The 72,089-nt window shown below is 30.3% G+C and overlaps 1 pseudogene; it reads right to left on the bottom strand.

Annotated features, from left to right (window-relative positions):
- Nucleotides 1-334: 334 nt before the first annotated feature.
- LOC142330945 (T-complex protein 1 subunit beta-like) lies at nt 335-53,778 on the bottom strand (annotated as a pseudogene).
- Between the last annotated feature and the right edge of the window lie 18,311 nt (nt 53,779-72,089).

The raw sequence follows: 72,089 nt of genomic DNA on the forward strand, positions 1-72,089 counted from the left end.
CATTTTCCAACCGACAACAATAGACAACAGCAGTAACATACATAATCGGTAGTGTCATGAGTAATAGGTGCATTAAAGGTGACTCAAATAACTGCAGTTAAAGCTGGCTGGGTTTGGTTTTAAGTTGCACTCCAGTATTACATTAATTTGCACAAGCTACTTGTTCCTGGTAAAGTTAAGCGATATAGAATAATTATGAAAACAACAGAAACATAACATAATCACCGGAAGAATATGTAAAACTAATTAATTGTTTAAATAGATTTATTAAAAATAATTCATTTAATTACATACCTCTTATATAACATAGAATCTGGTCGTAAGGGAGAACTGTTGTCAACACCGTATGTCTGTTTCATTGATGGAAAAAGTGACTGAAATGTTACAATTCCTGATGTGTACACATCTTTGGCAGGAGATGACTGATGTGAGTCTGAACATTTGCTTTCAAAGTCTTCATCATCACTCTCCATACTTGAACTGCAAAAACAATTAACAAAAACATTTCGTAGAAATAATTACAGAGATAAAACTGTTCGTAATGCAACTATATTCCATTCAGCTGCAAATTCAAACATGAGCTGTGATGTGTTTTTTTCTAAATATCCTTAAAAAGTACCAGCTAAAGTAATACAACATTGTTATTTATACTGAGACACAAAATTCATGAAAAAGTTAAAAAAAGTGGTAGCATTATAATCAAGATAATTTTTTAGCAGGAATCGAGTGCTTTAAAATAGATCTCATAGGCACAGAAAGCTACTGAGATTACAGTGTAATTCGATTATGATGGCGGTACACAAAAAAAAAAAGGTGTAATGATGAAATATGTTTAACATGTTGGACGGGGTATTTTTTTTAATGCATGTAATTTTCTTGTATTAAAAGCTCCTACTGACTGGAATTCATGTTTCCACTGTGTGTTGCAGGACACCCATATCTTGTAAGCTTTTGCCTCTTCTAACACTGACAGTCATTGATAGAACTGTTTATATTACTTAGCGATGTTATGAGCTGTACAAATGTCTATCTTGTTTGTATTCTAGCCACACCAATTATATATATCTTGTATTGCACCAAAGTGAAGGTAAATTTTAGCTTTATTTTACAAACTACCTGCATTGCACATAAGGGAAATTAGAGGGGAAAATAGGGTGCCTTACCGTAAATGCTCATATAGGACATATGCAAACTGAGTAAAATAAATGATATACAATAGGATAGAAACAATGTGTTTCCAAAAAAAAATATTTTCAAGTTTTGATTTTATGTAAAATTATGCATGATATATATATATTATAAAATTATGAGCATCAATAAAAACCACAGAAAAAACATTAAATAATGAGACTTTTAAAGTACACAAAAAAAATTGTTTTTAAAGATAAAATACATCTCAGAATATAATAAAAAAATAGACTTCATATATAAAAGCTTACTGGATATGTGAGTGTATTATACGCTTACTACACCACCTGGTGTCACAAAGGAAAATAACTAAATATTGTTTAATAGTAACAAATTGCTGTTCTGCAGTCTTAAACAATAAAGAATTTAGCAATTTTTTTTTTTTTATAAATGCAAATATTATTTCACTTTTTAATACTACAAATACACAAAATAAGTCTGACAGTAACACTAATCCATATATAAAACAAAAGTTTAATATAGTTTGGTGAAACAAAATTTTGAATTTTTTTAACCCAATAATCTTCAAAACAAATAAAACTTAATACTTAATCCCAAATATAAGTCATAAAAAAGTAATTATAACACAGAAATACATCTATAAATGTACTTTATTTTACCTGACATAAACCAACGAATATTCTTCCCATCGCTTGGAAATCAAATGTTTCATTACAATTGAATACTAAAACAAATCTACCCATCTGCTGACCCAGTGCTTTAACAGATTCTGTTTTACCGGTACCAGCAGGGCCTAAAAAATAACAAAAAATGTATTAATAACAAACAACATAATATAACTTCAATAACAATATTTTAGAGACAAAAATGTAATAAAATACAATTGTAAATTTAAGAAAACCTCACACTGTATATAGAGATTTATATATAAAACATCTGCTTTTATAATGTCATTAAGCTCATTTTTTGTTTTATAACATCTATTTTTAAGTCTATTACTGAACACCTTTCCACACTAGTCTGCACAACGAATGAAATAAACAATAACCAACAATTTTACATATATTAACAGGATAAGGTAAGCAAATAACTGATTTCTTCTATCTTTTTTTTAATTTTTGGATATATATTTTCTTATGAGGAATATATATCCAATAAAACCTTTAGCTCAAAATCAATGAAGTTTTGTTACGAAACTTCATTTGAAAAATAGTAATAATAATAATAATGTACAGTAAAATTTCAATGTGACAACCAGTATAATTTAATCCTGGTTGAAAAATAAGTTTTCTAATGTCTATTTTTATCACACTTTAACATTTCTTTTGTAAATTGTAAAAATAGTACAGGTGGTAATGATAGATGCAGCTACTACAAATGATATTAAAAAAGTTGTACGTAACTTCATACAAACCAACCGGGTTAGTCTAGTTAAACTTGTCATCACAAAATCAGCTGATTTTCAAAGTTGAGAGTTCTAAGGTTCAAGTCCTTGTAAAGGAAGTTCCTTTGATATGGATCTGAATGCTAGATTGTGAATGCTTGTGTTCTTTGGTAGTTGGGTTTCAATTAACCACACATCTCAGAAGTGGTCGAACTGACTTTTTTCCAGAATACATGTTTACAGATACATTTACTACATCTGCAGCTTGGAAAGTCAGAAGCAGCAATTACAGTTGCATACACATGCGCATGCACACACACACACACACACACTATTATTCAGTCATACTATACATACATACTATTTTTCAGTCTATTAATTGAGCAAATTTTTTTTTGAAAATTGTACCTCTTTAATGAGAGTACGGTCAAAAAATAATGGCCACAATATATGCTTATAGAAACAGCAACCATACATCAATTTTCCCATCAGAAAGCGGATACCTAAACATCTGGTAAGGATTTTCAGTCATCTGATACCTGGTATTATGCAAATTAATATGCCCAATAAAAAAACCCATGCCTTGTCCGACATGAAGTACAACATCAAGTCTATCTGTTGATCAGCAATGTTTTTGAGAAGCCATTTTCGCAATAATTAAGATGTTTTGGTTTGTCCGTACCCTTACATTGTTGCAGTTATATATGATCCAAATTTAAATCAAGAAGTATCCTATAGGAATATGAGTATTTTATACCACTTTGCTGAAATAGCTTAAATGTAGATTTTTCAGGTTGGCAAATATTCTTCTTTGAATAAAAGGTTATAAGTCCTAATGGAAGACTGAATATTTTGTATCATATCTGAGCCAACCTTATGGTATGTCTCTAACTGAATTCAACAACTCAGCTGAGACAATGGCATTTACAAATTTATCCGCGAATATCTGATGCATTTCTTGAAAGTATCCAGAATCCACATAAGCTTCTACTATAGCAACCCTATCATCAATCAAATAAGGCATTTTACAAAAATGCAACTGCAAAGAATAAAACTAAACTGAAATGAAGCATGAAAAATTTACAACTGACAACTACAGACAAGAGAAATAATACACAACTAATAGTGGTGCTAGTAGTAGCAGTGTTAAAAGTGAGACTTAAGTAACTAAAGCAGAATTGAATACTAGATCATAGGTATCGATGTTCTTTGATGATTGGATTTCAATTAACCATACATCTCAGGAATGGTTGAACTGAGACTGTACAAGACTACACTTCATTTACAATCATACATATAATCTTCACTCATCCTCTCAAGTAATACCTTATGGTGGTTCCAGAGGCTAAACAAAAAAGAAGAGTTCAAACTGGCTCAGTTCACTTTTAAGTTGCTCACCCTACCTCAATACAAATCTCATTACCTCAAATACAAATCCAAATATTAGATTAGATAATTTGGAATATAAATTGAAATCTACTATAAATTGTAAAATTTTTCATACTAGCATTACAAACTTTTCATTTAGCTGGTTTAGCATAAATTTTTTTGCACTATACTGGAACTTTCATAATCAAACAAATAACCATAATTAAACATTTGAGAGAATGAATTAACATAGAAAGAATTTAATTTCTTTACATTTATAATGAAATAGGAACATGACACCATAGTGCATTTTATTAATCTGCATTTTAAAAGCATCTTTTAACATAGAATCTCTAATTCATTAAAAATACTAAGAAATAAGTTGCACGATCTGTACAGGCAATTTATTAAACATACAGCTGAACATACCACACTGAACATACAATGAGTAACTACAAATAAATACAATTAACATATCTAAAGGCTGTTAACTAGTTTTTAGTAAGATTCCAAACATAAAGTATTTAAAAAAATAAATAGAAAATTTACCTTCAGTTTCCAACTTATTCAACTGTTTTTCAATTCTTTCGACTGAAAAGGAAAAACAAATATATATAAATGTGTGATATGATACAAATAAAATAATTATTAATGTAAATTTTTTTTAACATTACTAATCAATAATTAAATAAATACATGTCCGGATACACCTGTGCAATGTTTATCCTTACACAATTCAAATCATAACTTATCAGACGGTAGCTGACTGCAATCACCTAATTCTTCAACTATAGTCATAGCAGTGTATATCAATGATCAGAACTAGGACCCCATCAAGTGTATACCTGCTAGACCAAACTCAGTACTAGTACTACAATAGATTTCAGAGAACAGAGTAAAAGGGAACTGTACCAGGAGAATAAGGCAATTTTACTGGTTTTCATTAAGGCACAAGTTACATAATTATTCACTGTCCAACTGGTAATACCAATCTAATCTTCATACCAAATAATTCCACACATAAAATATTTCTAAAAATCAAAAAAAAAATTACCCTCATAAGTAGGATTTTTGATTTCCAATTTAATCAATTGTTTTTCAATTCTTTCGACTAAAACGGAAAAGAATATTATATACCTTGTCATGCATTCAGTTCCTTATACACCTAGCAAAAATTACATGAGACAAGACTACACACTAATGGCATGCAGAATAATATAAGCTTATTTACTAATGTTATGTTTTTCTCTTCTTACTTTATTTTTTACAGAAACCCGGTTTCAATAACATCTAATGAAAACTGGAAGAAAAATTAAAAAGAGTACAAGAAGCAAAGTGTATTGTTATTTGGAATGGAAACTTATAATATAACAAGCACAATACAAAGAGGTTCAGAGCTGTAAAGATAGTTTTAAGGAGAAAGCTGCCGATTCTCAAGGTTGCTGTGATATAAATAAGATAAAAAACAAACATCAATGGAGGGAGATATTATGAGAAAACTGAAAGATGTTTGAAATGATACAGCCATCTACAAAGAATGAAGAAGGAAATTGGCCAGACAGTATTGAAATAACAACCACCTACAGGTGAGGAAGAACATACGGTAAATGGATAGGACAAATCATGGTGACACTGAGAGTGATATAGTAAGAGTATTGAAGAATAAAGTATACATGAATCAAAAGATTATGAGACAGCCATGAGTCCTGTAAATTACTCATCCCTTAAAAAAAAAACAAATGTTTATTCTTATGAATTTTCTTTCAACTAAAGTCTACTTCGGTAATAAAAAGTTTTCTTATAAATCAAGTTTTCTTATAAATTAGTAATGTTTAATCACAAACAATTACGTCATAATATTCTAGGAAATTAAAATAATATTAATACTCCTATGAATATCAAACACTACAAAAACAAAAGTTTCATCCGAACACATTCTGCAGTTAATTGTTCATAGTCTGACAAACTGGTTTAGAAAAATTAATAATTAAAATATATGATATAGCTTGTTCGGTTTGCATGACTTAAAATTTCTTCCTGTTATTTTTTTTAGTTGTACCAAAATGAAAAAATAAGCAATTAACAGATTTATTATTCACTAGTAATACAATACACATAAATAACACTCACTATAACAATCTACTGATAATGACTCCCTTAGTTTATTAAAAATAAGCAACTGATATGGTTTGTATAAAGAAAAGGGGTTAAGTCCTTGAAATCGTACAGCACTTTTTATTATTATCTCCCTTAAATTAAAACTTATTCCTCTTTTTTGTAGCTATCTTTCATTCCAATATAGCTTTACACTTAACACTCTATACTAAAAAGTCATTTTTTTCAAATTAATGCAATATTTCTCAACCTATGGGGCACGCAGGGTTTGTGATAACACTAAATGGATGCCACAAACATATTGGAAAGAAAATATTATTATAAAAATGTATAAATTTACTGAAAGGAAAGCAAAACAAAATACACTCTGACATAATACACTTATAAACATGATTGTATCAGTACTGCACAGTGTATTTAATAATTAGCTTATCAATACTTAATTAACAAGTTTAATAATTATTAGTAACTCCATTGGCCTTGTCTTGCAGAGCAAAGTTTTTCGAAGGAAGGTTTAATACTAGAAATAGACATGAGTTCTTTTTCTATGTTTAGCTAAAATCTATATTTTATCTTCAAAGCAGCCAACGTAGAAAATCTGGTTTCACAAAGGTAGGATATTGAAAATGGTAATAGTATATGAAATGCTCTTGTATTCAGTGCAGAAAACTCATCATCCTACATCTTTATTGTTATCTGTTGCCTTATCAAGCTGAAATGAAAACAATTTCTCACACAACTTTCCAAAAAAGTTTCCAAAAGATGCTCTACATCTTCAGCTATATCACCGATTACACGGGCAACAATATCATTTGATAGAGGTATGGTCTGCAATTGTTTGGAAAATTATCTCCAAACATAGTTTCTATAATCTCAATTGCAACTGGCAAAATAAGCTCTTCTTCAATGGTGTGAGGCTTTTTACATCTGGCTATTTTATATGAAACTTTGAAAGAGGAAAGTAAAGCTTTTTCATTCACAAAATTTTGTTTAAAAACGATGTTTGCTTTGCTTTTCATATGATTTTAATTTTAATTTGAAGAATTCTAGGGGTTTGTTAACGTACTCACTATGAAGTGTTTCTAAATGTCATTTAAGTTTATTAGGTTTCATGCTGTCTTCTGCCAACATTTTTGGGCAAATGACACATAGGGTCCTTCTTCGTCATTTACTTTAGTACTGATAAACCGAAAATTTAAGTATTCTTGAGAATATTTTCTTCATTTTATTTTCAAAACCACGCTCATCTCTGCACTTGTAAAGATGCTTCACTATCATCTAATACTCACTTACGCCCATATAAAAATATATCCATGATTCTGTATAATTCTACTGTCATGAATATTTAATACTGTGAATTGCAATTAAATTAACATGCAAATTACAACATACACATTCACAATAGATTCGATAGCGATTGAAGGATCGACTCCACTGAGACTGGCTGGAATTGAACAAGGTGCAGCATTTATACACATTTGCGCAGACAGTCGTGCAGATGTTCCAGAATGTTAGAGACAAATCAGAACTTCTCATGAAGCCGTGAGAATGTCCGATATGGTGGACTAAGACAGAGAGCCAAACCATTAACTTGTGCATGACAGTAGATTATTTACATAAAATTTTGTAAACAGGAGTAATACATTTTTTTTTTTACTGTTTTAACGTTAAAAACTGTTCTGTTGATTGTCTTAACGTTTAACACTAATAAAAATAAATATACAAGAGGAATACTCATGTTTGCAGACAGTCAGAGATTAATGAAAGCTGCAGAATAAATAATATTCAGCTCCTGTGGAAGTAAGGATAATACTATACTGATCCTATGAAAGATTTATGAAAGCCACATATTGCAAAACTGAATTTTTTTGACAGACAACTTAATCAGACAACTATTTCTGCAAAGACCTTACATACCTGAGGAAGAGTTCTGTCAATAGTGGGTGGTATTGTACAACTTAGAAGATGAATCACATTCCAACATCAAAATACTATAAAAATGGCTAATCATATCTCATAAGTTAAAAATAAAGGCTTGTTATTTAACAGCGAAAAAAGCCTCACTGGAATTCAAACCCAGAATCTTCTGAAAGGCAGAAACGATATCTTTGCTACGGAAGTCGGCAAACAAAATATTACCTTTAGTTAAATTAGTTATACATATATAGCTAAAGAAGTACACTTGCTTTTCAGTGTTTTTTATAAATAATATCACACTGTTGAAATTCAGTAATTAATAACCACAAGAATCAATATTACCTTAAATTTAATAATAACAAAAGCATAATAAAGTTTCAAATTACCTTTTTCTTTATCAGCATTTCCTTTCTCCAGCAATTTCAGTTCTTCAAGTTTTTTTCTGAGTTCTTCAGCTAAAGCAAAAAAAATTAAAACACATTTTACAATTTATAAATCTATCAGACTTTCTTACAATCAATTGATTAAAGCAATATTATGTTATTAAAACATAAAAACTTAAAATTTGAAACAATATAAACAACATTCATTCATCAAATAGTAGGGTGAAACAAATGTAGTGAAAATATTACCTCATTATAATAATGTTACTCTAATGAGTCACAGTTTAATTTTCATTCTCACAGCTTCTTTTGCTGTACGTTTATACATTTAAAATACAGAGGAAAATTTCTAATACAGAAATTGGTAATGAAAAGTACATGTCAACACAAACTTTACTCAGATCCCAACCAATTATGCTGTTTTACGCAGTTATAATTTCTAGTGAAAATATGAACATTTTACATAAAAAAATATTGGTGGTGAAAATACAAAAATTATATATTAAGCATAACGTTTTCCCTGTCCTTTACATAACTGAATTAGTAAATCATTCTTATATATGTAAAAGTATTCAGAATCTGTTCTTCTTCCAAAAGATAAAGCAAGTATATTCTTGCACTATGTACTTATAATGCTACTTACAATACATTCAGCTTTAACAATGGAATATTCTGACAAAATGTAAACAAATTAATAATAAATAACAAATTGCAGCTACATAATGCATTGAAACCAGACTGCACTTGAATGAGAGAACTCCATTCCACCTGTACCTTTTTTATTTGAATCACAATGATTCAAATGACGGCAAATTTATCAAATATGCCTGCGAGATACCACAATGCGCTTCCTTGACAAAAAAATACATGTTATCTGTAGCCTTATTTACAATTAAAAATTGTTTAATTGAACTGATACTCAACAGAATGATAAACAAGTTTAAATGAAAATATATTGGAATATTAAATTTTTATTGCATGGTTTTTTTTTTAAAGACTGTCTTAAGCTTTACTTTTCTAAAAGTCTCAGGAAAGACATTTTATATATATATTACTCAGAAAAAAATAATGAATCTAATAGTGCAATTAATTTTTTTCTATGATCTCATTTTATAACGGAATAACCCGACAAAATCACATGCCAAGTTATATGATACTTGGTGTAATAGTTTAACTGAGAAAAGAATGACACATCACATTCAAAGATAAAGCAAAATTCACAGAATGAAGTATTTAACATGTGACTGTTTCTTTACATTTTAATGAAAACTTTTTTCATTAAAATCTACAGTTTGAGACATTTGAAAAAAAAAAACAACTTCTTCACATCTTTGGAAGTGAATTATCCATACGTCCAAAATATTTTTTATGAACAAAACCTTTGACTGCCAAACCTGTATACTTATTTTTAGTTAATAACTGTGACATGCCAAATCCACGATAACGTTGACTACATTTATAACATTTGCTAATCCGAATTACACTAATTACATGGCAGTTTAGATAACTCCCTAGAAATGTTGTCAAATGTTATTTTATGAACACTATACATTACAGTTTGAATAATCTTATTTTTTACACTGACAAACCAAGTGACTTTTCAGCAGTTGATCACAAGCTGTTTAGTGTTTATTATTTAAACACCAAACATCAGTTCATAGATTGTATACAACTACTACTACAGTAAATAAATAAAATTGTAAGTAGCAACTTTAAATAAAATAGTAAGTGGCAAAATCAAATTTTTCCACCTAACTGTGATTACAATGAATTAAGTGAAATTTTAATTCTTGATTTCAATATCAACTAATTGCACAATTTTACACTGCCCAAAGAGCACATACTACCAATATTCAGAATAAAAATCTGTTATTCTACTATTTATGACAGTATCTGAAATTATAGGTAGCAACCAATAGATTGTGTCTAAAAAGAACAACAATCTCTGTTTTTATTGCTTGTTAAACAATTTTTCTGTTCAGGCATAAATTTTATTTTGATATACTTATTCAACAAGTATAAAACTGACATTTTTGTCTAGAGAAATTAACAAATAAAAGAATGATAAATGATTTTTTTTTTTCCTTTTTTTTAATAAGAATTTAAATTTGTTTGGTCTAGAGCCAGGCCACGCTTTGAAATGGCATCTTCAGTCCGAGAAGTTAGGCACCAAACAATACTGCGTTTACTTGTGTGGCCTATTGTCAGGCAAAGTTTTATTTTAACTCTTGTGTTACCTAACACAATATTTTATAATTTATTTCTGTGTAGAACCAAGTGATAACCTCTGTACCATCCTACATTCAATACCAACACCAGAAGACTGTAACGATAAAAAGATATTAGTTACAACCTGCCTAAAAATTTCCTCCACAAATTCTACTTGTTTTTTGTATTTTTTCCACACTTATATTTTTTTTTTATTTTCACTCTCAAGAGGCAAAACACTTGGAAGCGCACACAATCTTGCATAAAACACAAGTATAAAAGAAATTAAACTAACCTTCTTTTTCAGCTTCTAGTCGTTTGGCTTTTTCTGCAGCCAATTCTGATTTCTCAGAAACTGCATGTTCAACATGGAAGTTCATAACTTTTGTCAGATTTTGAATAACATCATCTGTAAAAAATAATAAATAATAATAATAATTCAATTTTTCAGGCCAAAAGCCAAATGAAACCATCACATTTACGTTTTAATTTAAATTCCTAGAATTTAAGTATGGCTTTAACTTACCCTTGGAGTAGATATCAAAAAATTTCTCACAAGTTGTAATTCAAAAAATGAAGCAATTCCAAGCCCATCTTTATATGAACTTTTTTTTATTTCCACTTTAAGGATATGTCCTGACATTCTTTTCAGTTATTTGTGAGATAACTCTTTCTCACTCGCACTCACACTGAGTAAAAGGTGAGAGATACTATATACCAGGTGATTCAAAAAGAATTTCCGAACTTTAAAAGCATACAAATATTTATTTACGTGCCTTACAGATTCAGCTTAGGTCTCATTTCATAGCAAAACACATCAAGTTTTGACTCACATAGTTCATTAGTACCAAATTATGCCACCAGTGTTGTTAGAAATGGAACAATTACTGGTGCAAAATGTGCTCACTGTGTTTTGGTTTCACAATTTGCAGTCAGCAAATGTAGTTCAATTTTCTTAGAGAGTTACTATTGTCGCCAATCCTTCATTTAGACAGGTTGATTGTTATTTAAACACACAGAAATCACCAAGGCACCCATACGTCCCTGCAGCTGTTGTGGAACAAGTCGAAGAAAGCTTTACACATAGTCTGAAGAAATCAACTTGACATGCATTACATAAGAGTGGCATTTCAGAAACAACTATTTGGCACGTATTACTTAACGATTACTCTTGAAGCCATATAAGCAAGGTTCAACAAATTACAGATTATGACAAAGTTGCTCAGCTGCAGTTTTATTGAAATGATGGACAGAATTCAGACAATGATACTTTTTAGACAATTTTTAGTGATGAGTCAACGTTTCACATCAGCAGCAAGGTGAACACCCATAAGCCTAATATGGGGTAGTAAAACTCTCATGAAACTTTGCAGCACAATCTTGATAGCCCTAAGGTCAATGTTTTTTGTGCCCTAAGCAAACAAAGACTATACGGCTCGTTCTTCCTCCAAGAGGCAACCGTAAATTGTGTAGTTAATCTAGTATAATCTCCATATATTATTTATAACTCCATATAAATACCAAACTCCTGTTACTCTTGCTTCAGAGAAAAAGAATGGCCCATTCCAACTTGCATCATAGTACTACACAATAACATTTAATTTTGAGTTCCTTTCGCATTGTAAAAGTTCACGAGGATTTTCAGACCCCGCAACATTTTGATTCCGAAGTCAACACGAAGAGCATAGTCTGTAGGTTTCAAAGCCTTTAACAGGTGTAAATGATATGGATGCATATGTAGGAATTTCCTTAAAATATTCCACATTGTCATCACTGGCATAGCTAATTCACATTGATCTTCGACAGATTTTTATGGACTAAGCAAGAAAAAAACCACCAGAAACCTTCAACATTTTCTTCACATACTCTTGGACAACCCGTACATAATCTTCCTTTTACAAAGACATCCAGTCGTTTCATACTGATTATGTCATTAATGAATGTTATTGTGACTTGGAATTAAAATTTTACAGTTAAACTTCCAGAATACATGTTGAACTTTAACTACAGATTCACACTTAGAAAACATCAAAAAACACAGAAAGCTATCCGTTTAGAAGTTGCCTTTGCTAGTGGCACTGACAAGTGGAAAGATAAGAAATAAATCTACGGCCATGCACACAACTAAAACTGTCCTTTTTTCTCCTTGAACCTAGCCTTAAATCAACAGTGTATACCGCATCAAAGGGATCTAACAAATTAAAACTCTGTTATTTTTTTTAACATCTGAGTGCATATGTAGGAAAAACACTAAACATGGAAAGAAAGGCCACCATGCTTTAAAATGGTATAAGGTATCAAAATATAACTTGTATTCTATAATTTCAGCAAGGATTTTTTTAAAAACAATAAAAATGTCAGTCCACACTCACTTATGGTCTCATGAATTATAAAAGCGAAGCATGTTAAAATATTCTGTAAAATCATAACTGAAATAACAAAGCTGCGCTATGCAATTCACATGCTTTTCCAAAACGACTCATCTATAAAGAGGAAAAATGTTACTGTAACTTACACGCACTACTTGAGGAAGCAGCAGCACTAGCACTTTCTTGGTAACTGGCAATTGTTTCCTCAACAATTTTTCTTATCTTCTCTTCATTACTTTCTATTAACAAACATATAAATCCACAAATAAAAATATAACACAAAAAAGAACAAAATATAAAATTTTTTTTAAAAATAATAAAACATTTAGAAAAAAATGTGCTAAAAAAGGTATAATCTAAACTTTTCTTAAAATTCTGAGATTTAGAAATCTCTACCAAATTAAAAGTTGGTAATTAAGATGTAATTATGGGTTAAAAATTAGTTGCAAGTTTTTAATTTTTCCAGTAACTTCACATGACTGATTTTGAAGTCGAGAGTTCTAAGGTTCAAATCCTAGTAAAGGAAGTTACTTTTATAGAGATTTGAATACTAGATCATGAATACCGGTGTTCTTTGGTGGTTGGGTTTCAATTAACCACACACCACAGGAACAGTCAATCACAGACTATACAAGACTTCATTTACATTCATACATATCATTCCAATTCAACCTCTGAGATAATACATTACTGTGGTTCCAGAGGCTAAACAGAAAAAGAAAGTAACTTCAAATGTGTAAATTTAAAGAAGAATTGAAGAAATATTATCATTTGGGTGTAGATTTTTTAAATACATGTTTATATAATAGAAATGAGAGAAAAAGCTCAATTTAATAAAAAAAAATTAAAATTTGCTGGTAAAATAATGAGAATGCTACAGCATGTACAGATTGGTTTATTTCTAGAATGAATTTTTTTATAACATTTTCCAGCTAAATTTCAAGGATTTTTACAAAAAAAATATTTTAAACAGAATGATATCTGGCTAACTATAAAAGGCCAGTACCAAGTGATGACTATGATAGAAAATCACCATCAAATCATTTTCATTGAAAATGTATTTTTTCATTTAATAATTATTCATACTTTAAAAACTTGGAATGGGATCACAAGAGAAAATTCTCCAAGTGAATACAAATTAATTGCAGAAATTAGGCCATTTGTTTAATAGTACAATCAATATACAATTAACCTCATTACAGGTTAAATTGGAAACTTACGTTTTATTTACAGTTGATTAAAAATAAGACTGAGTACTTAATTTTCATCATAATTGTTTTTAATTACAAATAAATAAAAAATTGCAGCATCATAGAATAAAGCTAGATGAGTCAGGAGCCAATTGCGCACAAATCCCTCCATGCCCTCATCATCTTCAAATCATTGTCCTCCTAGAGCTTCTTTAAGCAACCCAAACAGATGAAAATTGCAGGTCGATAGATCCAGGCTGTAGGGATGATGATCAAGTTGAGTCCAGTGCATTTCTTCTAGTTTTGAGACCGTTAGAGGTGCAGTGTGGGGCCTGGCATTGTCGTAGAGGAGGATGACCTCTCGAATCGGTTGGTCTCATCTTTAGCGCCAATATGCAGCCCTCACCTCATTTAACAGCTCACAGTAGTAAGCAGCACTGATTACACATCGCTCATGCACAAAATCAATGAGCAAAATTCCTCACCAGTCAAAAAAAAATGGTTGAAAGAAACTTCCCAGCTGACAGTAGAGTCTTGGCTTTTACTGGGGCTCCCTCCCCTTTCTTCCACTAATCCATACTAGCTTGTTTTTACTAGGGAGTGTAGTGGTGGACCCACGTTTCGTCGTAGGTGACAATCCAACTCAAAAATACATCACCTTCTTTCACAAACCTTGCTGTAAGCCTTTGACATATCTCCAAGTGTCTTAACTTCTGATCTCCGGTCAAAAGACGAGGGACCCATCTGGCACACACTTTACAGAACTGTAGATCATTTGTGATGGTCGCTTGACAGCTCCCAAAACTTATTCCGACCTGTTCTGCAGTTTCAGATACTCTTACTCATCGATCGTTTTCAAGAATGTCTTGAACTGCATGAATGTTTTCATCTGTAATACTGGTTCACGGACGGCAATCATTTTCCTGATTTTCCACTCATTCTCGTCCTTCCTTCAATTCTTTATGCCAGGCAAACACATGAGTCCTTGACAATGTTTGATACCCGAACTGTGCAATCAATCTCCGGAAAATTTCCATTACATCAACTCCTTCATAAGCAAGAAATTTTATAATTATGCATGGCGCAGTAGAGGGGTGCACCACCTTTGCTCCCACATCGTAAGTGTTACTGACAAATTGGTTGGAAGTGTGGAATGGCCGGTGGTCTGCCCACTCTTAATGATCCTAGAAGTGCAGGCCCAGTCCTACCAACCATAGATGCTCAGGAACAAAAATCGCGTTTATATTTGATTTACCCTCATATACATAAATAATGAATTTGCAATTATGAATCATAACAATAACAAAATACCAGAAAAAAAGTTTTAACATTTACTACTTTAATATTTTGTTCTTTATATGAGTACTTTTGTAGTGATCACTAGTTCATCAAATTCAAACAAAAAACTTTTATGTTAAAAATTAAAATAGAAAGAATTACATTTCACCTTCTAGGTCAATAAATACTTATATTTTTTTTTTACATATTTATAATTCTTACATTAAACATTAAAATAAAAAATTGTGTTTGTCTTCTAGATCTTTATTGACCTAGAAGACAAAACATTTCTTTTTAATTTTAATTTTTTAACATAAAAAGTTTTTATTTGAATTTGATGAAGTAGTGATCACTATAAAAGTGCTCTTATAAAAAAAAGAAATGTTAAAACAGTATTTTATCAGTTTTTTAAGTATTTTAACTTTTATTATTGATAAAATAATATATTTACAAAATTAGCAATTATTGAATAAATTTGTACATAACTGACACAGCAATCAATATTGTTATGTCAACAATTGGCACATATAATGAGAAGTGCAGACTAGTCAAAAGGTTCATGACACAAGCAAAAATTATTCTTTACTTGATTATTTATTAAATTTAGATTATCTGTTTTTTATACAAATTTTAAGTGATAATGTGCTAAGATATTAGCTAATAATTAATTAAATTGTAACAACGTGCAGTGACCTGCAACCAGCATTATTTAAGTTTAGTGATCTACAGAAACCAGTTCATTAATGTGTTTTACCTACCGATAATTTACTTTATTTCATATCCCTTAAAATTGAAAAAAAAACTGCTATGTCCTGAGGTAGTCCTTGCATTAGGAAAACAATCACATTTTAAGAAAGCATACAGTAAACAGTTTTACTCAGGACTCATTAATCATTTTTAATTATTTTTATGATTAACAAAGAAAAATGTTTTTCAAGTATAATACTGTTTTGGAATATTAAAATAGATTTTAATTTTTTAAATCTGGTTTACAATAATTTTATTTGGCAACAGAATTGATGAATTAAAATAATTTTTTTTTCAGTTTGGGAAAAAAAAATCATAATTTTTATAATTATCTACTTTTTCTTCAAATCACTATATATTTTGTACCACTCGAGTGAAATACATCTTTCAAAACTTAGTTCATGAAAACCAGAGAGCTATTCTGGAGTAACAAGAGACAAACTGTGAAAAAAATTAAATAAAAATAAACACACACAGACCTGCAGAACTTTTGTTAATTCTGCCAGAAAGCAGCTTCCGTAAAATATTCTCTTCAGCCATTTTAATCACAAATTCTCAAAAAGTAAGTATAACCTATAAAAAAATAAGATTGAAAACAAAACACATAATTAAAATACTTTTAGTTAACAAATTTTTAAAAATCTGAAAATAAATTCATAAGAAAAATTCCACAATAATCTAAGATTCCATGAATCTGGTGCAACTTTACTTATGAGGATCTAATAAGAGCTGCTACATTCTGTCTGTTACATGAATGCTTGCTTTTAAATCTCTTCAAAAGTGTATTCACAAACATTTCATTACAATAGGATTTTTAAAAACATTAGGCTGTACAAAATTCAATAGTTTGTATTTACTACTAATAAATAAAAAGATCATTCATATGTTTTTGAAAAACTTACCACACTCCATCATAATCTACATTCATTCCAAGACAGTAATCAGTAAGCCCCCATTATACTGAGATAACATTGATCAATAGACAGAAATTAAGTAAATTATAAACCAAGAATTGCAAATAGTGACCAAACACATATAAGAAAAATGAAAAAAATTAAAATGTAATACTACAATTATAAATATTTAGAACTTTTCAAAATGGAATTAAAAATACAATTTGCCAATCCAATCTGATTAATGTGACACATGATGTTGGCAGTACCACATGTTAAATTTTAACTGGGGTGGTTGGAGATAAATGTGCAACTTTGGCTGACACAGAGTACTTATCAAAGCAACATCAAATTTGTTGTGTAAAGCAATATCTAAATAATAATAAATGTGTAATTAAGGTACAACGACTGTTTAGGAACAAATCTGAAGTTTCATAATACATCATTATAATATTTTGCAACAGAATTTTGAACTGGATAAAAACTTGACAAACCAGCATTGATATCGCAAGAAAAGTAGATGATGTTATTTAGTCTGAACATCACAGAAAAATCAGAGTGAGTAAATGATGCTATTTATTTAAGTTCACACTTCTACACTGAATTTCAAATTCAAACGGCCTGAATTTCAAATTCCATAGAAATCAGTCTACAGAATTTTGTGTTTGAATTTGGGTATAGATCCCTCTAAATCGCAATGATTCATAAATTACAACCTCAAGATAAACAGGAATAAGTGAACTTTAGAAAGCCCATGTTAAAACTAACTTAGGCAAAATATTTTGAGTTCATTAATAATGTCAGATGATATTATTGTCATCTTTTCACTCTTCTGGGTATAATAACAAAACTTTCACTACTGGTCAAGGAAAATAGACAAAATACACATAAAATTCTTCTGAATGTTCACATCACATGTCTTGTATGATGTAGCTCAATTTGGGGTTACTAGCCCACACAATTCTGACAAAAATGAACAACCAGTTTCTTTGATTCCATGTTGGTAGTATCACATGACAAAAATCATTTAAACTATGACTGGAAATACTAATAATCAAATGTTATGAGTTAATCAAATGTTATAATCTAGTAAGAGAGTGCAACCGTAAAGCCAGAATATGATATTATAAGTGAGTTCCAGAGACTGCCTTCCAGATTCTGTGAAATGAATAATACAACTGCTCAACCACACTTGCACAATTTACTTCCTTCTACCTTCACCAGGAGAAATTTTTTTAAAAATTATATAAGTTAATTACATGAACAAAAAAAACCCATAGAAACATAAGTTTCTTTTTAAGAAGTCATTCCCTGTCAAATAGCCTAAAAAGTCAAAATGTAACTCACTAGATTTTGATAAAACACACATATTGATCAAATTTTTATAAAACTCACATTTTTATAATTGTGGTTATTAAACTCGTAAAAATATCCCTATTTTAGGGATATTCTGTATCCTAAATATAGGTTAGGGATATTTTTAAAAAAATAGTCAAGTCATCCTTTGACTATTTTTTTCTATGAATTTTTCAATTTTCAGATTTTTAGGCTGTTTGGTTACTCATGTGTTCAGGAAAAAAGCTGTTACATTACAAAATTTTATTTTTTGCTTAACAGATGCATACAATTCACACTAAAATCTTGAGTGGTTACAGTAGAAAAAATTTTTTAATTCAAAAAATTCATTTGAACTGTCATTTTCTGAGCTGTTAAATAACACCAGTATCATAAAACTAAAAATTTAATGAAATAAATTAGTCGTATAGCAAAAATATTTAAGATAGCTTTTGGTCCTTGGATTAATTATTTATGTAATGTTTCATTAAAATCTAAGATGGATTACATAACCAGAGTGATCTAAGAAGCAATAAACCACTGTAATGTTAAGTTTTCAGCTTGTACGATGTATGAGATACTGAAAAAAATTGTTATAATTTATAACTGAAATAGCGATTTTAATTACATTAGCATTTAAGCAATAAAACTGAGTAGCAGATGAAAATCACTAAAAAGATATAATTTTGAAAAAAATAATAATACGCATAGCAATATTGATATATGAAATTGTAGCACATAGATAAATAAATTTTTTTTTTTTTTAAATCTATACATTTTTTTCACATCAAGTCCAAATGAAAACCATCAGTTTTGACAGGCCCAACGTATATAATATAACAAATTTGAGAATTTATATTAAAAACAGAAAAGCCCAGTTCCAAGCTGTCATACCAACTTTTTTGTTTTTTTTTATTTTTACTAATGGTAATTTTTTTCCTGGCTCTTTTAAATGTATTACTGGAGTAGCTATAAAAAATGTGCCACTTGATACCTTTTAATGTAATACATCGCTAAAAACTGCTGGGATTTTAATACAAAGTAACCCAACCTATTTATATTTATTTAATTAAATACAGAAAAATTTTGAACTATAATAATTTTTGGGGCTGATATTACTTTAATGACATTAGATTTTTTTTCAATTCTATTTAAACTTAGTCATACCTGAAAGATTTAACATATTAATTTTAACTTAAAATAAGAACATCTTCCCTTCATACTGGGTTAGGCTGCCAATCGTGGATCTCCACTTAAGCCTGTCTACCATTACTCATCCTCAAAAATGTTCTTCATCACTGCTTTTTTTTAGGTTTTTACAATCTAACAATCTCTTTTCAAAGAAATTACATATAAATACTTTATAAACATAACATGCATATTTTACACAGTGCATATCCTGAACTGGGCAAATTCTATTGTAATTATTGTACTATGTAATTTATTACCAATAAAATTTGATACACATATTTTAACGCAGCATTTACAATCACGAACTTGACACATCCTAATTAATAGGACATTATGACACTATTAATAGGACATTAGGTCATACTATTAAATTTATTATCAACAAATTGTACAACACAATATATAAAATGAATGAACACAACAGATTCTAATGTTTATATGACCACATTACAAGTTACCTGACCCGCAAACCAAAATTAACAGCATACGTAAAAGGGATCAAAACTTACATTATGTTAAGTACCAAAACCAGAAAGGTTGTAGACAATCTGACAAGTAACAACAAGTTACTCCTAAAAGAAAAAAAGCAGCAGTGAAATAAAGCAGTAAAATAAAAAATGCATGATAAGTTATATTTTATGTAGTTTGTAATGAAATTGAGATGAATATATGAATATGTAATGCAGTTGATGATCCGAATAAATTGTGACAGCGCTCTTACATACATAGTAGAATAAGGTAAGGCATCCTACTCTATTTATTCGATACTTTGGTTGACCTAATAAAATAAAATAAAAAAACATATATATATAATACCAGTGCAGTGCAAACAGTACTTTTTACTTAACATATATATTGCAATCTGTTCAACTAGTTAATAATAAGCAGTCCCCTTCCCAGCCTAATCAGGTGAGGATGTAAATGAAGTGCAGTCTAGTATAGATTCTGGCTGACCATTCCTGAGATGTGTGGGTAATTAAACCTCAACCCACCACAGTACACCAGTATCCATTACATAGTATTCAAATCTGTATAAAAGCAATCAATATTTCGAGGTTTTGATCCTGAGAACTTTCAACTTTGAAAATCAACTCTGTTACGGAAGTGATTTGCAATGACAAGTTTACTACTAGACCAGCCTGATGGGGTTATAGAGTACACGTAAATAAACAACTAATATATTTGCATATATAATTACCATGTAAATAATTTAACTTCATATAAAAAAAATATATAATAAAATTTGTTACAATAAAATAGTTATTCTTAGGTTTTTATTATTATTTTGATATAGTTATCTTTTATAGTGTTTATCATGTTAAATTTTACATATGAGTACATGTCTTAAATAATCCAGTGAATGTTCCTGCTTGATAATTAGCTGTGAAGAAAATATTGATCACTAAAATACAAACATTAGATATACAGTTATTATGAGATAAGCAGTGATTAAAATAGATAGTGTAGTGGAATTCTGTTCATTAACTGTCAACAATTCAAAAAACATTTAGTATTAGAAATTTAATGATTTCAATATACCGGGTATTTATTCACGTAGTTCAAGCACATTTTTTATCTAAAAGTAGATGTGTATGATTTATGCAAGGAAATGATTTTAAATAAGTTTATTATGGAACTAAAATGTGATAATCAGCGAAAAAATAATCAATAAATCTGTGAAAAATAATATTTATTTAAATGAATATTTTTTTTAAATATTGTTTAAAAATTCAAGTGTATGAGTTACTTGAGTAAATACAATAATATTTAAAAAATTAGTATTTTTTAATTTCCTTAGAAAGCTAAGCATCTAATGCTTAGCAACCACTCTTCTCAGATTGCTTTACACGTGGTTCGTGGCATCTCAGCCGAATGTTATAAATGAAATTATTAGTATTTCCTTAAAGCCAGACTTTTCTTTTAAAGACCTTTTTATTATGTTTATTTTCTATTTAGACTGTCATCGAATTACAGTTGCATATAACATGAAAATTGTAGCACATGAAAAATGTCAAATCTGATAGATTCAAATCCACAGCCTTTCAGATAAAAGACATTACACCATTTGCTTCAGAGTGTTCATTTGCAAAGCAGCACTTTACTACAACAGACTCAATATTTTATATTGAGTCTGACATTATCGGACAATATTTTATTGTTGTCTGATAATTGTACCATATTTATCTTATTACACTGGTTAAATGCCATATACTCTCTAACACTGTATTTGGATAACTATTTGTTGGTTTACAAGATTATACGTTTCAATCATTATCCCCCTGACAAATTTATTATTTTATAGATCCACAACATTCATCAGTTATAGTTATATTTGTTGCTTGATAAATGCTAAATTATTGTGACCTAATCTGAGATCACAAAATAAAATAAAATTAAAAATTCGATCAACCACTGAATTAAAAAAAAATATTTAAATCTATCATTAAATCTACAATCAAAAATTATAAATTAAATTTTATTTTTAAATAAAATATTATGAGTCTGTTGTAGTAAAGTGCTGCTTTGCAAATGAACACTGATGCAAATGGTAATGTCTTTTATCTGAAAGGCTGTGGATTTGAATCTTTATCAGATTTGACATTTTTCATGTGCTACAAATTTCATGTTATATGCAACTGTAATTGGATGACAGTCTGAATAAAAAATGAACAGAATCAAAAAGGTCTTTTAAAATATAAAAAAAAGGTCTGGCTTTAAGGAAATTCTAATAATTTCATTTATAATATTCAGCTGAGATGCCATTAACCATGTGTAAAGCAATCTGAGAAGAGTGGTTGCTAAAGCTATGATGCTTAGCTTGCTAAGGAAATTAAAAAATATTAATTTATTTAAATACTATTGTATTTACTCAAGTAACTCATACACTTGATTTTTTTTTTAAATATTCAGTTAAAGATTATTTTTTCACTGATTATCACATTTTAGTTCCATTATAAACTTATTTAAAATCATTTCCTTGCATAAATCATACACAACTACTTTTAGATAAAAAATGTGATTGAACTATGAGTAAATACCTGGTATATTAAACTCATTAAATTTCTAATACAAAATGTTTTTTGAATTGTTGACAATTAATGAACAAAATTTCACTACACTATTCTATTTTAATCATTGCTTATCTCATAATAACTGTATATCTAATGTTTGTGTTCAGTGATCAATATTTTCTTCACAGCTAATTATCAAGCAGGAACATTCACTGGATTATTTAAAACATGTACTCATATGCAAAATTTAACATGATAAATACTATAAAAGATAAACTATATTAAAATAATAATAAAAACCTAAGAATAACTATTTTATTGTAACAATTTTTATTACTTTACTTAAACAAATTTGTTAAGCTTACTTAAACTATATATGAATATTTTTTGAAAAACATTCTTAAAATTTATTTCCACCTCTAAAATATGTTTCTATTTTTGTTTTTTGTGTGGATAAGCGTTCCAGGACTACACAAATATCATTTCATGTAACTTCTTTTTCTTCTAGAAGTTCATAATTCTTCCAGACTGTTTAGCTATGCATAGAATTTTTGACATCATTTTAATTCTGACTTAATTTTATTATTTTTTTTTTTTCTTCGCCACTTAAAGGGATATTAAAACTGAATTAGCTTTGGTACCTATATTTCAGACCCAAAATGAGAAAGAATTTTTTTGAAAAAAATTATACTTCATTTTTCAATACTTTTACACAATTCTCAATTAAATTAATTTTTTCTTGTTAGGGATCACTTCTTTATAATTCATTTTTTCTTTAATTTTCCCCACAGAATAAAGAAGCCATAAATCAAATATTGTTATATTTAAAATTTGGGAATTTAGATGTTTAAATCTTATTTGGTAATAATCAACACAATCAATAAAAGAACCTCTTGATATTAGGGCCCCAAAAGTTTGAGATCCAAACATTTTGGATCTCAAAGTTTATTTAATTTTGGTGAGAATTAGTGTTATAATGTCTTTTTAATTTAGAAAAATCATGCAAGAACATATGACCTTTTTAAGGTTCTTTTATTTAACAATTTTTTAGAATTTTGTATTTTATTGTACAATTCTTTATGACTTACAACACTACTTTTTGACCGGCAGTCATGGAATACTTTGCCAGGTTTTTTAGTTTCCAATATTTTTTTCTTAAAACTAAATTATTTTACCTAAAACAAAAACTGTATCACTTGAAATTTAATATTTTCTTCATAAAAAAAACTTTTGAAAATTAAAATAGTCATTAAAGAAAAAACACCAAAACCATAATCTTATTTTCAACTTTAATTATTTAAAAGTATGAGATGTTACTTTTTGACTTTACAACAGTTTTCTTTTTTCTTCTAATAAGATTAATTTCATTTCTGATGAAGGTACAGTAATTTTGAATCTTATTACCAATCCTACAATGTTTGCAATCATTTTTTTTACCAAAATAGTGGGCAGTCACATGTAAATTAATTCACTACAATTTTTCCTGTGCAACTGCAAGGTGAGAGAGCTACTAAAGTTTTAGCAGAGTATGTTTTAAGTGTGGGAATGGCAGCATTGGTTTAGTAAATTAGAAATTGGACCCCTTCTTGCTACATCTATTAAATGTACATGTGTAAAATTACTCAAATCACACCATGAATACATTAACAGTATATTTAATTTGCATAATGATCAGGCCTATTATATCTGGTAATTAACTTAAAACCAAATTGCTACAAAACTAAACACAGTTGCAATATGTAACATTTTACGAATGAAATGAAAATGTAAATTAAAAAAAATTCTATACAAAGGTGGATCAATAAGCACACATGTTTGAAGACAGGTGAGGTTGCTGAGGAAAGTTAGCATTACTACAGTATACTACCATCTATCAAACTATGCAATTTACAATTTCAAACTAATTCTTAGGTTAGTTTTTATTTGGCAGCCATTTCTATTTGGTGTTTTTTAATACAATGGAAAAAGAACAATATCAATCCATAATTTGCTTATTTTACTACAGTGAATTAATAGACCGATAAAACAAGAAATTGAAACAGACATGGCAAAGAAAAAAGTGCTGTTTCATCACCACAACCTACTAGTTCACTCATCCAGAATTGTTGCAGCCAATTGCATGAATCGCACTATAAATTGCTGCTCCACCCACCGTACATGCCCAACCTGGCTCCGTATGACTTCTTTCTGTTCTCCAACATGAAACTGTAGCTTGCAGGAAAAAAATTTGCCTCAAACAAAGAGATTGTTGTTGAGACAGAAGCCTGTTTTGAAGAGTGTGACAAATCGTATTTTTTTGAGGGCTTAAAAAATGGCAGGGAAAATGGGAAAAGTGTATTCTGTTAAAAGGAGATTATGTTGAAAAAATAAAAGTTTTGTCAAAAACTTACATTTTCATTCCCAGCACAGGTTACTTGTTGATCCGCTCTTGTATTTACATTAGCAAATTTTTCATATTTTTACAAAAGATGTTTGAAGTGAGCAGTAATGCCCTTTTGTGCTCAAATGACCCTATTGATGTAAATCATTGTAGTCAATACCATTGATTTCTTGATGAATGTTTGTCTTCAGTTCATCAATACTAAGGGGATTCCCACAAATTACATGCTTCAAAGGAAAGAATCCTGGGGAACATGAAGGCCACCCTCTGCCGACGGTTTGTTCTAATGTAAAAGCCAAATGAATGCAGGTAGTGAATTGTTTGATGTATGACACACTGTTTCAACTTGTTCAAAGAATTCAGTCTTGAAAGAAGCTGTACTCTTTTCCTCAATTTGTTAACTGAACAGTAGAATTCTTTTAAAATTATATGGTACACTTCTGTACTGAAAAAATATTGATCCCACTGTGATTATCAGAAACAGCACACCATATACTAATTTTTTCACCATGAAGTGAATGCTCAAACATCCAGTGAGGATTTTCAGTCATCCAATTCCTGGTGTTGTGTAAATTAACATGCCCAGATAAATGAAACTATGCCTCATCTGATATGAAATAAGCAATGGGTCTGTCTGTCCATCAACAATATTATTGAGAAGCCAGTCACAAACAATAAGATGTTCCAGACAGTTTATTTTCTAACGTTGTCACATGATATGGTTATTAATTTAAGTCATGAAGAATCTTATGGTAAGATACACATTTTACATCACTTTGTTATGTTAACTTATGTATTGATTTTTTCAAACTAGCAGAGATTTTTCTTTATATATTGGCTACAATCTCTGTAGTCCTAATGGAAGGTGTACGCTATTCTACATAGGTGTAGACCCTGTTGTAATCAATTTTTAACCAAATTGTATATGCTATTCTTTGTTGGAATCCTGAATATTTTTTGTAAATATTAGACACATTCCTTGAAAAAATCTAGAACGTATATATTCTTCTACTGTAGCAATCCTTTAACTCAACTGAATTAAGGCATTTTAGAAAAACAAAAATATATTGCACTGAAGCACGAACAGCTTACAACTGACAACAGATGAGAGAAATAATATACACAATCAAAAATGGCACTAGTATAGCAGCAGCATTAAAGGCGATACTCAATAACTGTAATTCAAGCTACCTTGATTCAGTTTTAAGTGGTTTAACCAATATATTGTACAGGGTCATTCACAGGAACCGGATGTTTTTAAAATAATCATAAAAAATTGAATATTTACTTTAAAAAAGTTTTATTGGTACTGAAACACTTGTTAAATCAAAGTATTTGTTACTTACTCATGAACGAAAAATTATGTCCAGCAAGTGATGTCCATTTTGGGCAATACATTGTTGCAGCCTTTCACGGTAACTGGCCTCAATTCTTTGCAGCATGTCTACATCAATCTGGGTGACGTGATGACAAATTGCGATCTCTAGGTCCTCTAATGTACACGGTTTATTGTCAAACACATGCGATTTCAGAAACCCCCACAGAAAAAAATCACAACTACTCAAGTCAGGGGACCGAGGGGGCCAAGGAATGTTGCCGAATCTGGAAACGATCCGTCCCGGAAACAAGTTATGGAGAATAGCCATCGTTGCCCTTGCTGTGTGTGCTGTAGCTCCATCCTGCTGGAATAACACATTTTGAAAATCGATTCCCCAGTTTTGTAACTCAGGGATGAAAAACATATTCAACATCGTAATGTAATGATCGGCTGTTACAGTTACGGCAGCGTCATTTTCTTCAAAAAAATATGGTCCAATAACACCGACCTTTTCTATTGCACACCAGACAGTCACCTTTGGGCTATGAAGAGGTCTCTCATGAAGCTGATGCGGGTTTCTTTCTGCCCGATACTGGCAATTCTGTTTGTTGACGAAGCCATTCAGATGAAAATGGTCTTCGTCACTCATTAACAATAACAAATTTTCATTTTCTTCAAAAACGGTAAGCATTTGTCGACAAAATTGTAATCGCTGCGTGAAATTTTGCTCGTTTAACTGCTGCACGACGGCTATCTTGTAAGGATGGAAATGCAGGTATGTATGCGGAATTCGTCTTACCGTACTTGTGCTCATTTGAAGCGCTGCTCAATGTCGTTAGCTCACAAAATGCTCCCGTCGAAGCGCGACCGCACCCCCCGGGACAAGGATAACCATGCCCGTTGGCCAGTAGAAGAATCAGCCCACCTAGCTTGCCAAGAATCAAAACCTTGGTCTTCAATTTCCCGCATACGCCCGGAGGTAAGAAGGCCTGCCTTCTTTGAAATAAACCGCTGGCTACGCTCTGTAGCCGACTATAATCAAACAATTTAATCAGGAGATATTGTGAATTGATTGACAAATGGTAACTGTTTCTTTATTTTCAAGTCGCTTTTTCAAATCACCCTTGTCAGCTCTCTAGGAGGTTTTTTTTGGAATTTTAAACTTTCCTACGATTCTTAATGCTACGGAACTTTCTTGGTATCAAGATTGAAGTTTCTGTTATAGAACTTTTTTTTTAAATATTGAAATAAATAATTCTGTTACTTTTCTTTAACAAATGTTCATTATTATTGTTAATTTATAAATATTGTAATTGCAACATTATTAAGTATCTTACTTAATCCATATGTTTCATTTCCTTGTGTATGTGCAGCACGCAACTCGCTTATTAATTGTGCAGAATCATAACCAGCATTATCAGCAATAATAATAGGTAACATCTGTAATGCTCTTGCGAATGCTTCCATAGCAACAGCTTCTTTGCCGGGTGTTTGGGTAGCCTCACTCTGTACAGCACAAGCCATTAACATTTCACTACAACCTGCAAAAAGTTAAAATACATTAAACAATATTAAGAAAACTTAAAGTTAGATAATATACAGAATGATTAGTTTTAAGAGGGATTGAACCAAATCTTTTAATGTAACAAACATCAAGATGTTTTAAGTTAAACGTATATAGCTTTCATCAACTGCTGTTTTTTTTTTTTTTTTAATAATGTAATTCCAGCTGAAGTCGTAACAAACAGTTTTACAACATCGTTCAAAGTATAATCATAAAAAGTAACAAATGTGAAAAGCAACACCAGCCACACTCAGATAGTACTACACTAAGTGGCAGCAACAAAACAGTGTATCTAAACAAACTTGGTGCTCATTTCTTACATTGACACCAATCATAAAAGCATAATATCATGTTCATATCACAAACATGCATCACTATCATAAAAGTATTTTACGAAATATATTTTCTGTTAATGTAAAAATAATGCTGACCTCCTCCATAAACAACTCTTGTTTCACGTACAGTTGCTGCTAAAACACATAAAGCATCATGCAATGATCTGTCAGCTTCATCGATGATTTGCTTAGTAACACCACGTATTACAATACTGCAAGCTTCACCCAAAGGTACACCACCAAATCTCAACAAAGTATCTTCACCAATCATTATCTGAAAGAAAAAAACCCACATACAACATTTTAATTATATATTAGTATCTTCTGCATATTTAATATTCTGCTTAATTGATATTTTTTTTAATTTACGCATTCATATTACAAAACAGACATAATTCAAATTTAAAAAAAATTTGTTTAAGTAGGTGTATTTGAATGGATACATGTTTAAAAATGTACAAAATCTGTACATCTGAAAATCTTTAGAATCTAAAGTCATTCTTTAAATTTAAAATAAAACCTTATATGAATATTACTAATTATATTGCAGTATAGGTTCTTTTCATAAATTGAAAATTTGGATTATTGAATTTGTCACAGGGTAGAAATAAATCCTGGGTAGAAATGCCACAATATATCTGTTATTTCAGTAGCGACTAAAAATACAGGTAACTGTAATGCAATGAACTATAATACCAACAACGTCATGTTGCCAAGATCAAGCATATGTCTGCCTATTGAATGAAATAGTATCATTAGTCTACCATCAAGTCATCTTCAAACACCAGGGAATCAGGTGTTTAACAATATTTCTATTCCATGATCAGCAAAAAAGTAATGAGAAGGTACAGATCATGTTGAGTCACAGATACGCATATAATAGGGATGTTCAGAAAGTTCTCGGCCTGACACAGAAATGGAGCAAGTATGACAAAATGACTTTGATATATGTTAAGAATAAGATTTTAAGGTGGCATGCTATTAAGTTTCAGATGCTTGTATATAATTGCTCATTTATGGCAATCAAACAATATAAACAAGTTTTGATATTTTCTAAAAAAATGGATAAAAAATTCCACTTCAGAGGATTCTTCCTCCTTCATTTTCAACAGCAAAAAAGTTGGTTGCTGAATTTAAACACTGTTGAATATTCAAGATGATGAACACGTGGGATGCTGAAAAACCACTATGAACCAAGAACACAGTCATCATCATTCAATAAAGGCTTCGCCTTCTCGATTTAGCCACGTCACTCATCTCCACTTCTCTTTTCAAGTCATTATACAAACCAAGGCCCATCTCTTCTTTAACAATATTGATGATGGTTGCTCTCTGTCTACCTCTAGGTTTTTAACCCAAAACCTTGCCCTCAAATATATTCATCAAGAATAATGTTTTCCCTAACATTAAATTTCATTACTATTATTTATTTCTAATAATTCTAGATTTTTCTCTATTTTTTATCATACATCCATTTATAATTTTTTAAAAATTCGGCAATATTTCACAAATTCTTTAATCTATTTTTTTTAGTAATTTAAAAATGATCTAATAATTTATAAACATTATAATTAATACAGTACATATATTAATGATATCTATGCAGTAAAATTTGTTAGAAAATATAAAATAAAATGTTATCACTAAACAACATACCTCTTCAATAACATCACAATGACCTAATTTAACTTTATCTGGGAAATCAAAAGTAGAAACAATTTCACCACCAGTGACTAATGCAAGGCGTTCAATACCATCAAAATCAGCATGCTCAATAGCCATTACACCAGCATCAGCAAACAGTTGTTCAGGATAATTGTATATAAGTTGCCTACAAATGAACATTAAATAAAGTAATAATAGTAAAAAAAAAAAAAATAATTAAATTTATCAATAAATGCAATTATATGAATATCAATGAAACTAATTACTAGTAAGAAACAACAGCAATGTACCTGTTAAGAATCTTTTCCACTTTATCTTTCATCTTCTCCTTTTCAGCCACTTCTAATATAAGCAATTTTAGCCATAGAATCAACACGTACACGAGAACCAAACACCTTAATCTTATCAGTATCCATAGGTGTGTTGGCAATTAATATTTTTGCATTTTCAAAACGTTTTGGCTGATGCTGACCAACTTTCTTATCCAATAAAAATCCTAAATAAAACAAAAAAGTAGAAATAAATGACCACTGTAGCATTAGCATTATCAATTATTATTTTATATTAGTAATACACAGACATCATATTTTGAAAAAATTCAAAAATTTTGTCAAAATAAATTTCAAAAACAGAGAAAATTTAATTCATATTACATGAGTATTTAATCTAACATGATATGATATCAGAGCTACTTCATAAGGACAAAATATTATATATATCATTAAAATCATCATCATCATCAGTGTTCTACTATTAAGTAGGTCCTTACACAGCATTAGCTCGCTGTTCTTTTCTATTTTCAGCTATCCTTTTTGTATGAACATAACTTCTTTCTACCTTAATATCAAGCACTTTCCTCTTCGCTGCAAAAAGTCCCTGTCTCAGCCCCATATAATGCTATACTCCATACAAAATATTTGGCAAGTCTTTTTCTCAGATGTTTATCAAGCTACACAACAAGCAACACTTCCTATTGAAAGCTTCATTTCCCACTGTAATTCTAGTTTTTATTTCCTTTGTGTATCTCACATCATCACAGACAATGCATCCAAGATATTTAAAGAACTCCACCTGTTCAATCTCTCTCCTTCTAGGTTAACTAACATTCTTTTTTTTTCTTTATCGATCATCATAGATTTAGTTTTCTTATTACTGATTTTCATACCAAAGTCCTTACCCATTCTATCAAAGTTCTCCAGCAATCCTGCAAATGTCTTGATATTTTCTGCTAGCATACTATGTCATCAGCAAATCTACTCTTCCCACAAAAACATATACCCTTTCCTTTCTTGCACTTTCCTATGATCTCCTCAACGTAAATGTTAACAGGGTACAACAGATGAAAAACAACACACCTGTCTAACACCTCTTCCAAACTTGTCTTCTTCCCTAAGTCATTTCCTACTTGATCTTTCACTTTTTGTTCAAGGTAAATCTTTCCTTCCAGTCAACATCTTTATTTTTTATAATGGTCACTAGTTTATCCATTCTACTCTGTCGAAAAAATTTTCAAGAGCCTACAAAAACTATATATACATCTCTTCCTTTCACAATGTACCTTTCACCAACAGTTTTCAGTAATCCAATGTATCTCATGTATCCCTTCCCTCCTGAAAAGCAAACTGTTCTTCACCACCAGATTTGAAAAGTCTGCTGCATATCCTTCTGTTCAAAACCCTCAGAAGCACTTTAGTTGTATGAAACAACAAACTTTAGGATTCTGAATTCCTCACACTTGATTATATAAATATTTTTTCTCAATTGGTATCATCACAGTTGATAAGAAGTCTCTTTGCCATATTAATGGTAACTGGAACTGCAAAAACAGAATAGTAATTTATAAGAAAGTTTATGAACCACAAAGTTCCATTTTACCAATCCCCTTTTCCTTTCCCACTAGTTTGTTTCCTGAATTCTTCTCTCATTACTCTGTTTTGTTTTGAAGCTTATTCTTCATAGAAATCCCTCCTTTCACAGATTTCTTTTACTTTTTTATTGATTCCCAATTTTATGTTTAAAATTTCTATTCCTTTTTTTTTACACTTCTTTATCTTTACCAAAATCTATGCTTTCAGTTTTTTTATATAAATATAAAACATTTATTTATTTGAGAAATGAGAATATTTAAGATTTTGTCTTTAAAAATTCCTCAATTTATTCAAGGAAAAAAACAACTGACATTTTTAATCCTGTAATGATTAACTTGTGGACTTTTTTTTAATCTATTTTATTAGGAACAGAATGCTGCATTAATAGCACACCAAAGTGTTTTTTCAATGTAATTCTATAAATATATATAAATTGTTAATAAAACTGTAAAAAATTACCATCATCCAAAAATGAATCTTCTAAAGTTCCACCTTTTTTACGTATAATTTGAATAGCTGAAAGATTACCGGATCCTTTAAGGCGAAGAACAGGATCTACTGCTAATTTTGAAAAATGTTCTTTATACTGTGATAAAATTTTTGAACTTAATGTCGTACGAGCAATATTAAGTAAATCTTCACGGAAAGTTGCTTCATCACCACTAGAAAAAAATGAACTTATTTAAAATATATTTTTATGTATAAAAAAATCATATTATTGAAATTATTAACATCTTACTTTAGCTCATTTAGATACAATTTTTTTCTGTTAACGGTGACCTTATGCCACAATTTTTTTTCATCAGTATCACCATGAGGCACCAATAGTCAATATTTCATTGATAAAAATATATCCAAGGAGTAAATTCTGAACTGGAAATACTTTTCTCATTATAAAGTAAATTTCTTAAATATATAAGGGAAAACTGTAAAAGTACATTAAACAAATAACTACTTATAAAAAAAAATCTTTTCTAATAGGAAAATTATATGAAAGCAAGCTTTAAATTTTACTTCCATAACAAAGAAACTTACATTACACTAAACCTTAATAATAATCAATTTAGAAAGTTACATAATTCAATCAACATAAACAGTATTATGAAAAAAACCATTTGTACAAAGAGAATGCAGCATATATGAAGTTAAATTTGATATCAACTAAAGGAAAAATAATTTAGACAACACTTTTTACTTCCTAATACGTTTAGCATATGACCTGTTGTAACAGTTTTTAAATTAAGTGAACCTTAACCTTTATTGACCTGTGTAATTAATTCCTTTTGTGATTCTGATGTAAATTTTGACTATGTTAACTAAGGACTAAGGATAATATTTTTAAATCTCAATAATTCAAAGATCCTTTTTTATTAAAAAATAAATTTTAATACCAATATTGTTATTTTTTTAAGGTATTTTTAACAATTGTTTCTTCGGTCATCATTACTTATAAAATTTATTGCTCATTTCCTAATAATACAACAAATATGACTCGCAGTTCAAAATATTTTGAAAATTCAACAAAACTGGTGAAAAAACTAAGAGTAAATCAACAATTCATATTCTCACATTCTAGTCAGTCTTAGTTCATGTTCATTAGCAGTCTCTTAACTTAATTTATCTGAATTTCTTATTTCTATCAAAATGTAGTGAAATAATGCTTGATATTCCTAGATTCCAGAGAGCCTTACTTGAACTTGATACAAGTCTCTTCATATCAGTTCTCAGTACTCCTTTTTTTATCGTCACAAAACTTTTGTGACACTAAGAACACAGTTTTGTCACACAGTTTTTACACGTCTAACCAAATTTTATATAAAAACAAAATTAAATATGCAAACTATGCAATAAACTTTAAAGATGTAAAAAAATTCTACCAAAATACTTTTATCACTCTAAATTTTGACTCCTAAATTAAGGGAGCAATACAATGTTGGTATTGTTTGTTTTTAATTGAGAGCTGACATCAATAAGTCAAAATTTAGGTAATTAAAAAACTATTATTTTTTTCATTTCGATGCATGTAATCTATTTTACTTTTTAAGAAGAATTATTTACATCCTATTACGTTTTTTAAAATTCTATCCAGCATGAGTAACAGCTAAAAATATAGGTTTCATTACGAGGAATTTGGCCCACTGATTATTGTTTCAAATTAAGAAGAAATAGACTGCTATGATTTCATCATATAGAATCACTGATTAGTTAAAATACTGAAAGTTCATTAAAACAATTTACATCAGTCATGCTTATTCCTGTATAAGCAATAAAACATTATAAAATTGAAGTAATAAACAAAATCACTGAAGCAGAAACTCCTTTGTAATAGTTTAATAAGGAACTAAAATATAAAATACATCTTTTGAAATTATTATTTACAAATGTAGAAATTACTGTAAAATCAGGAAGAGGAAGATCATTGGGTGATAAATGAATTTTATTAAATGAGCAATACCTAAAAAATAGTTTATCTACTTCTGATAAATGAAACAGCAAAGTAAACAGACTTTTTTTCCAAATTTAACTCTTGGGAACTGTGTGGCTAATTTTATACAGAAAAATAATACTTTAAAATATGACACACTGTTTAACGTTGAGCCCCATGGCTGTTAAGACAGTTATAACAGGGGCTGTCGGCACCATCTAGCAGTCTATGCATAAGTAATATGGAATGCATTTTACTTATGCTAGCCTTTCAGTTCAGCTGTTAAGATTTATGTGGTGTGCAAGTTAAATACTTAGTGCTATAAAATTGCTTGTGGTCCCCAGGTTTTTTCATTATTTTCGTAATGACCAATTGTGAAATTCTGGATTTGTCTCTGTCAAAAGAGACAACAATTTAATGTTAAAAACAAATTATCCGCAGACGAACTAAAATATATTTTGGAAAATGAGAGCAGTAACAGTGAATTTAGTGTCGAAAGTGAATATAAATATTTAGATGACAGTGATGTCACATCATATAGTGAAAATGATGTGAAGATAAAAGAAAATCTTACTGACACTTAACTGTGCAAACTGTACACAATGAAACTGAAAATGACTTGGTAACTGAAAATGGTAACTTGGAATTAACGAAATTGGTAACTTGGTTGAAACTGAAAATGATTTGGTATTAAAATAGACTTGAAATTTTCAGGGTACCTTAGAACCCTGATATTACTTAGATATTTAAGTGGGCATGCACTAAGAAAGGATTTTGCAAAATTTTGATTTTAAGGGTTCAAACTGATAAAAAAAACATGTTTTTTTTAATAACAGCGCTATATCTGTTGGTCGTAAAAGCAACATACGCTATACCAAATATTTTACGATTCCATTGCAATGTTTCTGATATTTATGTTCGCTATAGACTAAAAAACTACTGGACTGATTTACACACGAGGAAGAAGGGAGAAAGGGAAAAATCAAAAAATGTATAAAGGAAGAGGGTAAAAAGGGAAGAAGGAAAAAATTGAAAAAAGGGGAAAATGAGGAAAAGGAAATGGAAAAAAGAAGAGGAAGGATGAAAGGGAAATGGGTGGAAAGGAAGGAGAAAGGGAAGTAAGCGGGAGAAGGAAAGGGAAACAAGAGAAAATGGAAAGGGAGAGCAAAGCAAGGCATGACCCTCTGATTTGTGACAGCAAGCGCAAGTAACCATAGAGCACGTGTGAAGTCGTGATGGGGATGCTAGATTTGGGCTTGTAATAAATTTTTTGTTTATCTTTATTGGACTTTTATATTGAACTATTTTAATTCATTCATAAAATGTATTGGTCTAACAAATATTGTTCAATTCTCTTATCTTCCTTTTTTTGTTTTCCTTTATTTAAGTTTTGGGCAACAATTCATTGTTTATCGTATAATCCTTCAGTATTTTTCCTTAAAAATTTTTATTTACAGTTTTATCAGGATTTAATGAAAATCTGAATATGATATGTTGAATAAATATTTTTTTATTTATAAAAAAATAAGTTTGCTATTATTAAAAAAGCATTGCGAGTGAAGCTACATCTATATTGTAGGCAAAGTCACAATGGGGTATGCTAGCAATATTCATAATAAAGTAAATTACATTACACATAAACTAACATCGACTACTTCAAAACCATTAAATCCAGTCAGCACCAAATGGTGTGTGTGGCCCTATGGAACAGACATTCTCATTCAGGAGGCCAATGGCACTGAACACACTTATGGCTTTTTGTATGATACAATGTACAAATGTTAATAAACCACCTCCTGTTTTATCCACATTATTACTATTAAAAAAATTAAAAATCTGGTTTGTCAGATCAAGTGGCACTCAACATCTCATCCTATAACAGAGTTATCTAGATAAATTTAAACCTAACAACAATTTTCAGGTCTAAAGAAAAGTTGGTAAAATATCACTGTTACGCACGCACAATTCAATAACCATGGGTTTTGAGTTTAAAATAACACTGGTACACACATATTAAATTTTTACAGCAATTCTAAAAAAAAAAGGTGGCAAAGTATTGCATGACTTCTGGCTACGTCGGTCAAGCCATGATCAACCAAATAAAATTTAAGCATGACAAAATTCCCAAATTTTAAATAAAAAATTGTTGAATTTAGGGGTTCCTTACTCTATGAGGAAAACTAAGGAAAAATTAATTTATAAAGACATGATTCCTAACAAAAAAAAATTAATTTAAAAGAATTGATTAAAATTATTGAGAAAAAAGTATAACTTTTATGAAAGTAAAAAAAAAATATTTTATGAAAGAAAAATTACTTCTACTAATTTTGGGTCCAAAATATAATGTAGGTGCCAATGTTACTTTAAGTGATGAAGAAAAATATGCAAAATCTTTTTAATAATAAAAATACATTAAAAGGGGCCAAACAACAAAAAACAAATATATATTTTTTTAGACATGAAGAAGAAAATAAAAAAAAACATAAATTTTCTATAAATATTCATATAGGTTAAAGTTAACAAATTTGCTTAAGTAGAGTTTATTCTCTACATCTAGCATCTGCTTCAATAAAGGCTAAACTAAGAAAAACAAAATTTTTTAAAACATTTTTCTGCCTTTTTGGTTTTGGTTCTATAATTTAAGACTTGTAGACATTTCTCGATAGTTTTACAGAAGAGAATAAACTTTCAAATAAAGATTTTGAAAAATATTTAAACTGAAGGGGGATAGAGTAAAAGATCAACAACTAAAAATTTTTAAAATATTTCAAATTTAAGAGGTGAGGATTGACTTTTTTGAAAAAATCCTTTTTGGATAATAAAAGTTTCTCTAAAATGTCTGAAAAGAGCAAAATTGGTTTTTTTCACAATATCCTCCACCCACTAATGAAATTTGAAAAAATTAATATGATCAATATCCCATATACAGAAATATTTGAGCTAAATTTGAAGAAAATCGGTTGGGTCAATCCTGAGATATAAAATTTGACCTTATACAACATACATATACATGGTGTTTTGGTCTAAATGAACTAGCTGGACCACAAAATGTAGACATTTGCCAAAAAACCAGGTACCCCAAGAAAGGAGTATTATTCACCAGGGAAGTAATATTTTGAAGTATGTCATACTAATTTAAACATTTGTAGAAGACAATTCACCGCATTTGTAATAAATTAATTTCATCCCTAATAATTTCATATATGCATCTTAATAAAAAAATAATTATATGATAAAATGGACTGTATCGAATTGCATCACAGAGAGGCTCTTTTAAAGTATAGTTTTTTTTCAATAGATATTGTTTACTGTGAATTATTATTAGTATACTGTATTGACTTTCTGATTTATCGGGTGTTTTGTTTTTTGTACTATTGTATTTTTATGAGTACATCTTTTATTAATTTTATTTTTTTGAAGTTATTCTTCTTTTGGCGCGTTAGAAGAAACTGATCCTTGTATTTTCAGCAAGTTGTGCGTGCCGATGTAACACACCATGAAGATTGCACAAGACCAAGTGGATCAGTTTGCATGCACATGCATGTAGTGTCTAATTCAGTCAGTTGTTCAATGCAATTAAGTGATTAGCAAGTGTTGTAAATATAACAGATACCGAGTTGTAATAAACATATATTTAAAACACGGATTTCTGAAGACGGATATTTTAAACTGTGAATACTGTTGTTCATATTCATAAAACTTTATTCATATTGCAGCATATATATATAATTTTTTTGTGAAAATTGTATTATCAAGCTCTGAGGTTATATTTATGTAAGTATTATTTTTATGAGCAAAATTATATTTTTTAATGACAGAAAATAATAGCACACATCAGATAAATTCTTGATTTTGCATAAATAATTTTAAATTTACCAAAAACAAAATTTTTGAAAAAAATACACTACTATAAAATAAAACTACATGTATCATATTTTTCATATCATAAGCCACTGATAAACCTTGTTCCTAATCAATCGTCATCCGAAGAATTAATGGAACTAAACTAATCAAAATAAATTCGATGAGCTTTGTTTTATATGACAACGAATACTTCAATAATTTTTAAACTGTATAAAATAAATATTATTTTATTTAATTTAAGTGTTATTTATTCAAACTTTTATTCATGGTATATAATGTCTTCTATCGATCGTTTGACTCTGTTCAAATTTGTTTGAATGTATAAAAAATTTTTTTTATTCATGCCAAAGAAATATAACTTCTTACGTGCATATATAAGTACACACAATATTTTTTTTTAACTTTAATTATATTATATAACAGTATATTCTTAACGTAAATTTTTGTAACTCATACCAGCGCTCAGTTTTTACTTTGCAGGTATTATTTCTTGTATTCTAATATTATGTGTGTTTCTATGTATTTAAAAAGAGGAAATAAAATTGAATTGAATTTAAGTAAAAGGAAGTGATTTGGGTTCTAAACCTAGAAGAAACAATATGCCTGGTTGTAATTATGCTATCTGTAAATGAAAGAAATAAATGATTTTAATAATTGTACCAACTAAAAAATACTTAGTAATATACTAGAACCTGTCTTTATAAAGGTAAAATCTACCTACGTAAACATATAAACAAACATCACTTACCTGTGATCTAATGAAGCATTCATCAAGGCATTTCGGGCAACTTCAGTAGCACGTCTCCAACCAGCAATTATGGTCTGTGGATGAATTTTTTGATCAATAAGTTTTTCGGCTTCTTGAAGAAGTTCAGCAGCTATTCAAGGGAAAAAACATATTACAGAAAAATACTCCACACACACAATTTTGTTCAATGTGAGCACAACTTTTGTTACACAGCATACATCCATTCAACACAAGAGTTCATCTTGTTTTTCAACAGCAAGTCTGGAATTAACAAATGCACAAATGTTTCATTCCTAGCCTCAAAATGGGTAGATCAGTACATACACAAGATCCTTTATAAAACACCAAAGGAAAAAAATCACGGAGTCAAATTGGATGACCTTGGAGACCGCCGCAAACTCTGTCATCATATCCATGCCAAGCAATCCAGCAGCAAGGAAAACATCATTCAACCAATCCCATGCACGGTTATGCCAGTGAGGATGCGTACAATCCTGTTGCAAATGAAATTCTCTGATCCATCTTATAACCGAGGAAAGAGCTATATATACAGAATTTCCAAATAAGCAATTTCTATTACTCTTGCTTCAGCAAAAAAGAAAAGCCCATAAATTTGCATTGGAACATTGAACCTAAAACAATTAATTTTAGAAAATCCCTTGAATATTGTAAGAGTTCACATGGATTTTCTGACCCCCAGATATTGACATTATACGAGTTAACTTTTTCACTAAGATGAAATACTGATTCATTACTATACACAATATGATCAAGAAAGTCGTAATTTCATGCTGCAACACTTTTATTGTGAAGATAGCATGCACAGCATAGATGGTGGGCTTCAAAGCCTTTAATAACTGTAAACTGTCCAGGATGTAAGTTGAACTGTAACTACAGGTTTAAATTTCACAACCCTGTAAAATACAAACGGCTTTCTGTTCAGGAGTCACATCTTTGCTAGTGGGACAGTCAAGTGTAAAAATAGGGAATCAATCTATGGCCATGCATGTAACTAAAACTGTCTCTTTTGGTTTGATTCAAACCTTAAATTAACACTTCATTCGAATGTATAACAATTTAAACCCTGATACTCCTTTTTAGTACACCCAATAAACAGTTACAGAAAATCCCATTATTGTGATAAACCTCATTAAGTATAATGATATTCTGTAAAAACAACAAACTCCTTTAAAACAATGTAATTAATCGGACCCATATTATGTATTTATTTCACTAAAAAGAATTTCAAGCCATGTAAAGTGAAATAGTTGACATGTAGATTAAGTAAATGAAATTATCTTTTATTCACATCGGCACTTTGTGTTTTAAAATTTGTAAGTATGATTGGTACCTAAATACCATTAAAGTATAATAAATATGTACCACAAATAAGACAGAATATCAGTGAATCTTGGAGCAAAATATGTACTCAACCTCTTCTGTGACTTCAAACATAGAAGTTACAGAAGTTGATTGAATTTTTATGCAGGTAATCAACCACCAAGTTTCCTTTCGATTGAGAGTAATTTTAAATATAATTTTTTTACATTAATCTTGGTTTTAATTACATGAAAATGATACTATAAAATTCTGTCCAGCTCTCTTAACAGCTAGTGTTTTGTTTATGTTAAGTGGACTGTAAATAAAACAAATACCGATTTGAATTAAAAATTGATATACTGATATATTAACATGTTCATTATTTTATTTAATCTGTATTACATTGTTGAAAAAAAATACATAATTTAATGCATATACATGTCTACTGTATGATGTGTAAATTTTGACCGAACGATATGAGTCTTCAAATGATAGATTGAGACTTGCTAGACAAGATGAGACTGGACAAGGAGAGACTGGCAGATTCTAGTATTGAGCTGGCTTATATAGTGTAGATGGGGCAGAGTTAATTGCCAGCAGCTGTGTCTCAACATTTTGCCCGCCATAAGTTAACACATCTTACGATAATGTAATAAGATTGAATCCAACAAGCTTGGTGACTAGGCCATATCATATGGTTGCATGTTACGCACTAATAATTAATAAACAATAAACATATATTTAATAAAATACAAACAAATTATGTTGAAAAGAAGGAAAAACTAATATTTAACATCACATTGTGCCAGACAGCAGTGCTGTCTGAACAAGTAGTGTGAACTGTACTCAACCATGAATACACAAATATCAAAAATCATAAAAGAAATTCAAATTAAAAAATTGCAATTTTATAACACCAAATCAAAATTATATATCCAAGGCCATCTGTAATAGTAGTGGGATACCAATTGGTCAAAACTTGGCAATAAAACATGACAGGGACATGAAGTTTAAGTTAAAAGGAGGAGAAACTATCTCAGTTTTCAATATGGAAATAAGTTTTGGTACCAGCACACAATGTTGTGTTACAAGGTCAATGGCCACGAACTATGCTTTACCAGATATAAAATTCAGGTTTATATAAATTTATCCACAGGATAAAATTAAACTATTTTTAAAATATGCAAAATTGAACCTCAAAATGTCATTATAGAACATCAACATGATAGCAGAAAGTTAATGTGTGATGCGCAGTTGAATGAATGAGACACTGTTCATTTTGTTTTTGTTAAAAACTATAACAGAAAGCAAGAAACTTTCTGGATATTTCAGAAGAGTATGCAGTGCTCTAAATGCCAGAGAATTTCATTCTCCAGTTAGATGAAGCTCCTCCACATTTTGTCACATTCATGTGGAATTATCTTAAACATTTCCTCAGCAAAGTCTCTAGATCTTATCCCTTTGAATTTCTATTTATGGAGTTATGCAAAACAAGAGCGGTTCTTTATTCCAATAAAAAAAAAGTGCACCATTTAAAAGAAGGAATCACCAGAGCTATTTTAATGTCAACCAGTTCTCTGCCTTGTATACCAAGAAGTTGAAAATGATCTTGATGTCTGCAAGGCAACTACTGGAGTTCATATCCAGATCTAATAAACAGATAAGGTTCTTGGAGAGTTTAACATATTTTGACATATACTTCATGTTTCTGTCATAATTTGTTGCAATACTACCACTGTTTGAAACTCCGTCATTATTTGACTCACATGCTATGATCAAAATATTCTAATTAAATTATTATTATAAGTAATATTACAAAATTTTTTTAAAAAGTTGCTTAATACTTTTTAGTCATACTTTAATCAAATTATCATACATTGCATTAATCAGTAGGTTAATTTGGATTTCAAAACATAACATCATTTTGCAGATTTTGCAACTTTACACCCACACTGTTAATTTACTCCGGTAAAGGGTGATTGCAAAAGTAATGGTGGAATATTGTTTTGTCACCACCACTTACTATTAGTAATTGTGCTAAACTTCATCAATCGGCAATGTCAGAAGTATATTAAATTAAGAATGCAAGATTTGAGGACAAACATGAAAAAAAGCCATTATGAGTTAAAGAAAAGCAACATTTTTGGTAACATATTAATATAATATATGATATCTCATTTCAGAATATTATGTTAGTACCAATGATGTCATACCATCCTAACATTAAGAACTAAATCTGTAACAGAATAAATTAACTCAGTTTATCTACACGAGTAATTTTCAATAAACATAAGCCAATTTTGGAATATAATATTATAGGCTAAGAAATGTTAGTATTAATGGTTGAAGAATCTGAGGTATATGAAAAAGAAAATTATTAATAAAATGTTCTTAACTATACAATTTGTTTAATCATTTATTATTTAGCCTATCATTTAACAATATTCAATGGAAAATGTTAGTTTGAACACCACTGTTGAGAACTGTAAACAGAATTTTTTTGAATGTTTAATAAAAAAGTATTTGACACTTTCAGATACTAGAATACAATATAACACACTAAATGTTTTAAATAAAATTTTTATCATTCCACGCATTTGATACAGCTAAAATCCTGCAAATGTTAAAAAATTATAAAATGGTGTAGATGAATAAGGCAAAATTCTGAAAAAAATAATGCACACATAAATGGAATAATCTAAATTTCATAGCAATTTATATGACACTTGTAAATTACCTGCAAGTAGCAAAAAATTCTGACTAAAATGAGTTATTAGAAATGAAAAAAGGAATTCCGATTAAAAAAAAATCCAAGGTGGACAACAAACATTACACAATTACCAAAACATGATTTATGAAAGCTAATGTAGGTTGTCTTAATTCCATTACATTTTTCTACTAACTGCTTTTGATAAAGTAATAAATTCTGAAAATGTAATTTTTTACAACAGATCATTAAATTAGAGTAATACTTTTTAATAAATGGGTTCTTATTTGTTATCTGCCTGCCATGTACTTATGGGTTAGGTTGCATAACGTACTAAAAACTGGTTCCAAAATTCCAGATTACCTTTCTTAAGTGAAGTATATTTTATTTATTTGTGGGAGCAAGAAACATCATTGATTACATGGTGTAAATGGGAACTGGATATGTCAGATGAAATGACAGCTGACTAGATTAACTATTTACGTGAAATATGCATGGATGTTCTCTTACAAAAGGATGATCGAAAGATTGGTATTGTTGGAAAACCATTGAATTGGACGAAGTCATGTTTAAAAGGCGCAAAAATAATGCCAGGCGAATTTTGTCATAACAATGGATTTATGGCGGTACATGTAAAGAAACCAAGGAATGCTTTCTCGTTTGCGTTCCCGATTGTTCATTTTCAATGTTGATGAAAGAAATTAAAAGTATGTGATGGAAGGATCAACATTGTACACAGACTTGTGAAGGGCATATATAACATATAAAATCGAAGATGCAGAATTCAAGCACTTACAAGTGAACAGCCGTCTTAACTTCATCGATCTAACTACACGCAGGGCTCCATAAAATAGCAGAACTAGCAGCACAAAGGCACAGACCACCATTATATCTGGAGTCATACTTAGCGGAGTTCATGTGGAGCAAAGTGTTCATGAAAACTATGCATTTGACGTTATAATTGAGGGGATTAAGAGCATTGGCCACCTGCAAAAAACTTGTGAGGTAAGTTGCAATGAATTGTAGTAGACTAGCAAGTGGTTTGGTTAAAACATTCACTTAAACGATTGTACGTGGCAGGCAGATAACCAGTAAGTACCAATAAATGTCATTTTTTAACAGATATTAGAAAACAATTTTCTTTAATTAAAATCAAAAAATTCACTGCAAGTTAATTTTTTTTAATTAATAGTTTCCGAGCTCAACGAACTTTTCTTGAAAATAAATTAATAAACATTAAAAAAAAAATCATGAAATATTAAATGAATTAAGCAAATAAATTAATAAAAATTTACAAACCCAACACAGTAACAGAAGTTGTTCCATCACCAACTTCATCATCCTGAACTCTAGAAATATCAACTAAAACCTTAGCTGCAGGATTATCCACTCCAATATTTTTTAAAATGGTTGCTCCATCATTTGTAACTTCAACCTGACCTTCATTGCGTCCTGATGATACTAGTATTTTATCCATTCCTTTAGGCCCTAGAGTGCTTTTAACTAAATCACCAACAGCAATTGCTCCAATAAATGAAGATATCCGAGCTGTTTCAGCTTTCTCCTCAGCTGCTTCATTTTTTTATATTCTCACAGGATTTAATGACACCTAAAAAATAAATAAAATCAGATACCTGAAATAATAATAAAGACTTATACACTGAAAACTAAATGAAACTTAATCATTCTATATACTCAAAATACAGAGTAGGCATTTACAACCATCAAATACAAAAAACAGAATCTGCTACCATACCTGGGAATGACATAAAAGATCATTCAAGACTATAATCAATCTTCTGTGACAGCGTAAATGTGCAATTTATACTGCTAAGGAGGATATTAGATACAGATATTATATATATATATATATAAAATGAAAATAGCGTCATTATATTTCACACGTATTTATATCATTTCTTAAAACTGATTATAAATGAGTGTCATAACAATGACAGCGGATTAGCCAATTAATATTCTCTTTACTTTAAGAAAATCTCAAATTTTAGAACCACCCCGAATCATAAAAAAAACGTCCTGCAGGTACATTAACTTCAAAATAAAACCGAATGAAGAAATGAACCATTTAGTACGAAATCATGAAAAATATTTATAAAAAACCATACTACTCACTCAATAATTAACTACCTTTGATTTTTACAACTGAACCGACTATACATTCACAAAGGAAAAACAAACTTATGTTTTAAAACAAAACATGTGTACTATTACAAATTTCTAAGTTTAGTTTACAGTTACAAGCATGTGAACCATCCGGTTTATCATGTTCGTCGTAAGTGCATTAAATAAGTAATTATAATGATTAAAAGATGCATATAATTTTATTTAAAAGGGATGAATATAAAATGATTCAACTTAAGCTTACCATTCTGAAATTATTTATACAATAAACGATGTAACGATTTCAATATAACCTCACAGCTCGAGAAACTCAACTCTGGTGAACGGAAAGCAGGTTATCCACCCACATAAAGCAATGACAAATACTATGCCGCTGAAGTTATTAGTAAAGTAATTTATTATAATGCCAAAAATCACATTTTTAATCTATAATTACTTCTGAAGAAATGATATAAAATATCTATGACCATATGAATTTTGTTAGTTTCAATGAACGTATTTTTTAATATATTTTTAATTTTCTAAAAATGTTGCACAGCCAAACTTAATTTATATCATTCGTTTTTATAGATAGTCGACATTGCTTATGTTGATTAGAAAAGAAACATTTCGGATAACCGTTGACATACTCTACGTACTTCATGTACTTAGGTATAAGCTTAGTTTCCTCTAGGTTGCGCGGGTGCGCGACCGCGCAATATTTTTAGAGACACTGTTATTAATATTCACACAGAAATTTATTTTCCGCGCACCTACAATCAGCTATAGTAAATATTTAAGGTATACTCAATAACACGTTTCGTGTATAAATAATATGCGAGTTCTCATGTGTGTAACATTCAGTTTTGTAGCTGATTTTCGTATTTGCGAGTATATGTTGTTCATTAAATTGAGTGTTTTTTTATTAAATTAGTGTGTTTACAAAGTGTTTCGTTTTAAAATACATTAGTTATTGTATTATATTAACAATGCCTCAAAGTTGCATTAATCATTCAAATAATTTTTACTACCTCTGGTAAGTTAACATTCTAGTCTCAGAAAAGAAATATAACTCCATCGATAAAAATGTCATACAAACTGTATTTTGAATTAAATTAGGTGATCAGTACAAATCAGTTGGGATCCTTATAATTACTGTGCTTCTTGTGTAACATTGCTGACTAGTTGGCTAAATAGATCTTGTCACATGCCATTTGCAATTCCAAAAGTTTGGAGAGACCAAAGAATCAAACCACAAACAGTTATTTATGTGTAATAAAGATATCTGGGATAACTGATAAAAAGGTGTACTGTTAAATACCCTGATATTCCCTCTGCCATGCAGCCAGTGCCACATAGCCAAGAGATTCCAATTCCAGTACCACCAGAAACACAGATCTTAGATGAAGATGCCAAATTTTGTGCTGACTTTCCAACGTAAAAGATGCCATCCTTTCAATACTGAAAGGATTCATCAGCAATTTTCAGGGCTTTCATCCGACTCATACCTATTGAAGTCGCGTATCCTAACTGACGAACATTACTTAAATGAACTGCAAGATTTTCTTCAAGATATTTCCGCCAAAATGTTTTCTTGTTTTTATTAGTTACGAGACATTAGTTTTCTTACTTTTGCTACTCACGAATGCAGGTTCTGCCTGTAGAACAATTTCCGTGCTTATTTGCATAAGCAATAACACGTAAATCTTCTGCTACAGTGAATGAGTATAGTCTACCCCTTTTCTTACACTTCCTGTAATCTTACTTTACTGAATCATTCAAGTACTGAACGATCGTTTTCCCAGTGAAAACCGATCGTAAAATGATCAATAAAAATAGCTTACGAGGTGCGTGAGAAAAGTAATGAGATTGTCAACACTGCGAGCGATCTGGCAACGTTGTGTCTATCGGTTTGTTCATCCTTTCCACATGCTCATTACGAGTTTCAACTCCGCTAACACGTTGTTTTTGACAGCGCCATCAGTGAAGTTGTGTTTTTGTGTGTTACGAAAATGGAGCATCGGAATTTAAAGCGACCTTGTGTAATCAAGTTTTGTGTTAAACTTGGGGAATCCGCGAGTGTGACCTTCGAAAAGTTGAAACAGACCTACGGGGAACATTGCTTATCAAGAGCGCAAGTTTTCCGCTGGCACAAATCATTTTTGAAAGGCCGAGAACACGTTGAAGACCAACCTCGCTCAGGGAGACCTTCAGCTTCAAAATCTGACGAAAACGTTGAGCGTTCTTGTGAGATCAGACCGTCGTTTAACAATAAGGATGATGAGAGTTAAATTTAAACACTTTTACCGTACATCAAATTTTGACATGCGAAATTGGTGCCGAAAAAACTCACAACGGAACAGGGCAATAGAAGAAACGTGTGCGTTGATCTTCTTGAGAGGAACAAGAATTCTTCAATTCTGTGATCGATCACAAGTGATGAATCCTGGATATTTGAGTACGATCTTGAAACAAAGCGAAGAATGGCACACTCTGTCATCTCCTCGACCGAAAAAATGTCGAAAGAGCAAATCAAAGATCAAAACCATGCAGATTTGCTTTTTTGACAGTAGGGGTATCGTGCATAAAGAATTTGTTCCTCCAGGACAAAATGTTAACCAAGTGATTTACAAAGGTGTCCTTGAAAGGCTCAGGAAAAGAGAGATTCGCGTGAGACCAGAATTACAGAGTGGATGCATTATGACAATGCCCCTGTTACACGGCCATTTCCATTTCCAGGAATTTTTGACCTCAAAACGCATTCCTACGGTTCCTCAACCCCCCCCCCCCCCTATTCACCTAATTTGAGTCCTTGTGACTTTTTTCTTTTCCCAAAATTGAAACGTGTCTTAAAAGGACGTCATTTTGGAACTCTGGAGAATATTCAAAAGACTGTGACCGACCAGTTGAAGCCTTCCAGCGCTGCTACTAGGAGTGGGAACAACGACTCCGCCGGTGCATAGTTGCCCAAGGGAACTACTTTGAAGGGGATAATATTGTTGTTTGAAAAAAAATAACTTTGGTAAGTTCTCGCACACCTCGTAACCGTATTTCATATTGGTAGCGATGATGGGTTAAATACAATTTACCGGTCTTAAATTGTGGAATCGACAGATGCGTAATTCCCGTAGAACCAACGGACGCGTTAAGCGCTACAGATTTTTCATCTAATTAAGCTATCTTTGCAGGAAGTTTGTCAGTCGTTGCAGTATCTTCTTCCAAAATGGCAAATCTCTTATTCTATCATTCTATTCCAAATCATTCCTTACCATCCCAATAAAAGTTAGCTTCTTGTCTGTCAACAATGTAGCAAGAAACAAACTTGTAAACCGATTGTCAAAGTTACTTTTCTGTTTGTATTAACAACTGGTTCTTAGGTTTGTTCTTCAAAGTCATTTATTTTTACTTTCTTGTACGAAGTAATGCGATCGCGAAAAATTAATTTTGACTAGTTTCGGCGTGACGTCTGTATCTCGCACAACTCAAAAACGATTAGCCGTAGCATGTTAAAATTTCGGATCCAGTTATACACCCCCGTTTTTGATTGCAATCAACTGTACCAAAAATCTGGATTTTGGACTTTTTCATAACTGCGGCAGCAAGTTTCAATAAGAACTTATTGGTACCACTTATAAGTGGTACTTATTTTCATTGGTTTCAGTTTAATTAATGAAAAATTTGTATCATACAAGGAAAGAGTTTTTTTTTTTTTTTAATTTAAATGTATTGATTTATTAAACTCAGATTGTAATAAATAATAATCCAATATGAAAAAAATATATAATTTAATATAAGTACAAGCAAGTCCTGTGGTGTCATCAGATTTTTCCTACTGTGAATGTTACAATCTTTTTTGAGAAACCTCCTATGGCCCAATGATATGGATGAAATGTAAAATGAGGCAAAATTTAAAATAAAAGGCCAACAATTCCTGGGATGTGTTGTTAATCGAAATTCAACCATTAAAGTAAACTGATACACTACATACTATTCAAATACGTAAAAAAAGTAACTTACTTATACTAGGATTTGAACCTCAGAACCTTTGATTCGAAAATCAGTTAAGTAATTTAAGCATTAGACCAGTCTGATGAAGCTTTACGCCATATTTGGCAAGTATATTGAATCGATGAACAATTCTCACGATATCCATGTAATATTCATCTTCAGTAACAAATTAAGGTATTATAATAATTTTTAATATTTGCCATAAAATATTTCCCTAATTGCCGCTAGTTTATTGCTTCTGATCACATGTGAAATATGATCATCGAATGCAACAGGTATTAAAAGAAATAAATATCTATATAACTTCCTGCAGCTCTAGGTAATAGCATATCACTGCCATGTTCTTTTGTCATTAAGAAAACCTCTTTTTTTATGTTTAATAAGATTCAGAGTAAAGCTCTTTCTGTTTCTGTTTAGCCTCCAAAACCATTGTTAAGATTACTTTAGAGGAAATCATTAATGTGAATGGAGTGTAGTCTTGTAGTCTCAGGTCGACCATCCCCAAGATGTGTGATTAATTGAAACAACACCAAAGAACATTAGTATCTATGATCTAGTATTGAGATTTGTATAAAAATAACTACCTTACTAGGATTTGAACCTTAATCATTATTTATAGAGATTGGTATACACAGGTAATTTTATTAAGCATGGCCCATTGTTATAAGTACATAATTATAGTTAATTTACAAAAGCCAATTGCTGGTAAGCAGTCTTTTGTATATTAACTATAATTATGTACACAGGTATTTAATGACAACATAAAAATTGATAAAGTTTTGTTTTGTATAGGTACAACCTGACTGTACCACATAATGATAGCAGTCCATCCCTGAATTTGGTTTGAATTTATTTACATTAAATTAGGATTTCACACATTATTATTTCAAGGATGTGGTGGTGCAAAGGATGCACACTTGTTTGGTTTAATGGGTTTTATAACATTTTTATTTATTACTAACTTATTTTATAATAATTACTAGTTCATAACCAGTTTTAAATTATTTATAAATTCTTTGTTTATGTGTGTGCATGTTTTATTAGTGCTTGTAATTTTTTACATTACAGAAAAAAAACTTTTTTAATTAAATTAAACTCTCATATTATGTGGATATACATGTTTTAATCACATAAAACAATCAATATTGTAAATTTAAAAAAAATTATTTATGAGATGAGAAAACAAACAAAAAGTGTCACAACATAAGTACTTCTCATTATGAAAGGTTAATTTGTTATCACCATATAAAAAATTATGTTTTACTGTGACTATATTTAATCAGTTTTTGCAGATATATTCTTTTGCAAGATAAGATTTTACATGTTGATACAACAAAAAAATAATTGATATGTGGCAAAAACAAAGTTGTTTCTTAGTTGTTTTTAGAAATAATTTATTTAGGTGATAATTATTTTTATCAATTAAGGTATTGTTTGTTTAAAAAAAAAGTTTTTTTAATTTGTAGTCCTACAAAATATTTTTCTAGTTACTGTGCTTATAATTCCAGTTGCATATTACATATTTTATATTATATATTTGGAATCGTGTATATAATATATATATATATATATACACACTAGTACACAGTTAAAATATCCAATAAGAATTGAAAAGAAAGTTTTCTAGATTAATTTTTGTTTTTTAATCCAATAACTTCATGAAGTCAATGACTGTTGACTTTGATAAAGTCATCTGCTCTAAAGGTAACTCTCCTCAGATGAGTCATACAAGCACAAGATTTCTACTATCTATATAATTAGCTACAGTTTATTTATATAGTCAGTTATTTTAGTTAGAATTAATTTATTTGAAAAAAAAAATGGTAATGCTGACTAATTAGCTGCAGTAGAATATATAACAAAAAAAGATTATATTATTTTTCAATCAAAAAGATTATTTCTTTGACTTAAAAGTCAGGAAAAGTCACTAAACTTTAATAAGCCATAAAAAATACATATTTTTATGAAAAATGATTACTTTATTACTACGATAATTTAAGTAAAGTTAATTTCAGAATGTGCACACATGGAAAAGACTGAATCTAAAGTAGCAACTTTAACACACACGAGAGCAGGGCATTGTGGGATCAGTTTCTTCAAGTATCTTGCACTTACAGTACACTTTGATGGAGATCCTCACCACTCAGGAGAATTTGTGTATAATATTTACAAGCAATATATATATTTCAAATGCTTGAGATTATTTTAATGCAATAATCTACAGACTGCAATCCCATGTACAAGCCTTCAGACTTTTAGAGTATATTATCAAACAAATAGAAAATTCGAAGGCAATAGCACATTAGAATACTTGATGATTTCTAGTAAACATCTTTAAATTATTAATTTATATAAAAAATGTTTAATATAACATGATTAAGGTTAAAGTATATTAGGTACTGTACACATAATGATTATACATGTTCTGACACAAAACAGTTACTTCCAAATGATACTGCTATTCCAAGCTATTTCGAAAAAATGGGTCATAAGCACTAAGAGATTTAAAGATTGACTGCCATGACAGTTATGTTAGTGCCATTATTGCTATAAGGGGTTATCATACCCCCCAGATAAAAGTGTCGCTACTGCATTGAAGGGTTATACAATCCCTCACATCAGCTAATAAGAGAAACAGATTGGGTGTGTTCAGATATTCATACAGCACCAGCACATATATATTAAACTGCGTAAAACACTCCAAAGAATATGAAAGTGCCTTAGAATTAGGAAAGCATGATTTTAGTAAATTTTACAACCCACTAAATCAAAATAATAAAATCTTACCTATTCCCTAGGAACAACTTACTAAACAATAATGTTTTCATAACTTTTTATTACATTGGTTGAATAGACAATGTAATTTTAATTTATGAGATTTGTAACAGATCAAGATGTATGTTTTCTGTTGTGGTTTGTGATTTGTTTATTTGATGTAGTTACAAAGTATGATTATAAACAAACATGTATATTACCAATTTTTTAACATTATAATTACCAATTTTGATAAATTAATTACCAATATGCTTTAATAAAACACATGCTGCAAAAACCTAAGTAGACAAGAAAACAAAATTAAATGGGTGATGTGCTTTAGTGAATTTTACATTTAGTGTTTTATAGTGTATTTTGTTAGTGAAATTATAGACTGGGATATAAGAAAAGTCTTTTAAAATATAATAAAAGTAGATCCAGTTGTAGGTTGGTGAACTGATCAGCAGACATAAATTTGTAATGATAATGTTACCTGGTAAAGTAAATACAAAATGTTATGATGTTCATAGGCTTATAAATGGTGTAGAGAATTTTATTTCTTTTTTTAAATATAAAGTGTGTTATGTCAACTCCACAGCTGGAAAGGTCTGTTGACCCCTCATATGTTTTTAGTTATTACTGTTCAGTTACGTAAAATTCTGGATGCTTTCCCATAAAGTAACATAATATATTTAATAACAGCAAAAAAAAAGAATGCTAGCAAAATTGGCCTTCCAGCCGACATTTCTCTCAGCAATTTAAGATAATGCAGTGACAGGTTCAGGAACCCCTCATGATGGTTAACCTGTTAAAATGACATGGCCCATACACAACTTGTATTTTGAAAGTTTAAAAAAATATTTTTTTAAACTAGATTTTAATAATAAAATTTTATAGAAAAATAAATTTTTGTGATACATATTTATTTAAATGATTGTGTAAAAGTAAGTTCATTCAGTATACATTTTAATACAAATATTTTGGCTTGTCTGGTAAATCAAAATCAACTGAAACGCTATGTATCAATCAGAATTTATTTTTCAGCAATTATTTGTACATCACATTTTCTGGACCTCTGTTCCACAAATCCAAACGATTTTAGATTCTTTCTTAAGTCCCAAATGACTTGGTTTGGACCCAGTCACTATAGAGTAATAGAAAGGTCTGTTAATATATAGTAAAAAAAACTACTGCTCCTTAGTATCTCCACAGTATTCAATATAAATATGCTTCTAATCAGAAATTTCAATACACCATTAAACATATTTCCTGTTTTTTGAGCTTGTTAAAAGATGGTACTAACAAAAACCATGAAGTTTTAGTAAACATAAATAACTCTGTGCAGAATTGAACTCAAGATTCATAAAACTGGATTTCACTGCTAGATATGTGTGAAATAATATAATTTTAATCTTCTTGCTCTTGTGTGCAGTATACAGATAGTTGAGAGCAGCTGTACGTACATGCCTAATATTTATTTGATTTTTCTTTCAAAAATTGATCCTTACGAAGTTCTAGAGCATAAAAGATATCCTGTAGACTTACCAACATCCAATCAGGCAGCTGTCCAGTGAATGACAAAGAATACTATCCAGTTTATAACAGCCCAGAGCTGGACAGGTGGAATAGCCAAGAGCTCGGCAGTTCAAACATTCTAGTGAATGACTAGGAATACTATGCAAAGTACTGGCAACACAGGAAAGCATATAAGAGGCCGTACAACCCAGACCAGGATATTTGGGACAGCCAAGAGTATAGTAGGCCAAACCCACCAGTGAATGGCCTGAAATTTATCCAGTGTTCAGCAAGCCATATACCCAAGAATACAATGGGCAGTTCCACCCAGGCAGCTGAGCATACAATGAGCCAATCAAACCAGTTAGCCAAGCATACAGTAGACCATTCAACCAAATAAGTCCAATACACAGTGGGCCAATCTATCCAGACAGACAAACATGCAGTCGGTGGCCATTCAGCCGAGTTAGCACATACAGGTAGTAATACGTTTTCCCCAGGCTATGTGCCAATAATTCAATGGGTCATATAAACAAAAGTACAGAAGGCCAAACACACTTGAGCACATCACTCACTACATACAGTCAAGCTTGCACTGGGACGTACAACCAAGACTCTTTCTGCCCTACTACCAGGCATACAACCCATTACAGAATTCTTTCTTTCTTTTTTCCTGTTTAGCCTCCGGTAATTACCGTTCATATAATACTTCAAAGGATGAATGAGGATGATATGAATGAGTGTAAAGTGTAGTCTTGTACAATCTCAGTTTGACCATTACTGAGATATGAGGTTAATTGAAACCCAACCACCAAAGAACACCAGTATCCACAATCTAGTATTTAAATCTGTGTAAAAATAAGTGACATTACTAGGATTTGAATGCTGGAACTCTCGATCACCACTAGACCAACCCAGTGGGTTCATTATAGAGTTCTAGAAATTCGGAACAGAACTCTAATGAATTGTTTTTTTTAAATAACCATTAATCCCCAAATTAATATATATATATATATATATATATACTCACATATATATACATGAGGTGCTACCCAAAAGTTTGAGGAATTTGAATTCGCACTCGAACTTTGCTAGTGTGACCTGCTGCCGCTAGATGTGGCTAACAGTACTCTTTGTGAATCAGTGTTCCAACAGCTGTGATGGTGAGAGGCTGCATTGTTGACTTTCGTGTGGTTGCGTAGCGTTGTGTTTTACTGCTTCAGCGAAGTTCTAAATGGCAGATTTTAAAGAGCATAGAAACCTGCATAAAATTTTGCTTCATGCTTAAAAAAACTGGTGCAGAAACCCATCGCATGCTTGTGGAAGCATTTGGTGACAATGCTATGAGTAAAAGTAAAACTTTTTTGAGGTACAACGATTCAAAGATGGACGAACGACAGTCGATGACGATGAGCGTTCAGGAAGACCATCAACAAGCGCAACACCGGAAAACATCGCGAAAGTGCGAGAGGCTATTGTTGTAGATCGTAGACAAACAATCCGTGATGTTTGTGCAATCATACAAATGTCATATGGGTCCGTGCAACACATCTTGTCGGACAATTTGAACATGAGACGCATTGCTGCAAAATTCGTGCCGAGACTGTTGAACAGCGACCAGAAATAAAATCGCATAGCTGAATTGAAAAATTCAACAAGAGATGACCCTAACTTCATTTCCAACATCATAACCGGTCATGAGACATGGGTATGATCCTGAAACTAAGCAGCAGTCGTCGCAGTGAAAGTCGCCAAGTTCACTGCGGCCAAATAAGCACGCTAAGTTTGTAGCAACGTGAAGTAGATGATGACTGTTTTTTTTTCGACATCAAAGGCATTATCCATAAGGAATTTGTTCCTCTTGGTCAAACTGTCAATGGGATGTTCTATTGTGAAGTTTTGAAGCGGTTACGTAAAAGCATTAGGTGCAAACGTTCAGATTGGTGGGCTAACAACAGCTGGGTTCTGCACCATGACAACGCTCCCGCGCACACATCGCTAGCCGTTTGGAATTTCTTGGCTTCCAAAAAATGATAGTGATTCCCCACCCACCTATTCACCTGACCTTGTCCCGCGCGACTTTTTTTCTTTCCGAAAATAAAATTTCAATTGAAAGGCCGTCGTTTTAACACAATTGAGGAGATTCAGGAAGAAACGCAGAACGTGCTTCGAACACTTACACCTGCAGACTTTCAGGAATGCATGGAATCATGCGAGAAATGCTGGGATCACTGTATCAATACCCAAGGGGATTACTTTGAAGGAGACAGTGGAAATTATAAGTTATGGTAAGCTATTTTATTTTTATGGTAAAATTCCCCGAACGTTTGGGTAGCACCTCGTGTATATATATATATATATATATATATATATGTATAGTACACTTATTTATGGAGGTAGCTTGTTTAATTGGTCTTATGACCAATTAAATGAGCTAAAAATTTATCCATGTCATACTAGCCAATATCACAGTTAAAATATTAGTGAAAAATGTCTTGTACAGAATTTAAAAGTACAATAAATTAGTTAACAGTCAAAGTTCAATTATTTTTACCTTACCTGTAAATATAATTATTCGATTACATAATTAAAAAAAAAGAAAAGTTGACATTCTCTATTTTAAATATGAAAATACATTATACAAACACATTTTTCACATGGCTGAAAACAAAAAAAAAATTGTTCTATGAAGCTGAAGAATCCTTACTTCTAACTAAATTTAATGATATTGTTACTTATTAATTGGATTTTCTTACCGATATTATTAGTGTACGTTAATTATTGGTGTTCAATTAATGGCTTCAGAGCAATCAGCCAGAGATTGGTTAAGAGTGATAGTTAAACTTTAATTATCTTTCAGTCTGCTGTGAAGTAGTTTAACCTCAAAATAAAAAAGTTAAAACTTCAGCATGCAGGCAATTTATTTACCTGCATGATGCAATACGAACGATATGGTTTGGCTATTAATATTGTATTTAACCAAAGTTATGGCTTGCCTTCAAGTCATTTTTTTTTAGTTTCCAAAACAAGGAATACAAGAAGAATGAATATAGCGGTAAGAAAAGGATACTGTAGAACCAGAGAGAGTGTTTAAGGTTAATATAAAACAATTTCAGTAAAATAAGCCTGATACAAAGTTGGACTGATTTTGTTGTGCAAAACTGCCTTATGATAATAATATAAATAGTGATTTTTGTAATATGACACAAATCCTAAGTAACGCTACTTGTAGTCAGACATGAGGAAGAAATGAAAAGCAGGAAAACACTCCTCTCTGAAACAAAGATCTTCAAAATTTAACTTCATACAAAAAAATCAGGTTTTTAGGATCACAAGCAGAAGACAATTATATAAGATACAAATGGCAGGCAGTGTTAGTAAGAAAGGTTAAAACAGAATGGTTGGGGAAAAATAATTCACGATTTCAAAGCCAGTGTTCACGGCTTGCAAGTAAAGATTTATAAAATTCTTAAGATTCTCAGAATAGAAGTGAAGTATATTATGAATCTTAATCTTATATCTAAATAGCATTGATTGGATTATTTTCAAAGCTTGTGGACTGAGACCAGACAAGAAGAATATGTTGTATTCGTGTTCAACAGCCAATATGGAGGTTTCCTGGGATTCATCCAGGAAGATCTTTTTTGAATATGTCTGCACAATCCAGCCAACAGTAAATATTTAAACACAGTTTAAAGATATTAAGGAATGATTTAAATAGAACGGTTTGGGATTAATTTAAAGAAAACAAGTTTAACAGATTTTGACTTAAATCGTAATGAAGGTATGAATTTTTTTGATTGCCAATAGATCTGGATTTGGTACAAGAGATTTCCCTCCTTGGTATTGTAGATGAAGGATGGGAGACATATAATAGCCTAACTTATAAGGCTTAAAGATACTGAGTAAGGCCTATTTTGTAATTAAAGAATTACCTTATTATTACTGTGTATTATGGTTATTTTTATATTCATTGTTAACTTGTGGAGAAATCTCTGGGATCATCAATGAATATAAAAAAGTATTCAGAATCCAAAAAAGATTGTTGTACCATTAATTGTGCCATCATGCAAGCCCCACTTTAGACATATAAACATTCTATTATTTCCTGTTATTTTTTTATGTAATTATATTCTATAAATCCAATACATTTAAAATTATATCTTTTTTGGAAACTCACCATTATAATATCCACTACGAGTTGAATTTTCATTTCCACTGCAAAAAAATGCCAAAAAAAAACTTGCTTGTTATGAAAGTTCAAAATATGGTAAATTTTCACTAGTACCAGAAAAATTGATCTCATCAATGATTTCAAGAAGCATCTTTTAAAATTATTTCAAGAGAAAAGCTATTATACAATAAATAAGTATTTGACTGACAACAGCAGTTATGGTTGTTGAAATTAATACAGTATTAATAAATACTTAGATTATAATTTAAGTGAATTACCAACAGAAAGATTTTCTAGGTTTCATGTTTTGTACTACAACTAGTGACATTGCGACACATGAGGTATTTGGTGTAGCAGAATAGTAGTTCTTGGTGTACCTGTCCAGCAGAGAATGTTGTAATTACAATAATAACACCTGAATTACTTGCTTTTGCTAATTATCTAGTGTTTTATTTATGAATCCTAAGAGTAACCAGCTGAGGTCACAGTGTTGTTCAACTAACCCATATGGGTTAATATTTCATCAACAAAGACTAAAACTATGGAATTTCACTGGGTACTCACCCTGTTAGAGCCAAAGATTTCGTAAATTGCAGCATCATAGAACAGATCGAGGGCTTTAACTTCCTTTGATGCAAGTAGTCTTATTCTAACTCTAAGAATTTGGTTTCAAAGCTGCACAAGTATCAAATTTTATCAGAAGTTTTGAAGAAAACACTATTGGGAAGAAAGATACAATAAAGAAATTCTAGAAATAGTCATTCCAGTCTTGACAAATGGGTCGGGGCTATCGGTGAGAGAGATGTCAAATTTGGAGGTAGCTGAAATGCATTTCTTAAGATCAACATGTCTGTGCAGATATTACAGTATGTGCCCGTAATAAAAGAATATTGGCTGACATTTGAAGCGGCTAGTTTTTCAAAATGTGAAACTGCCTAAGTGAGTTAAACTACAATTTCTGATGTAATGAGCAACTTTTCTTTTTTTTTTTTACTTTCCAACCTGATTTTAGCAATTTGATTTTATTAAAATCAATATATTGGGTTTTGAGTTACGATTTTCAGTTATATACTTTTTTTATGTATAGAATTGTATACTTTATAATTAGAACAAATTCAAGCCTCAGGACTGATATTCATTCCATGATGTTGATGATTATATTCATTGGTACATGAGACTTTTTTAATGTGTGATTTATGAATATTTTATTTAAGATGATTATTTAATTAGCAAAAAAAAAAAGCTATGGAATTTTATTTTTTATAAAAAGGTTCTTAAAGCTATATTCTTACTTCATATCTGTTTCAACATTAAAAAAAAATTATTTTTGTGTAACATGTTCATAAGCAAAAATTATATTTCTCTTTGTTATTACATATTTAAAATTACCTGAAACCAGAAATAATTCAATCAAAACATTGGCATCACTCAATATTGGTCATGTAATAAGTGATTAGATTCAGTTTTTTTTATTTCTCATTTTTCTCTGTTATGTCATTATAATTGGGAATCAAGTCTGAAAAAGATGTAATGGAAAATTTATATATATAGTAGATACTTTTTTTACAATAGTAAAACTTTGTAATTAACCCTTTCACTACCAAATTTTTGTCTCTCATCAGAATTATTTTTTACTCTGCAGCCATGTTTATTTAAGTAATTTTTATTACTTCAAAACATTTAGACCAAACATTTTTTCTTGCCAAAAAAATATGAACATGTCCACTGGAATGGACATCTGTAATGAACGGTAATTAGTTTCTATGAAATACCAAAGAACATCTTTATTTATGAAAAATGTAATTTTTACAAAATAGTTATTTATAAAATTCATATAAAATTATTATTAAAACACAACTTTTTTTCTGTCTTATGTCTATAAATACTTTAAAAGAATCTATTATCAAAAAAATTATAAACAATAAACACAGTAACGCTGAGCAAATCTTACCATAATAAATGACTTACAAGTCATAATAAATGCTTAGAAATTATTATTATACTAAAAAATAAACAATTACAAATTAAAAGGAATTTTTAACATAATATCAGTACATCATTATATCTATTACTTTAAATGTTCATCAAACAATTTCTGCTATTCACAAAACAAAGGCGGACTTTACATTTTGTACAGTACACATTAGTTTTCTTGGTGCACTTAATATTTTTGCATCAAGTTGCATCTTTTTTGGAATCATATTCTGGTAGGTGGGCTACTAAATCTTTCTGAACTTCAACTATAGGCCTTACTTCTACATTATGTCTTTTCAATGGGCGGAAAATTTGTTCTTTAGGAGAACTTGGTCAACCTCTTTTCCTGCAAGACCCTACTGGATTATCCATTTTTACAAGAGCTTCGCCCAAATCTAATTTAAAATCCAACAGATCAACAAATGATTTTTTTTTAAGTTGTTTAGCCTGCCTATACTCTAACCAACAATTTACACAGGCTATATCAATGATATGAAAAATCATCCTTAAAGTCCCCTTATGACTCTTTTAAAATATTCTATAGATCGCAGTAAGTAGATTCAGAGTATCTACTCCTCCTCCCATTCCATAGTTATATTTTTTAACTATTTCTGGTCTAGTTACTACTAGACCAGAATATGTTAGAACATATTTCTTACTCTTCTTATCCCACCTGTTTTTATCTGGTGTACCTACACCTACAAAATTGGAACCAAGAACAATTGATCGATTATCAGTCCATTTGCAAAGAACAACTTCCCATCTCTACTGGTCACTTCTTAGTGAAAACCTTTTGGCTTTTTTGAGCATTCTTTGTCAGACATAAACGGAGGCTTACAAAAACGATCAACTCTAACTGTACCGGCTGCAAATATTTTATTATTTTTTAAAATCTTGAATAAATTTAAAGTACTAAAGAAGTTATCAAAATAAACACAATAGTTCTCTTTTTTAAGCTGTTTTGTCAGTTCTAAAACTACAGAGGCTCCTAAACCAAATGATTTTATGTTGGTTTGATCAAATTCTGTTGTTTTGCCCTGGAATAGTATGAAGTCATGTACAATACCACTCTTCCCACACAAAACATTTTTTATCCCCCACTTCTTAAGTTTTTTTCATATACTGTTTAGTAGAATAATGCCCTTTAAATGGGATTATCTGCTCATCAACACTGAGATCTAGTTCCATTTCTAACTCCTTGCATCTTTTTCTGACAAACTCAAAAATTGGCCTTACTTTAAAAAATTTGTCATCTGAGTCTTTCATTTCTAAATTGTTAACTATGTGTAGGTTTGATCTCAGTTGATAAAAGCGATTATGAGTCATTGTTTCAGAAAACATCATGACTTTTAGAGATTTTCTCCAGTACATCTCTATTCTGGGAAATTTTAAACCCGACATATAAATGTGTAACCCAATCAGTGCACGAATTTCTTGAGCATTTGTGGGCTGAAATGTTATACCTTTCTAGAGGGCATACATGTTAGTTTTTTCAACCATGAATGAAATACATTCCTCAGTTATATATTTGCAAAAATAATCTATAGGAGAATCCAAATCAAAATAATTCTCTGTGTTTACAGAAAAATCACCAGTTGTAGGTGGATTGGAAGGCCTTCTTCTCCATCGGATATCTTTTTTATCCGTGGCAGAATTAATAAAAGTGGTGGATCTGACCCAGCTGATGTTGATGGCCTATCACGTAATTTTGATTTACTTGTTCCCCTGCTTGATTTTTTTCATTTAAAATAGGTGTTGATTGTACTGGAGCTACTTGTAATGATGGGAGTTCAGGCAGCACAGGTGCTGTTTGCAACAACAGCTCTTGTATTTCTGCATCATCTTGAATAGCTAATTCCTCATTTCGTGGGACAACATCAGCACCTGCAGCATAAAAAAATGTAGCTTTAGCAGGTATTCACCGAATCCATCCGTTTTAATACTGGTAGGATATTTGTTTCATGAGCCAAAACTAGGCTCAATATAAATAAAAATAAAACTTACCAATTCTTGTAGGTCCCTTTGATGGCGCTTCATCTTCTATCTCATCACCATTCTCCAAACCTTCTAAATCTGAACAATTTCCATGTAATAGATTCAGAACAGATCCAACATCATCTTCGTCATATAAATCATAAAATCCATTGTCTGAAAAATAAAATAAAATACCATGTAGTTTGATTCGTACACCTAACTAAAATTTAAAATAAGAAAAGAATAGAGATAGAAAATAGTCTAAAGAAAAAGAAAGTAGTCTACTGGTTACTGTATGATACTAGAAATTTATTTATTTTTAGCTCATTATAATAAGAAGACAATAAACCTAATGCTTATTTTAGAAATTCAGCAATTCACATCTTGCTTTTACAGCCTTATAATAAAATTTCTACATATAGCACAAATTTCAGGGTTATTGTAATTTTTCAATTTATGAAAATGCTAAAAACAACTAAACTGAAGCATAAACTATCTTATGCTCAGATAAAATAACTTAATGAAAAGATGTTTACAGGTTATATTATGTGAGGTTAGGAATATTTTTCCTACTATGTAGGGCTACTTGGTTATTTTATCAATGTATAAATTACCTTACATAACTTATAATAAATAATATAAATTAGAAATATTACTCACCTTTAATTAAGTAAATTTCCAAGTAAAAAATGAGATATCAGCACTTATGGTCACTGCACAAATAAGCAAAAGAACTGTAATAATAATAATAACCATAACCTCAAAATTACATTGCAGTAGCAATACCCTTTAACTACACTTAGGCATTTGAATGTACACAGAGTTTTTGTGTAATTTATAAATTTCAGCATGCATCCCTTCAAAAAGTAATCCATTTATAAATTAGAAAATATTATTTTAAAACTAAAAAAAATTATATTATGTTGTGAATGTGTCAGTTACTTTGGAAAATTAGAAAATTCTATGTACCTCTCAATACCTTCAGAAGAAGAAATGCACTACTTGGATTAAAAGTATAAAAAAGCCATTGATACATAAAAATCAACTGGTAAAATATCTGGGCACCAAAATGGACAAGAGGAGTGAAAGGGTTAAATTACTAATCATCTTTAACCACCAAAAATAATAAAATAACCTGTAATACCAACCTCTTTTATATATAGAATATGAATTAAATAAAACTTTATATGATAAATATTATATTTTGGCATAATCATCACAAAGCTATATAAATAAAATTTGAATTCTGTTTCATAATTTACAATGAATTGAAATTCAGAATAATAACTGTGAATGAATTAAAACTGTATAACGCCAGATTACTGTAAAATGATATCGACAGTTTGTCACATTTATGTGGTTAATTTACTATAAAATAACATTTAAAACAAACCCACGAGAGACTATGCCAGTACAATGTAAATGTTTCATCAAAAAATTATTTTGATAAGATTACTTACTATGTTTGGAGATTTTTTAATATTCTTATCTCTCAGAAAAAAATTTGCTTATAATCCCCAGAATTGAAAAAAAATTGTATGAATTATGTTTTACACAATTTTTGTAAAAATTATAGGGCTTTGAAACTGCAAGTCCAAAGAAAGGGAGAAGTAACTCGTTTTCTGGTGGCTTCCTGTAATTTACTCAATAATGCATTACTCAAATGTAAAATAATATATTCATAATAAACTAATGTAAAAAAAACTTTTGCATACATTATATTATATTTATTACATTACATTATATTTTTCCTAACTGATGATGATTAAAAGTTACAACTCAAACTTAAGTTCAGTTATTTGTTAGCCAGACTTAACATTTTATTTTGATTTGTGATCTTTTAACTAAATTCATTAAAGATCAAATTGGATAAAATTTGGAAAAAAATTGTTATCCACAAAAGTATAGTTATTTGAGATATTTAAACATACAGTGGCAAATAAACTGTTCGAGATGTTTTTTATTCTTTGAAATAAGTGAATAATTTTTTTTCTCCAGAGGAAATGATCTTGGCACTTACCCATATGAAACGCGTTCAAGTGACGAACCAGTTTGCGAAGGCCAATTGGTAGAGTGAAATTAAGGGTCTCTGTGGTAAGTAAAAATATTGTTTATGAAATACAATTGCAAAAAGATTTTTTCTTTATTTTTATAAAAAAAAATTGATTCCAATTCGCATTTTTCAGAAAAACCTGTAAGAAAACTAGTTTTCCTAAACCACAAGAAATTCTTTTTTAATATTTATCTGATTATAGAATAGTGACGTTAACCTTTACAATAGATTGTCTCCAATGAGATTTTCAAGGGCATTATGTTATCTATAAAAAAAATGTGACAGTAATAGTTTTCGTAATTACACCAGAGTTTGCCTATTTATTAACATTATGACACGTATATCATCTGATTCATACAAACAAGGCCACTTTAACAAAGAGCCAGTTTGTCAGTTGGGTTTGTCACTTGTAAGTAAAATGTTATTAAACGTATTAATTGGTTAATTTAATCTATTAATTGATCTTATTATATTTTTTGCAAAACCAAACTTGCCAATCTTTTAAATAATATAAAGTTTGTTTGATTTTATAAGCATTCAAAGTAAAAATAAATCAAATGGACAACCAACTTAGTAAAGTGTCAACAAATAATGTCCAAACAAGTAGATTACTAATTCTTTCTTTTGATTAAGAATATTTATTTTAATTTTTTTATATGGGATCTTTACTGTGTTCATTATTGGGACAGCCAATGTAATGTAATGAACACCATTATTGTTAGAGAAAGCATCTATTAGTGACATTTATTCCTTTGATGATTTATGTATGTATCACAAGAAGAATTGTAATGTAAAACAAAAAATTTATATATTTTTTTTTACTGATGTATTTTCACAAAAACTAGTAATTTACAGTTTAACAATAGATTTAAATATTACTGAGAAATTATTTTCCAATCACAATATCATTAATAATAAAGGCAAACAAATTTCAAACCTTATTATTCAATATAACCTTTCTTTAAATAATGTTTTCAAACACTATCCAAGAACTTCCCTCCTGGTTATAAGCCCGTATTTGAAACCAAATATTAACACATAGCAGTTAACAAGCCCTAACTTTGTTTTAAAATCTTTGCTGCCGAAAGTAATCATTCAAGAGTAACTGCCAAACTCTTACAGAATGCATTTCAAGCATTAAATGGGGATTGGTTTGCACAGAATAACTCTGGCAAATATGGAAAAATTTAGAGAGCTAGGTTGGAGACTTTCCTCCGACTAAGTCTGAGAATTTTTTATTTGTGTAGACATATAGCAATACAATGCTGATTTGTATCTCTAGAGAAAGGCTTGATACCTGAGGTCAACCTTCAATCTCTTTGAAAGTAGACTAAAAGAGGTGAAAGTTGAAAAAGAGGTAGTTAGTCAACCTTTCAACACAATTTCCTCCAGCAACAAATACAGTATATTCAAGTATTGATAATCAATCACTTACAGCTTAATAGCCTTACCAAGTTGTTTATGTCAGTTCTTCCACTGACAGTTCTTTCTTGACTTCGTGGAGTTAACAAGTTCATTAACTCCTTCAAAAATTTGGAATTATTCAAAATATGTGAGAATGTTGATATTTCTTCTCAAGAACTAAGAGAAAACTCACTATCTTCATTTCTTTTTTTTAACACGCTGCTGTTGTGGTATCTTGGTGTATCAAATTATCAGGTACTACACAGTCAGTACACCTACTTACTGCACTTAAGATTATTGTAGGACATCCTGGCACACAGGTGCCGAGAATGACAAAGCTAGTCCAATACAGTTTCCTTCAGCTATAATCAGTTTAAAATGATATGTGCTGAGTATATTCAGCTAATTGAGATATCTGTACATCTGTAAGCCATAACGGCGTTTGTTTGGACTTTTCATTCAGAAGGCACTTTCTTATTACAAAATACAATAATAACAAGACAAATAGCTCAAACTACCTCTATTTACTTCTAATCTATTATAATTAATTTTCTTCTTTAACTTCTATATATTATAATAAATAAATACACTTAAGTGTGTTTTACATAGTGGAAAAAAATTGTAATATTTTTATTAAAATAATACAACAATGAAAATTTGGAAGCAAACTAGTAAATATTAACGTTGTAAACGCATAAAAATTGTAAAATTATAACATATCATCATAACTTTTATTTGTCTCTTTTATTACATTCATTCCATATTTGCAGACACAGTTAACTCCTCCTTTTTTCTGCATTTTTTAATAAAATCTAAAAGTACGCCTTTTGTGTTTGCCAGAAGAGTTCCATAATAAAATGCTTTTCTTCCAATAATTCTTTAAGAATTGGTAAATTAGTATAGAAATTCTCTCCATTCAGCAATCTTCCTTCGTCCATTAAATTAATTATGATTTTGTATACATCTTTGCTTGAATATGCAAATTTATCATAATAAATAAGAAATACTGTATAACCTGATGTTAAACATAATTTATAGCATTTTAACTCATATTTATGCAACCTAAGAGGAATATATTGAGAGAAAATAGGCCACCCCTCCAAGAGATCTTTTATCAACCTCTAGCTTCATACCAGGTTTTATTGCCTTTCCTGTCAACCAGTGCAGACCACTGATGAAACGCAGTACTAAGAGAACTATCATGGAGTGATACACTGGTGAGCTGATGATAATATCAAATGGTGTGCTGCTACCTAGCAGCGGTACACACAGTAGCATTGGTAATATTGATCAGAGCAGTACAACCACGTCCTGAAAACTACCAGCAACTTTTGTTTTGTTTTTAAAATTATATTCCATAAAATCATTATAATCTTCTGCAATCATTTTCACGGATAATCTTTGATCAGATCGTAAGATTTCACGCACCCTGGTCAAGTTGACATCTGTCCGTGAGGTTGATGGTCGTCCACTGCGATCTTCATCTTCAACATTCGTTCTGCCTTCACTAAAAATTTTATGCCACCGAAAAACTTGAGCTCTTGACATAACCTCCTCTCCAAAAGCCTTCTGAAGCTTACCATAAGTTGTCGCGTTTTCACCCAATTTAACGCTAAAAGAAATGGCATACTGTTGCGCAATATTTTTCAGTTTCATTTCTGTAACGAGAGACAGTAACACGTGTTCACTTATTACAGCACAACTCACGACTGAGCAGTTGCATCAATGTGCCGCTTGGACTGGAAGTAGCTTATAGACAAAGGTCAAATATGGTGTGTCTACGCAAGCTGCAGGGTTGCCACATCTTGCAAAGAAAAATCAGTCTCATTACTTTATTGTCGCACCTCGTATATATATATATATATATATATATATATATTACTGATTATATAGTGTGTTATAGTGTTAAATACAATCAGGATTTGTTTGAGAACAAACGGCATTATGATATTATCCTTCAAACGGATTTCTAAACTGTTACAATCAAGAAAACATTCAGAATCAGGACTGTGAAACAACAGATGAACTCACAGCTAAGAAAGAATCACCTTCAAGCATTTTACTTGACTTCCAGTAAGTGCGATCAGTAAAATAAACAATAAATCAATCAGGAAAGTATTCCAAATTTATAGATGAGTCATTTAGCACTGATACAAAACAACATAAAAAAAATTAATCAGATTTAATGTAAAGGCAGTAAGTTCTGAAAAATTATGCTATTTAGTTACCTAACAAAGAAAATAATCACTTTTTTCTAACTGGTATTTCTATTTCTTTTTAAATGATTGTTTTATATTGGTTACTTTATATAATCTTTCTAAATAAAAAGTAGTTTACAAAATATGCAGTTTGGAAATGTAATTATTGTATTTAAAAATGTGATTGTGTTGTATTGTAAAGTCTTTATTTGTAAGAGACATCTAAAAGTAGCATAAACCTCTAAAAGTGTTTATCAGAAACTCCAATACAACAATTTTATGGAGAAACAATACTAGTTACTGGGGGTACAGGATTTTTGGGCAAAGTTGTAATAGAAAATCTTATGAGATCATGTCCAAATTTTTGTAAGATATACTTAACAGTGATACCAAAAAATGATAACGATCAAAGAGAATAACTTAATGAGCAATTTGATTATTTTGTAAGTTATTTTTTAAAATGTGTTTTAGTTATATAATTTACCTGAAAATTTACTAATTTATTGTTAATTAAGTTCTGTGAAGTGAATTTGAGTATATATGAATTATTATGTACAGGAATAATAATTTTGTATGAAGATATGCTAATTGTTTACATGAAGAATAATAGTACATATTTAGAATTAAGAATTATTAGATATGATAAAGAACTATTTTCAAATTGGGTGGAAGTTGTTATTCCATAGGACTCTGTTATATAAAACTTGATTCCAATACTGTAATATTTTATTGGTAATGTACAAGAGCTGGATCAAAAAATAAGTTATACCCTTGCCATGCTCTTGGACTGAAAGGGATATATTAATATCTTGCGGTGGAGCACTGGTTGTGTTGTTGTCTTCATGGTCCCCCAGCAGCAATTCTGTACAACACTCAGTATGTGGGTAGTGTCGTTGTCAATATGGCATGTCCTCTAGAGGTTTCATCCAGCATAGAAGTGCGTTTATTAGTTCAATTTTTTTGGGCAAAAAATTACAACTGTTGTGAAATTCATCACTAAACTGTTGAGATATACGGTGAGAATGCAATGTCATGTCCCATGGTCACAAAATGTTGCCAATGTTCAGAAACGGAAGAACAAATGTGAATGACGAACTGCATGCTGGGTGTCTTTCAACTGCAAACATGGAATGTATGAATGAAATGATCATCAGTAAACGGAACATTAAAATTAAAGAGATTGTAAGTGAACTTAACATCAGTTATGGTAGTGTGTTTGTAATTATTCACAATCAGCTAGGTTACCATAAGATGTGTGCACGATGGTGCCCCATCTGTTGACCGGTAACCACAAATATCAATGTTTTGAATCTGCTCTTTCTTCTTCTTCAACATTATTCCAGGACTGGTACACAATTTTTGAAACAAATCATCACAGGGGATGAGAGCTGGATGCTTCATTACACTCCTGAGCATCACATGAATAGAGACACAAAAATTCACCCCAGCCAAAAAAATGAAAACATCCCCACGTGTTCGAAAGTTTATGCCGATAGTCTTTTTCGATTTTGAGGGAGTTATTTAAAGTAAATTTATGCCCCAAGGAACAACAATCAATGCCAAATCTTACTGTGAGTCTTTAAAAAGATTGCGTAAAGCCATTAAAGACACGGAAAATTGAGTGATGGAGTCGGTTTTCCTCACGACAACGCTACTCCTCATTCAGCTCATGTAACACAAGAGTTACTGCAAAAATTCAAGTGGGAAGTGCGGCCTCATCTGCCTTACAGCCCTGACCTAGCAACCTGCAACTACCACCTGTTTGGTTCTCTCTAGTGAGATTGGGGAGGGAAGCAATTATCTAATGATAATGAACTGAAAGAAGTCCTTAAATGGTTGAAGGAAATTGGATGAAATTTTTATGAGAGTAGAATTGAAAAACTTGTCACAAAGTATGAAACGTGTTTAGAAAAAGCTTGGTGATTATATCGAAAAATAGATAGAAATATGTAGATTTTTTATTCAATAAAAAAAAAGATTGTCTCATAAATATGTGTTTGTTTTATAGAGGGGTGTAACTTACTTCCTTATCATCCCTTGTAATACCAGAACAATTTTCAGGCTCTTTACAAGGAAAAAGGCTTGAAAAATACAGTTTTAATTCATTTCAACCCAGTAATAGTGTGTTTGTAGTAGTCTTACAGAATCCTATTCCATAGCTTGATATGTGATGGATTGTTTTCTTACAATCAGTTTAATTTTTTTATCCATATATTTTTAATATTTTAACAATATTTGGTGAGATACCAAATAAGGTGCAACTCTCTTGCTATTACTTTATTATTAAAAAACATATCTTAAATAATTAAAATATACACAGTTATGTTCATCCTCTCAGTACCTTATATAAATGAGTTCATACTGCTGCTATTATAATCTGACACAGAGAATGGAACTGACACAGAGAATGGTATTTTAATTTGAATTTGAAGAGTTGTCATTATATATACCATTTCAATAATAAAATCATTGTGAATTCAAACTTTATTCATTGATTGTATTTTTGACTGTATTACGTTATTTTCTTTAGAGTAAGAGATTTAAATCTATCATTACTTACCTTTGTGTTATTTATATTTGAAATTATGTGTTTATTACCTCTAATATGATCAGGATGAGTGATTATATTAAATACTTTTAAATATTTGTGAAACCTTTTTAACATCTTTTAGAAATTTTTTATAGGTTTTTTTACAATTTTACTCCCCACATTCTATTTTATTAAACCCTATTTTTTTTAAATATTATAATTAGGTTATTTAAATAAGGTTATATATAAAAAATAAGGTTATATCACAAATCCATGTACATAGAGATAACCTTAATCATGCACACAAAACAAATGAATATCAAAGCAACTACAGATTAATAGTAACAAAATAATAATTCTGATGACCTCTACATCTCCCCTTTTAGCCATCCACATTCTTTTGCTGAAGATTAAATTCTTGGAGGCTGGACTGCCCCAAATGGGAGAACATGCAACAGGAGAATTTAAAACTTAAAATGTTGCACAAAGAAAAATAATAACATTATATTAATAAAAATAACTATAACAAATCTTAATATACAAAATCTAAAAATACTTTTAATAATTATAAGAAAATATTTTTAAGTAGCTGGAACATAACCAAAAAAAAATGTGATCGTGCAAACAATTTTCAAGGTCAAAATCACTGTCTGAGAAGTTGACAAAATAACACACTCAAATTTTACAAATGTTCACACATCAACAATAATAAAAAATGAAAACAAACAGAGCTTAAGGTAAACTGAAATAAAAATTTAATGACAAAATTATACAATTTATACTAGAGTATAAACTATGGAAAGGGTAATCAACAAAATACATAGGGCGATTCCAAATTCTATAGCCAAAAATAAGAAAAAGGTTCATATAAACGTAGTTCAGAAAACGGATCGTTTGTGATTTTCGGCTCGCAAAACATTTTGCCTTGCTTTCTGTTCCCATTTTAAAATTAAACCGTACTAAAATTCTAGGGTAAGAATCGTAGAGTAAATTAGGTGCTTCCTTACAATTTTTGATCTAAGAAACTGAATAAAACTAATCCCAGCTCTCTATATCAAGTAGATTTTAAGAAAAAACTGAGTAAAACACAAAAAAGTTTTGTCAGAAAATACACTTTTTTTATGTTTTGAATAAGATAACTTTAATTTACTAATAAAACAAACAAAAATTTATAGTTAGAGATTAATAATTTTAATATATTTACTTACTTTATATATTTATAACCTGATTTATTCATTTACATCAATTTATGAATTAATAAGTACGTTTTATTTTTAAGAATTTTAGCACACTGCATTTGACATTAATAAAAATTGAATACTAAGAACAAATGTTAATTTATTCATATTAATTTATATCTTATCTATAAGATATTAAAATGTTAAAGTGAAATATACAAAACTGAATTAAACAAACATTTTATACACAAGGTATCCACTCCAGACATCATTTCTAGACCAATATAAAAGCAGCTACTTCACATGAGTATCCTCACTAAGCAAAATCACGAACATAAAACACGCATCTACGTCCACAGCACACAACACATATACAAACCCTTACAATATCTACAGTTCAATGTTTGCTTTAAATGAAGATATAATGGTTTAGTCATATAAAATGATTTAATTATTTATTAGAAAGCCAACTGTTTATAAATTAACTAAATAACATAATACACAAATACTGGTATACACAAAGCTTTATGCAATAAATAGCAAAAAAAAAATCAATAACAGAGCTATTGTTAAGGCAGTAAACTACGAGGGCGTTAACGTCAATCCAGAACTTTTGTTCGACTAGAGTATAGATTGAAATTCCTGCGCATTCTGTTGGTTGTACACTTAAGGTACAAGTGTCAGCTATTACCGTATGGCGCGCTAGCATGAAACAACAACAACAACAGTCAATTTTAAAGAACATGGCGTTCAATGTAGTGAAGAGATATGTGGAACAGGCGTTGAATGAAATTTCTCATGAAAGAAAACATAAAACCTGGTGAGATTTATCCGCAACTCTCTGCACAGAGATGAGGTACAGTGATGAGGCTCTTAGTCGCAGTAAAACACGTGAGTGGTGCAAATGTTTTAAACAAGGTCATACACCAGTGAGCGATAATCCAGATCGAGGTGGTTCGAAGCCTAGTAGTCATTCCCATGAACATTCAGCGAATGAAAGAACTGATCCTTGATAATCGACAGGTAACTTGTCAGCAAATTGCAGAAGCAATAAAAACATCTGTGGGAACTGTAAACAAAATCATTCACGATCATCTGAAGTTTAGTGCACATTGGGTACCAAGACAGCTTACTACCTTCAACCGGCAAAGAAGACTGCAAATCTGCAAAGAGTTAAAGCAATGTTTTGACAAAGAAGGCCAGTTTTTTCTCGCTCTGAGATGAACTGTTCATTCAACACATTAGTGGCTGTTGGAGGTCGACAATTGTTTGCAATCTGAAATTTACAACTACCTAACAGCAGAGGAGCAGAATATGTCCGAACACGTGAACGTGGTTCAGGGGAAATTTCATGGAAATTTTTACCAGTCATTAAAAATAGAAACCACAATGTAAATATCAACTGATGTATTCACATCAATTTTACAATTATTAACTAGAATAATTGATCTTTTAACAAGTTTTGAGAAGAAAC

The sequence above is a fragment of the Lycorma delicatula genome, chromosome 10 (genome assembly GCF_047948215.1).
Source record: "Lycorma delicatula isolate Av1 chromosome 10, ASM4794821v1, whole genome shotgun sequence".
In the NCBI taxonomy this organism is placed as follows: Eukaryota; Metazoa; Arthropoda; class Insecta; order Hemiptera; family Fulgoridae; genus Lycorma; species Lycorma delicatula.